The sequence below is a fragment of the Rhincodon typus genome, chromosome 7 (genome assembly GCF_021869965.1).
Source record: "Rhincodon typus isolate 14 chromosome 7, sRhiTyp1.1, whole genome shotgun sequence".
Lineage (NCBI taxonomy): Eukaryota > Metazoa > Chordata > Chondrichthyes > Orectolobiformes > Rhincodontidae > Rhincodon > Rhincodon typus.
In genome coordinates, this window is record NC_063338.1 from 76,321,972 (window position 1) to 76,391,237 (window position 69,266).

General features: G+C 38.4%; 1 long non-coding RNA gene across 1 annotated transcript; it reads right to left on the bottom strand.

Annotated features, from left to right (window-relative positions):
• Positions 1 to 29,343: 29,343 nt before the first annotated feature.
• On the bottom strand, positions 29,344 to 60,051 carry LOC125483570. The gene is made up of 3 exons (XR_007262520.1): positions 59,962 to 60,051; positions 30,432 to 30,632; positions 29,344 to 29,719 (listed from the first exon to the last, which is right to left on the bottom strand). It is a non-coding gene; the product is annotated as an uncharacterized LOC125483570 (long non-coding RNA).
• Positions 60,052 to 69,266: the final 9,215 nt, after the last annotated feature.

The window sequence follows — 69,266 nt, forward strand, 5'->3', positions numbered from 1 at the left end:
AAAACAGTCACCAGTACTTATGTTTAAATAAAAAACTGAAATTATTGGAGAAGCTTGGCAGATCTGACACCATCTGTGGAAACAAAACCAGAGCTAACAATTCAGGTGCAATGGGATGTCTTGTCATATAAAGTCTTTTACCCTTATATTGTGTAAGAATATGAAAATTGAAGCAGGAGTAGACTATATGGTTCTTCAAGTTGCTCTGCCTATCTCAGCTATCTCAGCTCCATTTTACCATCAGCTCCCCTTGTTCCCTGAGTGATCAATCATTTGACTATCTCAGCCACATGTAAAGTAGCAGAGTTTCTACAATCCTGTGAGGTAAAGAATTCCAAAGATTTACACCCATTTGAATGAAAACATTCTGTATATCTTTGTCTTAAATGAACAATTCTCCAATATTCAGACTGTGCCCCAATGTTCTAGATTCCCCAGCATTGGAAACAAATTCTCACCACCTATCTATTAGACCCCTTCATACTCTTGAGCATTTTTTGCAATCATTGGCCACTCCTATTTCTTGTCTACACGCTGTCACTTGGCAACATTATATGAAGTCATGGCATAAGTTTTCACAAGTACACTGACAACACTTAGCTCTACCTCACTTACCACCATTCTCAATGCCTCCATTGTACTGCTGATCTGACATGGATGAGGAAAGGTTTCTTCCAATTAATTATCAGGAAGACGGGATCTGCTGCTTGCTGTATTGCATTAAACTCCATTCCTTAATTACTGGTTATATCCCACCCCCTAGCAATAGTGTGACATTAAGCAAATCTGTTCAGAACATTATAACTCAAACCCTTCAGTCGCAGCAACATCTTGGTAAATCTTTTCTGAACCCTCTCCAATCTAAAAATATCGTTTCTACAATGAGCAACCAGAACTGTACACAGTACACCAAGAGTGGCCTCAACAACATCCTATACAACCTGAATGAGAGACTGAAGAAACTGAAATTTGCCAAGTTCCATCTATTTTTGTTCCATAATATTGCTTGACTTCACCTTGTCCCTGCTTCAGCTCTTGCTGAAACCTTTATTTTCAACTTCATTGCCTCTTAGCTTTGGTTATTCCAATACGTTTCTGGCTGACTTCCTCATTTTACCCTTCATACGCTTGAAGTCATCCAAAATTCTGCTGCCCATATTTGAACTTGCCGCAAATACGTTCCATTACTACCTCAGTGCTTGCTGGGTTCATGTTGGCTCTTGGTCAAGAATATATTGACTTTAGACTTCTCATCCTTGTTTTCAACTCCCTCCACGTTGCTTCCTATCTCTGTGATCTCCGACAGTGCTCCAAGAAAACTGTAATCCTCTAATTCCTGTGTATACCCAATTATAATTGTTCCACAACTGGTGGTGTGACTATCATTTCCTAGGCTCCAAGCTCTGGAATTTCTCTCCTACATCTCTCCACTTCTCTCCCTCACCTTTCTGTTTTAAGATGTTTCCTACTTTGTTTTTTTTCCTATAAGACTTTTAGATGCTACCTCTGTGACTAAGCTTTTAGGCGTCATAAGGTTGTCACACTTTGTTTTGTAATGTTCCTGTGAAGCATTTTGAAACTTTCCATGACGTTAAAGGCACTTTTCAGGTTTTTCTTATTCATTCACAGAATATAAATTGCTGGTGTTGTGTTTCCCTTCTTTCTTGAATAGAGGTGTTATATTTTCTTAACTTCTAAACTGCTGAGACATTCTACAATCTAGACAGCTTCTATTTCTGCAACTACCTCAATTAGAAGCCTATGCTATTGACTATTGGATCCCAGGAGGTTGGAAAATTTTAGTTTCTTCAGTCTTTAAATGAGGTTGTGCAGAATATTGATGAGGCCACTTTTGGAGGACTGTGTACAGTTCTGGCTACCCTGCTATAGGTAGGATATTATTAAATTGGACAGGGTTAAGAAAAAAATTTACCAGGATGTTACCAGAAATGGGAGGTCTGAGTTGTCAGGATAGGCTGGATAGGCTGGGACTTTTTTCACTGGAGTGTGGGAGGTTGAGGGGTGACCTTATAGAGGTTTATAAAATCATGATGGGCATAGATAAGATGAAAAGCAAAGGTCTTTTCCCTAGGGTGAGGGAATTCAAAATGAGGGAGCATATTGTTAAGGTGAGAGGAGAAAAGATTAAGGATTGAGAGGCAACCTTTTCACACAGAGGGTTGTTCACATGTGGAATGAACTGCCAGAGGAAGTGGTGGATGCAGGTACAGTTACAGCATTTAAAAGACACTTATATATGTACATGAAGGGTATGGAGCAAATGCAGGCAAGTGGGATTAGTTTAGTTTGGGAAACTTGGTCGGCATGGACTAGATGGACAAAAGAGTCTGTTTCCATGCTGTATGGCTCTATGACTCTATAATTTCTTCCTGCTGATATTAACTAACTTTTGTTCCTCACTCTTATTAGCCCCTTTGTCATTGTCTATTTTGGAGTTGGAGCTTGTATCATCTAGTGAATATAGCCTTGAAATATTTGTTCATATTCTCTACAGTTTGCTAATTCTCTGTGAAGATTTCTTCTGTCTCTTCTTCTAATTCTCCTTACATATTTATAAAATCACTTACAGTCTTTTTTTGTCTATTGTTCATGTCTAATTTGCTCTCATTTCCTTTTGTTTTTGCCTTTTTATCAACTTGTCTGTTATCTTGACTGATTTCTAATACATTTCAATCCTCCGGCTCATTTTTTTTGCAAGACTACAAGTGTCTTTCTTTACTACTATCCTTGATTTCTCTTTAAGGAAATGTATTATATTTTGTTGAACATTTTAAAATTTTTGTTTAAATATTTTCCACTGTTTATTTATCAACATAGATGTTTAGTCTATTTACTACATTGGCTCCTCAGCCAGCATACATTTTGAGGGGTTTTAATGGTGGCACTGCTGGAGATGTCAGTAAGGATGAGTTTTAAATTATTTTTGCAGACTTTTGCTATCTCAGGGTACTTCGGACCCTATAAAAATAACCTGTGCTCCTGCTATTCTGAACAGCTCATGAGATCCTTCAAGTATGACTTCTGTCATTGATGTAGATGGCATGACGGGGTGACATTTAAAACGTTTCATTGTATTTTTTATGTAAAAGTACAAGTGACAATAAATTTCTATTCTATTCTATTCATTGTGGCATCCATCTGAGCCTCACTATTGACCAGACAGTCCACAAACTCATGGTCTAAATGCACCAAGCTGTATGAATCCCACATTTCAACGGTAACTCATTAGCTCTATTTAATACAACTTCAAATCTAGGAAAGATTCTGGTCACTTCACTGCTACAGCCTCACTTGTTTTTTGTTCATTATTCATTAACAGGATGAGGGAGTCACTGGCTAGGCAGCGTTTATTTCCCATCCCTAATTGCCGAGAGGGCAGTTCAGAGTTAACCACATTGTTGTGGGTCTGGTGTCACATGTAGGCCAGACCAGGTAAGGATGGCAGTTTCCTTCCCTAAAGGACATTAATGAAAAGGATGGGATTTTCCCCAGCAATCAACAATGGATTCACAGTCATTAGATTCTTAATTCCAGATTTTTTAATATTGGATTCAAATTCCACCATCTGCTATGGCAGGATTCGAACACAGGTCCCCACAACATTGTCTGGGTCTTTGGATTAACAGTCCAGCAGGTAATACCAGTAGGCCATCACCTCTCCAATTGTTGGTTAAGATTCTGCTGGAGTCTCCAGAAATGAAGTGTTGATCTCCTATACACTGCTGTGGCAATTTCAGAAGAAACATTATATACAGGTTTAACAGGAAGATTCTTTCAGGGTGATTTCCCACACTGCATTCAAACATTAAGGGCTTACTAAGGTAGCTAAGGTGGGATATTCAACTGATAAATTCTTTACCCTGCATTGGGCATGTGCCACTATCAGGAAAACTGATGATACTTACCTAGAACAGGTCATCAGGAAGTGATTGTTAAGTAGACTGTCTGCTCGTACACATTAAAAAGATCGCACAGCTTTTTGGTGACTAGGTTTGCTCTCATGTCCTCTACTAACAGCAATCCGCTGTGTGGGTGTAAACATTACGTTGAAGTGGACTTCGGTTGCTACTTAAAGGGTTACACACCACTACATGTTCACTTTCCCCTGGAATTGTGAAAAGGACCTGTGAATCACAAGAAGAGATTTTCAATAACACTTCTCCAGGAATTCAACATTCAAGCAGCACTTATTGTAAATATTTTAGGTTGACTTCACCTGATAAAAGTTAGCGCATTGCTATGTTACTCTGCCTTTTTAAACATCGTATAGGGTTTCTGAGGAGAATGAATAGTGCTTGATCATGAGCATCATAGTAGGAGATACCCTTTGATCTGAACAACGGATAGAAGAGCAGGCTTTCGGGGAGAATAGTACCAGTTCTGCTACAGGACACAGATGGAAGACGGTGAGGTGGCATACTTTCTTGCTGTGAGTACTTGGTATTCCTTGTCTTCTGGATCTCCAAAACCTGTGTATTCTCACCGTCAGATCATGGTCATTCTGCAAAGTTCTGCTGTCTATATGTACCTGTCAGCTCACCACACACTTCCAGTCGAACTGGGTGGGTAATGCTCAAATACAAAAACTGAGTTTGATCAGGACTTGGATACTAAACCTGCAAATGTCCTATTAGCAATGGACCCATTTGACACATGTTTCCACTCTCAGGTCAAAAAGCTCCACTTGATTTATTAATGATAAAACTAGTGGAGGAAGGGAAGAAAATAATTGACTGAGTGGAACAGTTAGACGAGGGGGTCATGTGGTAAAATCTCCATGAATGTCTCTAGCCAGAATTAATAAGTCATTCAACTCACCCCTTGCATGGCCATTATAGAATCCCTGCAGTGCAGAAACAGGCCATTTGGTTCATCAAGTCTGCACCCACTTACATCCAGACCCACTCAATCACTGCATTTATCACGGCTAACCCACATGATCTGGATAGTACAATACAACTTAGCATAGCCAATCCACCAAACCTACACATCTTCGGATTGTGGGAGGAAACTGGGGCACCTGGCCAAAATCCACACAGAAACAAGGAGAAAGTGCAAACTTCACACAGACAGAACCCAAGGTTGGAATTGAACACAGGTTCCCTGGCACCATGAGGCAGCAGTGCTGACCACTGAGCCACCATTATAGCGTAGCACTCCTTTGTTTGTCTACTTGATTTTCAAAACTGCAAAATCAAACTACAGAGATCAATATGTAGACCATATCTATTTATTTATTACTTATTTTACTCTAAAAATGCTTTCACATACTTGTAGAACAATTAAACGAACATTAGTTCCTGTTACGTACAACTATCAGAGGAATTCCTTTTAGGCACATTCACATAAACTTCTGTCATGAAATATGGAGAAAGTGTAGTGAATCTCCCTCTTATACCTATACGTGTAAAGCAGATGAATGGAATTAGTATCATCCTAAGCATAGCGACCTCCAAAGATCACCCTCACCAGAAGGTCACAATACCTATTCAAGAAGCACAGAGGGGAATGTTTCTTGAAAATAATTCCAGACAATGCACAACAAAATTCAACACAAGCTGCAAGAGATTAGAGCGGCCTTATAGCAACTCACAATCCCACTTAATTTCTGTGTGCAGTGACATTAGTCACAGTGAGGAACTTCATGTTATATTCTTTATATCACTAGAATTAGTATTAGAATTAGGTTTTATTTTCACGTGTACTCAAATATAGGAGTACAGTGAAATGTCTACAAAGTCACCATTTACCGGTGCCATCTTAGGTACAAAAACCCAAATTTTAAAAAAAATTAGATACAAAAACCAAAACAAACATCTAAGATACAAAAACTAGAATTTTAAAATAAAGTAGAATTACAAAAATAAAGCCAAGAACAAAAGGAAAATGATAATGATAAAATGAATGGTTCCTAAGTAAAATTAGCTTGACACTAAAAAAAAAGAAGCCAAGGTTGACCTGTCTTCCCCTTAACAAATGTTAGAATGAGGAACCTTCCTTTAGTAGTGAAAAAGGACTTCATAAAATTGATTCACATGGAGGCTGATTGCAGCAATTCCATATTTTTCTCTTCACGTAAGTCTATCTTTCATATTGAAAACTGATAAGTGCAAGTGCAAACCTTGTTTTGTTTTAACACTAATAGTTGGGACACTGAAACCAATGAGAATGAGAACCAAGTAACTGACTTTTGCCCTCCAAGTGACTGACAGTCCATGATTTCCTATTCAGGTTTTGTAGTTACTTGCCTCCCACTTAATAATATTGACCAGATCTTCCCCAGGTTATAGAAGGATGAATAAAATTGAAAGCTGGCTGATGGCTTGACTGCAGTCTCTCTGAAAACTATTTGAGTTTTAGATTGTCACAATAAACAGAGGAACAGCAGGTTGTTCATGACATCAAATTGTTTCTTTATCCACATTTTTCCACACCCCTCCTCTCATGGCTTGAACTGTTTTCATATCACATCTGAATTTGCAGAGTTGCCTCCCAATGCACTTGCGTCTGTAAAAGGCCACTGAGAACCTTGTAATAAGGATGTGGTGCATGTGAAACAAATAACATGAGATACATGAAATAAGTAGCAATACACATGGGAAGTGACATGCTGCTTATTGGCTCCCTGCAAAGTTTGCCTGAGTCAGCAAACTGGGTCATAATTCCAATCCCTGTTCTATTCATATAATATAAATTTACTGATACTGATAATCAACTCAGTGCTTATAATAAACATCACATTCATAACAAAGTGGCACTCAATTAATATATTTGCTCAATTATCAATGGATGACCTTTGAGGCCGCAATTCTAAAAGATGCACAGTTTGTACATTATGCAGCTTTGTAGGACAGTTCTACTTCAATAACCACTGCGCTCAAACTTCTGTGGCCTTACATCCAGATAATTATTTGACAGTTATTAATAGTTTCAAGTGGAATGAGCACTTTTAGTTGCAAATCCAGTCCTTAACTAAGCTGCAAGAATATCCTGAGTTCAGAAATTAGTTTGATTATAAATGTTCAGGAGGATGAACTATCTAGTTTAGCTAAAGAGCCCTTTGCATTGCTTGATATTAAGTTTATCTAACTATACAAAGAAGGGGCCAGCAATGCCATTGGCCCATAGTTTAGATTTTTATTGCTACCAGTTTCGAGGAAGTCTACCTCATTCACTCACATTATTCTCCCCTTGTAAAGTAGGCAGTATTTTCAATCTGAATAAAATGAAAACAAATACCTCCTAATATCTTTGAAATGAAGTATGCAACTGATGGCATGAATTCAATAATTTTAGAAATGGAGTAGATATAAATAAGAAAAGGTCTTTCACCCTTTCTACCTTTAACTACATTGTTGCTCAAAACCATTTATGTCATGGCTATCCATCCAAATCAAAGGAATTTAACAAATGAACTTTGGTCAGTATAGGGAGCTACTTATATTTTAAGGCAACAGAAACTACCCGTTCAACACAACCTGTACTGACTGGTGTTTATGTTCCATACAACCTTCTCCTGTCTTACTTCTTCTAGCCTTATCTTTGCCTGCTTCAAAAGATATCAGTGTTTTCTCAGAAGAATTACAGCTTTGCTTGTTAGTAAATTAAACCCAATGTCAAAGCTTAATATTATTTTTAAAACTCTGCCTCTCTTCCTGCAGGAAGAACAAATTGGCATTACATGCTGGCAGCTAGGAATCCTAAAGGGAAGCAAGAAATGGCCTTGCCCCTGTAGACCTGGAAGGTATCACCAATCAAATTCAATTGGAGGTCCTCACTCTGAAGGCTTTATTATTCACTGCGGAGCTTAGACTATCACAGGATGCTAACTTTCTTTCAGTCTTTATGGCCTTATTGCCAATTTTATTCAGGCTAAACTGCTAATGATAACATGCTTTTAATTACTTTTTAAATGAGTGCTTTATTGGCCCGTTTTAGAAAGTAAATTAGTAAGAAAAAAGTATGCTGTTAATCAAAAATGTGTTACTCATCAAAATAAATTTTCATTTTAAAAGAGGTTTAAAATAAACCTGGCTCATTGACTCTGACAACCTACAAGGACACTTGGGCCTCCTGAGGATCGCTCCTCCAATGCTCTCCTGGATACGCCTTGCTGCACGGAAGTTATAAGTAGAAACATATTAAGCTGTTGTAGTCATTCATCAGCTAACTTTTACTATCTGTACTCAGGGAAATGAGCCTCTTAGGAACTTTTCAAAGGATCTATTCTTTCATTAGCTAAGTAATATTGAGAGAGATGTTTCTGTCACTGTAGTAGAACTGGAAAGATTTATTGCAGCTGATTTTACTTAAAGCTGCATCATCCACATTTTATCTGGTATTCATTTTCCTTCACAAGAATTGAGGACCATACATATGACACACATGACAGTGCAATTACCCACAAACTTTGCAAGTTCCATTTAAGACTGAAGATTTGCTGGTTAAAAGAAAATCACATTTACAATGCTGACAAAGAACGGGTTCCATTCATATTTTCAAGTGAAATGTCAGTATAGGGAACAAAAGAGGATTTTTTAAGGTGGAATTACTTGTATGATAATTTGCCTGGTGCTTGTTGGGTGGGGAGAAGGAAAGAATTACAAGTTAATGGTTCTTTAATTGTCCTGTGTGACCCATTAAAAAGAGATACAGCAGGTTTATAACCTGGTTTTGTACTAAACCATGCTTACAGCCAAGATTACACACACAAAGTTCTGCACCATTTCCTGTACATCTGTTCCCTGTACTTCAGTATTTGATTTTTATACCAAAATCCAATTCAGTGGAACCCTCGTATAATGAACTCATGTTTGCAATAATGACATTTCATTAAAAAATGATTTTTATTGTATTGGGAGACCACAGTTACATTGAAATTTCAATAAGAAATCTTACACCGTTAAAGGAGTTTCATATTATCCCTGCTTTATGTAAGGTTTTACTCTGCAATAATGATAATTTCTTCAAGAACCCATGTTGTTGCTCTCTCCTTTTGAGCATTTCTGCTCTTATTTTATCCTTCTGCAACATGAGCTGCCTGCAATATGACCAAGGTAGGTTTTATAGATCAAAGCAACCTGATTTTAACTCTGTGCATGTAGGTGAGTTGTGAATGGGTTAAAATCATATCCAAGGTCTCCTGTAAAGTTACCGTAAGCAGACCAATAACTGGTAAACACTCACCTGATCAAAAACAGGATATTTATTTTTACCACTTAGCAAAATATTCAGTAGATGTGGCAAAAACTGGCATTTCATGGCCAAAATCCTGGTTGGGATTTAGCCTTCGATCACAGGTCTGAGGGTAAATGAATTGGCGTGACACCATATAACCTCTACTAAAATAATAAAATATGACTTTTCTGAGATGGATACTGTTAATCCAGTGACTATCTACTTAAAGTGTGCATTTGCATTGTTCTAAACTTTCAGCAGCAAAAAGAAAAATGGCCTCTTCAGAGGCAAATTGCTGTCCTTGGGGAGGGGAATAAAATCTAAAATCACTTGGAGTGAGAAGATGATTGGTTGGGTGGAGGGGGGGAACAAGGTGGGGATGGGGGTGGGGTACCTACATATATATGCCAAACAAAAGGTGCCATGCAATTAAATCAGTGCTAACTCCTGTTGAGAATAAATTCCTGATAAATGTGCCGATCCTCCCAGCAAATAGGTTAAACGCTTAAAAAAGGCACTGATTGTATTAGAGAGTGAGTTCAATTGACTGCCTTTTACACAGTGCATATTCTGCCCTCTTCAGTCCATTTGATGAGAGTGCATCCCAGTGCAAACTGTTACAAGTCACTCCCACTCCTTTTCTCCTTTGCCCTGTGGAAATTGCCCATTAATAGCAATTTTTGGCCGGTGCGCTTGACAGGAAACAGAACAGGAAATGATATAATGTTTCCAGAATTGTGCATTTCTCCCATGCCCATCTGCTCCATGTATGACCTTACAATTTACAGGGAAACGATGAGGTGGCATGAACCTTAAAAGATTTATACATTTGAACTTTTTTTTAAAAACAGTTCCTGCACAGTTAAAAAAAAACTGGGAAAGTTTATTTCAAAGCTACCAAGTAAACATGGACCTCCTAATAGGGCCATTAAGATTATATATATAAAAATGAAATGACTGTATTTTGAACTAAAATATTTGAAAGCATAAACCTTATTGAGAAAGACACAGTACAAGATAAAAGGGGAAAGAATCAAGGGTATGCTATGAAAAACCTGTGTGAGTTTGAAGCAGCTCCATGTCACAGCATGATTTTTTTTAACAGCCCCTGTCAAGCAGAGAAGTCATTAAATATTTTTAAGATTTTTACAAGAATCTGCACTTTTTCCTGCTTCACTCTCTCTCCTCTTGAATGATACCGTTCACTGAGAGATGCTGGGTTGCATGCATGTCATTTTCTGTCAACTTTCTCTGCTTATTGTCAAGAAACACAGATTTGGACGCTTATCCTCGAGAAATGTTTTCTGTACTTGTTAAGAAAATGTCGACAATGTTGGACAATTCCCCAATGAAATCCTCCCAAACAAATGCTTTTTCAGAACGTTCTCCAGAAATTCTATCCGTATGCAGCTAAGCAGCATTTGACAAAAAAATTCCCAAGCCTTTTCAGTCCAACACAACACTGTGCATGCATGGATTCTACAAGGGGTTATAAAAACTGAGTAGTAATTTGAGTCCTGCTAAATTACAAGGAGACAGGATAATATCATGGGACGTAAAGTATTTGAAGCAGAGGAACTGTACCAGATAAGATTAGTAACACTAACTGCACAGTCATTTAAGAAGACCTTTGAAACTACAGCTCCCTTTTTCACATCCCTGTCCATGCTAGAGTTCTTTTTAGTATTGACAGGGTTAAAATGAATAAGCAAAGAACGAATTAGCGGATGAGGGGCTCTTGTGACACAATGACACTTGCACTGTGCTCTACAGAAGAACGTAATGATAAAAACACCACAAAGGGAATGAGCATGAATTTTATTAATGACTAGAAGACAGTATGCAAAAACATCAAAGGTCCAAGGGAAGATTAATGACCCTGCGCGAGACTGTTTAATTACCTAGAGCTAATTAGATTCTTGACCAAATTTTTAATATCTGCATTTCTTGTAAAGCTTAATTGAGATTCCCTAATATTTATCAATCTTTCAAAAATCCCTTAGTGAGCTGTTTTTCTCCTCTGTACTTTATGACTCAGTTTACAGTCAATTATTAAATAAATAGCACAAACACTCACCGAAAACAGTATGTGCAGAGCACTTTATGCCTGTTTATTTTGACTAAAGAACCATCATTGGGATCTTTTTGTATATAATGAAACACTCCAGATAATAAACTCACTAACTCTACTGTAAACAGAGCAGGAGCTATTATGTTATCTGGATTATGCCGAGGAACTTCTCGTTTGGTTTCTGTAAATTATCCAATGCATTGAGCAGTTAATCCATGTTCTGTTTACCCTGGTAAATCCCAGGCTGACTAGAATGTCATCATACTGTTACTGCAGCAGCCATTTCCATCCTGCATCCTTAACTCATTCTTAACTACTCCTGAGGCTGGCAGCAGCATCTTTACAAAACAAGATACCTTTCCCAACGTTACTGGGACATAGAAGATGCCCTGCACCAGACAAGGGTCAACACTAGTTATCCTCTTTTGTTGGTCAGCGAGGATTCTGCAAAGACCGTTGCTGTAGTGTGACTTTCTGCTGCTGTTTAGCTACCTCTGACTGCTGTTGTGTTTCTATTCAATTCTATGGTAATAATGATCATTGCGGCATGTTTTATGCTAGAATAAGGAAAAAAAATGCCATCTAAGCATGAAATAAAGCACTTTAATCAGCTCAAGCTGTTCTATAAAAAATGCTGGAACATTCATTACTACCATCACACAGAATGGTCATTTGAGGACTGTGGGCTTCTATCATTCATTAATGTCCCTCTGCCTCAGCCAATCATTTGGCTCCTTTTGTTTAGTCTATCAACTGATGAGAATTATTTTATCACTTTGTTAAAATTCCTTTTCAGTTGCAGCTGTTTTATACACATTTCCTTAGCAGAACGACATGCAGATCTGGCAATTTATTGACTGTGTAAAAAAAACAGAATTAAAGAAAGAGCAGTGCGAAGTGAAACACGGTACTGCTGACAAAGGTGTCATTTGTTCAGAGCTGTGTGTAAACATGTGCGAAAGGTCAAAAGGCAATTTAAAAGTTAGCTTTAACGTACTGTTTAAGTGATCACTTTTAACAATTTAGTTGGAACATTACATTTATATGCTCATGGAAATACGCTCTGCATTCACAGAATGGCATACAGATGTCTGATGTGCTGTTTCAAGCAAAAGTTAGAATATGGTATTGAAAACTAATATGTACGTTTAAAGCATCTTAAGCTCTGTTTACACTCCAGCTGTAAATTTTGATTTGTTCCAGAATTTACAGCTGTTTTGAATTTAAGCACACAGCATAAACAGACCAAGTTAAAGTTAATTTACTCCATTGCTGGCTAGCCTTCTAATGCCACTTTAACCCTCTCTCACCTAAAATGCTTAAAATTAACAAATGTTTAATGTAACAGATTATGTTCATTTGCAATGCCAGAGATTTTATTTATTGCATTGTAGAATCAATTACATTGCAATTTTTCAAATTGCAAATTAAAGCCTTAAATTTAATATAATTAGACATTTATTCTAGAATTTTTTTTTTCTTGAGGTTGGCAGGGATATGGAGCTGCACTCAGCTAACTGTTATATTCAGAGAATTACAAAAAAAATCATAGTTCATCCTTGGATGAAGGTTTAAACTGGCTTCAAAGCTAATAGATTTCAATTAAGCTAGAAGTTAATATGATTTTGAATCGCAGATGGTCTCTTTTTCTACCTGATACTCCAGTGCTTTTGTTGAACAGATAATTTCTCACTCTCCTATAAGAGATGATGATGTGAAATAAAGAATGTGGTTTTAAATTAATGCAGGGACAAACTAGGATTTTTTTTGATTATGATATCCAGCTAAACTTGAAATCTAACGAAAAAAAAAACAAACATAAATGCAATATCTTTATCAGACCCCAGGCTTCTTGTACACTTCAAGGGGGTTTAATTTTCCCCGGTCACGCATTGATCAATCTGTTTGCATAAAATTGTTCTGCGTACTAAGAAACAAGTTAACGGGTGCTTTGATATAGCACAAAAAGAAATGTCAACCCATTAACCAGTGCTCTGCCAGTGTATTATAAACCCCATTAGCCAGTGTGGTATCAATTAATTGTCATCTTCATAAGCAAACAAATTTGGAAGGGTGTCAACTTTTGCATTGTAGAATGTTATAGAATGTTGTATAACAAAATAAATATCTATCCTGATTATAACATAGTGCTCTGATATGTACTTAAATGAGATGTGATCTAGTGTAACCACCTTATAATGTAATATAAAACATTCTATCAAAATGGTGGAGACCCAAGTTGAAACACAAATGATGACACTATAACTAAGAACTTTATAACAGCGTAGCAGTAAATATAAGCCAGATGTTAAAACTGTCTAGTATTAAATAGCAGTAAGCAGTACGACCCATGACTGCTTAATGCTGTTGAGCAATGCCCATATCCAAAGAAAAAATAAAGAAAGTAAATCAACAAATCCATAGTCAGGTGCTCACTTTCTTAAAGCCATTAGCACTTTCAAGACTTGGTCAGGTAAAGTAACATGCTTTTATTGCTGAAGAAGAGTCATATTTCTCTACAGATGCCACTAGATCTACTGAGTTTCTCCCAAATTTTCTTTCCTTTCAGATTTCAGACATCCACATTTTGTTTTTAGTTCTTTAAAGTGATAACTACTTTAGGCAAATAAGCAGCTAAACAGGATTTGTTGGTCTCTTTTGTTTATTTTTTCACAGGATTTGAGTATTGGCGGACAGGCCGGCATTTGTTGCCCATCTCCAATTGTTCTTCAACTATGTAGCCAGCTAAGGTTTTCATAGAGCAGTTAAGAGTCATTCACACTGCTGTGGATCTAGGGTTACATTCAGGCCAGAACAGAGAACTTTCCTTCTTTAAAAGACTTTTGTGAATCAGATCAGATTCTACCGAAAAAAATTCATTCCATACTCACCAGTTGGTGAGACGGATTTTATATTCCAGATTTATTAACTGAACTGAAATTTCACCAATTACCAGGATAGGATTTTTTTCTCTCTCAGATTTGAAGAAGTTGGTAAGGAGCCATTGGAGCCGAAGTAGAGTTATCTGATTGCATACTGTAAAAACATACCCACCATCACTACTGAAACAATGTCCCAATAATTCCTCTTTTGTTGGCATGCTTAACTTTGTAGCATGTAATTTCTACTTCTTTCTTAAATTTAATTGTATTTCTTTCAGTGCAAATAGCCTTGTATTCTTTTGAGAAGTACCTACAGGAGTTTTTTTTTTCAAATTTAGTGCATTATCCTCTACATAGCATCATTTCAAAGGGGTGAAACCACTTGTGGAGGGCTGTGTTGTCAAGAATTGCTAAAAGGAAATATACTTGCCTTAGAGAGAGTGCAACGAAAGGAGGTTCTCAGATTCCTGAGAAGAAATAATTGTCCTATGAGGAGAGATTGAGTAGACTTGGTCTATATTCCCTAGAGTTTGGAAGTCTAAGAGCTGATCTCATTAAAATATGTGGAAATGGCTTGGCGGGTTAAAGGCTAAAAGGATGCATTTCTCAGCTGGACTGTCTAGAATTATAGGGTTGAGTCTCAGAATAAGGTTCAACCTTTTATGTTTGCAATGAGGAGAAATATCTTCACAAAGGTTGAGGCTTTTGGAGTTTACACTACAGCGAACTCAGTTGTTAAGCGTATTCAAATCAGAGTTCCACAGTTCTTTTGATACTAAAGAAATTAAAGGATATATGAATAGGGGAGGTAAGTAGAGTTGAGGTAGAAGTTCAGCCATGATCTTATTGAATGTGTGGGTTTAAGGAGCCAAATGACCCACACAATACACTCTTTATATTTTTGTTATGTGGCAAAACATGCAACAAAACATTTGATTTTCCTAAAACCTTATAGAGTGAAGGCAAGTGTTGCGATATAATTTAATTAATTGATAATTAAAAAAATCCCACTTAAGAGGGAGGCCAAGCTCAGAGCATAAACTTAAGATAGTCTCTAATAAATTCAACAGGGACTACAGGAAAATTATTTTTACTGATAAAACAGTTGTAATATGGAGTTCAGTACAACCAGAAGTAGGTTAAATAAATAGTACAGATACACTTAAGGGAAATCCAAATAAAAAATTAGGAAATGAAGAATATAATGTTGTACTGACAATGTTAGTTAGAAGAATTGCAGTGGGAGTTCCTGTGGAAAATAAACATAAAGTGTTTAGCTCTGTATGTTTTTCTGTGCTCTACATTCGAAGTAATTCGAAATGACAGCACTATAGAAAGTATTAAGTCAGTCAAAAAATTTGCAAACTATCAAGCAAATCACAGGGTAAGTGACCTAGACATTAAATGGCTGTGAGTCTTCAAACAAGGAACATGTTCTGAGAATAATGGACAGGCCATTTAAGACTGAGATAAGCGTCTTGTCGTTATCATCACTCAGAGGACGGTGAATCTTTGAAATTCTCTACCCCAGAGGTTAGCGGAAGATTATTCATTAAACATGCTCAAGACAGAAATCAACCATTTTCTGGAGGCTAATAACATCAATGGATATGGAGATGGGGCAAGGAAAGTGACAATGAGATAGATGATTATCACAATCTAATTAAACAGTGGAGTAGATTCAATGGGCTGAATGGCCTACATCTGTTCCTATGTTTATAGGTCCTGCTTCATTATCATTTATCCACAATGAAGGCTGCATCATTTTGTTTTGAATATGATTTTTTTTTTACCGCACTTTCACTTATAAAATCTGTTGCATTAAACTCAAGGAAGTGTATTGATACGATTTGAATTTCAATAGTTAAGGACTATGGTGCACAGACTAAAACAAGGTTAGTGCTTCTGGCAACTGATTGTTATTTGAAAGTGGTTCAACCAATTGGAAATGTCTGAGTGTTGGATGATTAAGGGAGAAAATAAACCCTTTTTACATAGTTCAGTTTTCTCAGAAATCATTTCACTGCCAAGGTGCACAAATGTCATTAATCTCTGTCCCAGTGTGACATTCACTGGATACTAATATGGGTGAGATTTCAAGAGATAAATAAGACAAGCAAACTTTTTAAAATTGGTTTTGATTTATTAACAGCCTACTAATTTTTTTATTGTAAAATACAGCCTGAAACTCTGCCATACTTTCTATTTGGAGTCACAGTGATATTTATTACTGTTAGAGATAACGTGTGAATAATAGTGTGGAAGAAAAACAAGGACAAAATTTTACAATCCCTTGTTGGTGAGTTTGTAGACAGTGGGTGGGGGGTGAGCTTTGAAATTGCCTGGGTGGCTTTCATGCCTGCTACCCCCAACCTATCTACACTTAGCAGGGGGAGGGTGAAACACTGTCCAATCATTGGCCAATTTCTCCCTACCCAGCCTTAATGTTGAGGCTGTTGGGTAGTGTTCAAGGATATGGGGACAGGGAACAATGGCAGGTCAGCCTGCTTGGGCCTCAAATGCCCCTTTCTACGTTTAGTGAAGCCCCCCACCATGGTGCTCCTTCTGCAGTTACAACTTCATCGAAGTCTCAACAGACACCATTCATATCCTCCCCTCTGTGCTCCACTGATAACCCTTTGAATTACCTGGTCCTAGACTTTGGACCTTAGTATCTGGGGAATGTTTGCAGTCCCAGTCGAGGCACTGCTGCTGCTGGCATGCTAGGACTGGACAACTACCTACCAATCAGATTAGCTAGCAGCCCTGTGCAGTGTGATGTCCACCTTAATGAGGAGCAGAAGTTTCATCTCCAGCCAATTAATGCTTTTCAGAACATTCTCTGATAACTCGTGAAGTGGCGGGGCCAGAAAATCCACCATTTGAAAAATTCTGCCAAAGGCAAGCAAAGATATGGAAAAGTAATGTACTGAGTCAAAGTGATAACAAAGAATGAAAGACTTACGTTTATATTATGTTCCTTGTAGCCTCATGTCCTAAACTTTACACCTAATGAAGTACTATACACATTGTCATGATGTATGCAACACAGTAACCAATATGGATAACTATTGGCAGTGAGAACTCTCCTACTTTTCTTCAAAATAGTGCCAAAGGATCTTTTACATTTAACTTGGAAAGCAGACATAAGCCTCAGGTAGCCATCCCATGTCAAAAAATGGTACACAGCTTCAACAGTGCAGCACTGGATCAATACTGCAGTGGAGCACCAATCATGATTTTTTTTTCCACTCTGGTCTTTCCATGAGTGAGTATTGAATTCATTACTTCCTAACTCAGAGGCAAGAGTGCTGCCAATTGAGCAACAGCTGAACGCAAATTTTTAAGGGGTAAAACAATTATCTTCTTAATGATATTTCAGCCAAAATAATAGCAAATGGGCAGGCAGTAAGGATTGGAATGGAAACTTCGATACTTTTCATAGAATGAGTCTGAAAAAGCTAAATGCTAACATACCCCAATCTGTCAAGTCATTCAGGTAGCTAAACAATTTGCCTAAATTTCCAAATCCCATCTGGTATTTCCTGCAGTGGTGAATGGCATGTGATAATGCATTGCCTCAGATAATGAAGGAGTTAATAAACATACCAGGAATGCAAATACATCTCATCAAAAGAGGAAAGATAATGACTTTTTGAGTTTTATAGTCTATCTCTGGTTCAGTTTCAAAAGCAATGTTTGGTTTTGTAGCAGACTAAACACATCTTGTTCTGCAAGACACACCTGGTCCTTATCAGATCAACAGCTAAAGCCCTGCATGAGAACAAAATAAATCCTGAGGATCATTTCCTGTTGAGCAAGTGGATTTGGTCATAGGTTTATTTTTTCAAAAAAAACAGTGACCACATGTAATTATATCACAGCAAAGTGTTCAGTTTTGTTCGTGGAGATAACACAAATTGTTTATTGTCCTTGCAGTCAGTAAGTTGAAACACTTTTTGCATGAAGTAGAATTGAATAATGACCCAATCTCATGTTTATTGATGGGTGGAATTCTCCAGCAGCTCTGTTTGTGGGAAAAGAAATGCATGAAAAATAAGCCTATTCTCAGCTCTCTGAGGTAAACTAGTAATGATGGATTCCAGAGTGTCTGGCTACTGTTTACACAGAGGAGTCTCTCGCTTTTTGCACTTTGAACTGATTCCATTGTGACAAATTACAAGTTTTCGTCAGTTTGATACTGATGCTTCCTTATAAAGAAAGGTTACGTACATGTTTAGAAGTCAGTTTAAATGGACACAACACAATCTAAAAATCCTTGCAGTTCTTTCGAATCCTCAAGCATCTTTTCAATGTGATGGGAGACTGACTCCATCCTGACAACCAAACTGACTTGATCGGCACTTCCAATCATGTCAGAAAGAAGACATCAATCATATTTTAAAGTAATTCAAAAAGAAAACCACTGCAAGAGAGCACTCGGGCATGTGGTTTTATTTTATCTAGGTGACAAAAGCGATACTATAGAAGGATCATTGGATGTGAAATGTTAACCTCTGTTTCTCTCTCCACAGTTGCTGCCAGACCTGCAATGTTTCTCCAGCACTTTTTGCTTATGTTTCAGATTTCCAGCATCTGCAGTTTTTTGCATTCATTTTATGTGACAAAAGTGATATTAATTTTGTGGATGTGCCCTCAGTTATTGATGTCTAAAATAAAACAGCCATTTAGATGGCATCTTGCAGAGCCTTGTACCATATGAGTGCTCCAAGTTTTGACTTTTATGTTCTCATTACTGACTTTGATATCCACACCTGTGGTTTTGCAGGTCAAAAATCCAGGCTCTGCCATTTACTGTTGTCTTAAAATGCATGCTCTATCCAATATACATATTGCACATTAGATATTGGAACTACAGGCAAAGCCAATCACTGTGTCAGTTGATGCTACAGTCAAAGGCAAATGGAATGGCAAGCTGAACACACCTATTCTTTAAATTTAGCATTTTGGTAGTCTGTGACAATGTTTGATTTTTTGATGATGGTGTAATTACAAGACAATATTGATCTTCGCTAGTGATGAAAGAGGTAGAATTCAGATTAAATGATTAGCACAGTAAAAACCTACTCTGTAAAAGTATAACTTTTATATACTCTGTATGATTCGGGAAGCCAGTCTGCTTTCTTGTTTTATGCCACTGGTAATCACAAGGCATGGGATATCTTGACTCAGCTTGTTCATCCATGCCACTGTGCAATTGGTGCCAAGATTTTGACCAACATGTTCAGCCTTCCTCACTTGAGGATCAAATGCCAAAGACTCAAACTGTCAAAAGCCTTAGTTATGTTGATGAACACGTGTAAAGATTCAAGTTGGTCTCTGTACTTTTCTTTTAGTTGTTAAGATGCAAACACCATACCTGCTGTCCCACAATTAGCTCTAAAATCATATTCTGATTCTGCAACGACATCACCTATGAGGCCACTTTGTCCAATGGGACTCTTATAAGGATCTTTACTGTGATTGATAAAATACTTATTCCTCAATAGTTACCATAAACATCTATGAATTCTTTCTACTTCGAGATGATGACTGTGTTGGCACCATTGCAGAGCTTGTTTCTGACCACAGATACATTTGAAGGTTTGAAGTTTGTTACTCTTGCAGTTTGCCAATCAGTTCTGTAGTATTAGACTTCCAATGCTGGAATGCTGTCTCAGCCAGCTGTCTTGTTTGGTTGGCTTGGTTGCCTTGATCACTTTTTCAATAGAAGTAGAAGAGATTGGTGAAGTACTTATTGCCATATTTCCATTATAGCTGCCTTATCAATAATTAAAACTTTTCCATTATCTCTTGCATAGGAGCAAATGCTGTGTTGGGAGGGTGATACCCATTGTAAAAATATCAATCACGCCTCTCAAGTCGATGTTGCAGCATTTGTATTCCATTGGCCATTTTATATTTCTCTTAAAGTTCACCAGACCTTGTTTTTCGCATTTTTGTAGGCTTGATACTTGGTTGTACTCACGTTTTGCCTTGATGATATTTTCATGCTAGAATTCATGTTTGCAAACATTTGTGTGGAAATGGTATGTCATTGGCTTTTATTAGCATTATTGCTAATTTTATCTCATATTTGAAATGCTAGATCTCTGCAACAGCAAGTCATCTACTCCCATATCTTTACCTCATCTCCATAGCCCTTACAACCATCAGATTTTATCAGTCAGATATCTGCCCCATTCCACCAGACTCTCCGTGGGTCCTCTTGGAGTCTATCACACCCCTCTTCACAGTTTACAATACAATACAATTTTGTGCCATCTACACATTTGGAAATCGCATCTGCATACCCAAATCTAGGTCACTAGCACATTAAAGTATTGGCCCCAGTAACAACCCTTGAAGCCCCCACTATATAACATATTGAAGCCTGCCTAACAACATTTCTCTCTACTATTTGTTGCCTATCAGTCAGCTAGCCTCATCCCTCTGCTGCTACTGTCCCTATTTCTCCATGGATTTCAGCATTTCTAATAAGCCTATCAAGTAACACTTTAAAGAACACCTTTTTGAAGTCTATATACACCACATCAAAGATACCAGTTTATCAAGTAACCATAATCCAATACTGAAACAGTAAAATCCTGGCTTGGCTGGGCTTAACCAACTAAGTCCATGAAGGTTGTACATTTTAGTTCCCAACTGACACCTAGTTTCCGTTCCAATTACAATACCAATACCACTATAATATTTTATTTTTCTTCTTGTTAACCTTTAACTGTTTCTTTGTTAATGCCCACTCTGATATTTCACGGCAGCATCAATACAAATAGTTTACAAGTATGAAAATATCACATTCAGATCATATTACACTATTAGATTCTTAAAGAACTTCCAACAATCTTATTTACCAGCAAATTATTCCAAATCTCCTTGTGACTTCTACCGAATTCTCCTCACTTCAAAATATCAACTTCTCTATAACCAAGACAGGAAATCTCTATCCTTTGGATAAAAGCATTTCTTCATGTTTCCAGTCTAGAGTGGCATATCCATTGTTTTTAAACTGTGTTCCCTGGTTCTAAACTACTAACCAGAGGAACATTGAAATGGCATCTATCCTGATTATCACTTTAAGTGCTTTGTATTTTACAATAGGATCACCTTCTTTGACACTCTAGAAAATGCAGGCCCAGTTTATTCAATTGCTCTTTGTACGACAGTATCATCGTTTTGGGAACAAATCTAGAAAACCTTCATTGTACTCCCTCTCTGGCTATAAGATCTTTCTTAATGTAAGAAGACCAAATCTGCATGCAGTGCTCTAGATGCAGGTCAACCAAGCTTCTATACGCATGAATCAAGGCTTTGCTACTCCAGTATTCAAATCCTCTTTGGATAAAAGCTAACATACCATTGGCCTTCTGAAGAAGATGGCTGCACCTGCATGTCAGCCCTCAGTGTCTTATTGACAGGACCATCCAGGTCCTTTTTTTTTAAATAAAAACCGAAAGAACTGCAGATGCTGTAAATCAGGAACAAAAACAATGTTGCTGGAAAAGCTCAGCAGGTCTGGCAGCATCTGTGAAGGAAGAATCAGAGTTAATGTTTCAGGTCCGGCGACAGTTCCTCAGAACTGAGGAACTCAGAACAGAGTTCTGAGGAAGGGTCACTGGACCCAAAATGTTAACTCTGTTTTTTCCTTCACAGATGCTGCTAGACCTGCTGAGCTTTTCCAGCAACTTTGTTTTTGTCCCTTTTTTTAATATCTACATTTTTCAACTTACCACTTAAGAAAAATTCTGTAAATCTGTTTGTCCTACCAAAGTGGATAACTTCTCATTTTTTCCACATTATATTCAATCTGCCATGTTCTTGCCCAGCCACTAAGCCTGTCCAAATCTTCCTTTTGTTGCTTTACATCTTCCTTACAACATGCATTCCCTTTAGCTCTGTGTCATCAGCAAGTTTGGAAATATTACCTTTGGTCCTCACTTTCAAATCATTGATTATATATTGCTAATAGCTGGGAGCCAACCACTAAACATTATGGTGCTCCATTGGTCACAGTCTGCCAGTGTGAGAATGACCTATTGTATTCCTACCCTCTGTTCTCCGACTGTTAGCCAAACTTTAATCTATGCCAGATATATTACTTCCCATTCTATCTGCTTTAATTTTGCTAACCAATTTCTTCTGAAATTTCATTCACTCTCCTTTATCAGTTTTGTTATTAACGCCCTCAACAGACTCCAAGCTTGTCAAACATAATTTCTAATGAATAGAGTATTACAAAGCTTGTATTATAGATTCTTCAGCACTGATGATGGTGAAATTTGCTTCAATTTTGTATCTGGACAATCCAAGGAAAAGTCTTAACAGTGTTTATCATATTAGAAGACGAAAAGAATTACATTCATGTCATTCCTGTCACGACAACAGGCTGACCCAAAACGTTTTATGGCCATTGAATAACTTTTGAAGCAGAATCACTGGTATAATGTCAGAGGAGTATGGAGAATTTCCAATTCCCCAGGCAAGTGGTACAAAAATTTTCCCAAACTCCATATTGAAGAAACATCTCTATCCTAAACATGCACATGTATTTTCACGCTGGAACATGTTGCGCTTGGCCAAAATTTCCTGTCATAGAACATAGAACATAGAACAGCATAGTACAGGCCCTTCGGCCCACAATGTTGTGCCAACCTATTATCCTACTAAGATCAATCTACCCTGCATACCCTACATTTTACTATCCTCCATGTGTCTATCCAAGAGTTACTTAAAAGTCTCTAAAGTATCTGTCTCCACTACCACTGCTGGCAGCGCATTGCACACGCCCACCACTCTCTGTGTGAAGAACCTACCTCTGACATCTCCCCTATACCTTCCTTTATGTCCCCTCGTAATAGTCATTTCCGTCCTGGGAAAAAGTCTCTTGGCTATCCACTCTATCTATGCCTCTCATCATTTTGTACACCTCTATCAAGTCACCTCTCATCCTTCTTTGCTCCAATGAAAAAAGCCCCAGCTCCCTCAATCTTTCCTCATAAGACCTGCCCTCCAGTCCAGGCAGCATACTGGTCAATCTCCTCCGCGCCCTCTCTAAAGCTTCCACATCTTTCCTATAAGGAGGTGACCAGAACTAAACACAATATTCCAAGTGTGGTCTAACCAGAGTTTTATAGAGCTGCAGCATAACCTTGCGGCTCTTGAACTCAATTCCCCTATCAAAGAAAGCCAACACATCATATGCCTTCTTTACAACCCTATCAACTTGGGTAGCAACTTTGAGGGATCTATGGACGTGGATCCCAAGATCCCTCTGTTTCTCCACACTGCCAAGAATCCTGCCATTAACCCTGTATTCTGCATTTAAGTTCAACCTTCCAAAATGAATCACGTCACACTTTTCTGGGTTGAATTCCATCTGCCACTTCTTTGCCCAGCTCTGCATCCTGTCAATGTCCCTTTGCAACCTACAACAGCCCTCCACGCTGTCCACAACTCCACCAGCCTTCGTGTCATCGGCAAACTTACTAACCCACCCTTCCACTTCCTCATCCAAGTTATTTATAAAGATCACAAAGAGCAGAGGTCCCAGAACAGATCCCTGCGGCACACCACTGGTCACCGAACTCCAGACTGAGTACTTTCCATCTACTACCATCCTCTGTCTTTTATTGGACAGCCAGTTTTGTATCCAGACAGCCAAATTTCCCTAAATCCCCTGCCTCCTTACTTTCTGAATGAGCCTACCATGTGGAACCTTATCAAATGCCTTCCTAAAATCCATATACACCACATCTGCCTTCATCAATGTGTTATTATGAGCTATTGCAATTATTGTTAATATTTTCATGAATCGTTGTCCAGGAACACCTGATTGATGGAGAATATTTGAAAATCAGGCAGGCTGGTAATGCTTTTTCTGGAATAAAAATTGGGAAGGTGTTTTTTGAGACATGTGTCCAAGATAGCGGCAGTGGGAACGGCAGCGTATGGCTCCTGAGCGTGAGGCTCAGCCGACCCTCGCTCATGTGACACAGGTTGTGCCATATTCACATGTCTTAATCATTGTCTTTCCAGCTCAGTAACATTTATTTTGTTTTGGTTGTCCTGAGGTCTCCTCCGGATGTCCTCCTGCAGGAGGCCAGGGCCCTGTGCATCTCCATCCCTGTTCCATATCAGGGGGCAGCATTGGAAGATGAGCAAGGACCCTGTCAGTCAACTCAGAGGCAGGATCCGTCGGTTGATGATCAGCTTTGGAGGAGGTATGGGACCTGCACAGCGTGACCACCTCCAGCTCGAAGGAGGCAGACGTGGAAGCGGAAGTGTCAGTGGTGGCAGTAAAGGAGCACATTGCCTGTACCCTGGGAACGATGTCAAAATGATTGAAGTCTATGCAGAGCAAAAGGTGAACATTTGAAGCTGTTTTAGTTGTATTAATATCAATTTAATATTAATTTATTCAGTATTTTACATTTATACAATGTATTCAGTAATTTGTTCCGTAATCCAAGACGACGCCAGAACGTGGTGAAACTATTCACTTTTCACTGTACCTTGGAACAAGAGACAACATATTAAATAAATCTACTACTGTTCTGGGCTCCCTAACTTTCTGATATGCCATGATGGGCAAATAGCTGAGAAAATCTCCCACTTTTCAATTTTTAACCTCAAAGTTTTGCTTGTTCAGTAGTTATTTCAGTTGCTTTATCCTTCCCACGTATCAAAAAGAAAAATGGGCAGCAAAATGGAGCATAAAAAGCATCGGCATATATTGCAATTCTCTAAATCTTAATAAGACAAATTTTCAAATAGGTTTGGTGCAAACACAAAAAACCTGCCATGTTTTTTCCCATGCATTAATGATCCAATGCTCACTTGAACATTGTCTTAGTAATAGGACAATGACACAGATGCAAAGTAATGATTTAAAAAAAAAGCCATTAAAGTCAGGAAAGCTAAAAGTGGTATTACTAATAGAAAAGCAGTAGATAGTTCTGCAGAACAGGAAATAATGCTGTTAGCATTGGTTTTGTAATTATTTCCAATACATGAGTAATACAGCTATACTAACAAATGAACTGTGGATCTTTACACAGCTTATATCACAACTAGGAGCAAATTACTACAGATGCTGGAATCAGTACTGAAAACGACAAATGCTGGAGATCACAGCGGGTCAGACAGCATCCATGGAGAGAAAGCAAGCTAATGTTTCGAGTCGAGATGACTCCATCAGTGCTGAAGTGAAGTGTGGAGGGGAACAGCATTTATGCTACAGTTGGTGGGGTGAGTGTAGTGTGGTGATGGATGTAGAGTGCTGGTGGAGGAAAGATGTTGATAGTTTAGCTTAAGTGATCAAAATGTGAGAATGGCAGAATAATGGCATGTCTAAATACCAGACTTGAAAGAGAAGACAATCCCACTGGTGTGGAGGGAGGGGAGAGAGGACATGGTGACAGAGAACATAACAAGTAAAGCTATAAGAAAGGGAAGAAATGGGAGTTAGTTCACAATTTGAAGATATTAAACTCAATATTAAGTCCAGAAGGCTGTAAAGTGCCTAGTCTGAAGATGAGATGTTTTCCTCAAGTAACACCTCATCTTCAGACTTGGTACTTTATAGCTGTCTGACCTATTTATATCACAACAATGTTGCTGCTGGATCTTTTCTCCAGATGGTCGTTGTGAGGTTGGCTAAATTATTCAACAAAATATATTCATCAGCCTATGTATGTAGAAGTGGATTAAGAAGCCACACTACTCCAAAACAACAGCGAATTAAATCATCCAAATAAAGAAAAGAGGTTTGACATCGACAGTACAAAGTTGTCCAGCTGTTGAGCTGACATGATTGGCAGGTACATGCATCTCAACAGAAAGCACCTTATCAACAATGTAAGTAAAACCATATGGATTCAATTATTTTTACTTATTAGTGCTTTCCATTAACTAAGTCAAATTGTATTTGCTGATTTTATGTTTTATTTTAATGCATGATGTTATTCTCCTCTGGCCTTTTATTTTAATTTTAATTTTTGCAGATTTTGACCTAGCATTTAAAAAAAGTCTCCTCATGTCATACAGAGCCATTTCCAGGCACAGTTCTGAATAAAAGATATGATCACGGACATGTCAAAGAAATACCTAATGTATAGATGCAGCAAATATGTTTGATACAATAATATTATATTGTGTCCATTTGTTAACAATAAATATTTAACACCTTAATGTCCTTGCAGCATTGGAAAGACATTTCTCCACAATCTACCACCATCTAAGTGAATGGTTGTTCATTTTCAAAGCATCATCGAGTGTAGTGGCGTGGAAGAAATGCATATTATTATTGCATACAATTTTCAAAATGAATTAAAATGTATTTTATATGTTCTAGTTCGTTGTTCAATTTCAACTTCAAAAATCAAAGCTAAAATCTAAAAAAATCCTTTTTATTCTATTCCTACATTTTGTTTTATATGTGTCTTCTAAAATAGATAGAGACAGACGCAGGCAAGAGGCAGTTCAAGTTCAGAATGGTGCAACAATTGACAGCCATTGAGGAACATGAGAGAAATGAATGGCACCCTCTTGAGATGGCTTCTCGCACACATTGGCAGCTTGTGTGCTTTACTTTTTCACTGCTTTTCCTTCAGTGATCACTGGAGACCTCTCTGCTAGTTTGGGGTCACTGGGGTTCTGTCCTCTTTCACACAAATTCAGCTTTAGTCAGGGTTTTTTTGATGACAGAATGTGAATTTCTTAATGCACTAGTGAGCTATGTGACTAGTATGGGACTGTCACTTTAATCTGTTTCAAAAAAGGCTGTGTGCAGCATGAATAAATGTCTGCAATTTCTTTTGGGGGAGAGAGACGTTTTTTGACCAACATATCCTTTCTGAGCCAGTAAAAATCAGCTATTACCACAGTTAATATGAAAAATTGATGGGAAACAGGTGTTCTGAGCTGGCTTCTTTTTTAAAAAAAGTCCTAAATAATGCATTTGGTTGGATTAGTGTAATTATTCAATGAATTGATGTTCCTTGCCAGTAAAAGAAAAAGAAAATGCAGAAAATTGGGAATTGCATTATGAAAAGATAAAAATAAAGTCCAGATTCCAGTCATTTACATTAAAAAGAAATCAGACTCTTTTTCTCCCAAATGAAATTTGATAGTGACCATTTTGTATACAGGAAATCATTTCCACCTTCTCCATCTATCCTATGGTGCGTAACAGCTGTAAAAATCGCAACATGCAATTTTCAAATGCTGAATATTCTAGCATAGAATTAGATACACATTCAGAATCGTAGAGACGATGTCAATGTCTTGTTTTAGTTGGACATGCTGGGGAAAATCTTTCATCATTTCTGTTTTGGGGCTGTGAAGAAGCACTACAGCAACTGCAAATGCTTCAACAAGACATTTTAATAATGTTATAGCTACATTAATGCAAATAGTCTCTTTAATTTGTGAATATTGTCTATTCCCATAGCTATATTGCACTACAAAAGCAGTAAGACTGCATGGGGCTTATGGACTCTGGAAAAGATTGATGACAGAAGTCAGGACTATAGCCTTATCTATTGCCTTTATGATTTAAGACATATCAGTTAGTTCAACACAAGATTATTTGCTTTTACCACAGATATTTTGACAAAGTAAGTTTTAACTATTGGTTGACTGACTGAAATACCATGTTGAGCAAAGAGAGGTTAGGGTCATTTCAAGACCCAAGTACATTTAAAAACACTGAACTCCCTGTCCCAAGGAAAGACATTAATGTGGCCAAACTGATCCAAGCCAAAGAATTGTAGTTAGGGCCAGCAAACATCCAGCTGAGATCAAGGTAAATCCTGGGATCATACGAAGGGAGGGGAGATTGGGACAGTTTAATGGTGACAGTCGCATATTGGGGAGGGAGTATGTTGCTGGGTGTGGGAATTCAGTGGGAGTGGAGAAAGAATCCCATTCTTGTTCCACAAAGTTAAAAAATTCTTTGGGGCTGTTGTTCAGCTTACTAAGCTCATAGGCTTTAGTTCCCTACAAAACAAGAATCCAGTCGAAACATAAAAATGGCTTACCATCTGAAAGAGATGGTTTATTTGACTGCTCAGTAGTAAAGGCCTTTTAAAATTTGTTGCATTTGGAGAGTCAGGTATTAATGGAGTGGCAAGTCTATTGGTCCCATTTTGAGGCCATTATCACCTCTTAAATGGCAATTTGATTAATTTAGAACTGGACCAAGGGCTTATAAGTTGTTTTAAGCCATGAATTATTTTGCATTGTATTTCAGGTTTTTCTGCAGATTTCTGTTCTTTAAATTTAAAAAAAAGGTCTATATCAATGCCATAGTGAAGAAGCAGTACAGGTCAACCTAAATTAAAAAAAAATGCAGATGCAGGTAACCTATAACAAAAACAGAAACTGCTGGAGAAACTTAGTAGATTTGGCAGCATCTGTGGAGAGAAAGCAGAGTTAACATTTTGGGTCAAGTGACCCCTCTTCAGAACTTAAATTTCAATTTCTTTCAATTCCAATGAAAGATATTCTGACATCCACTCAATACATTTTCCTTTCACCAATCTGCTGTACAGGATAACCTTAAAAGCTTATGGTCTGGAGTGTAACTGAATTACCACAACCTATGATTTTGCAAAACATTGTGAACACATCTCTATTATTGTAGGGTACAATATGCAGTTGTGTTTTTTTTTGCGAGAGAAAACTCATGGCAAGTGAGAGTTATGTATAGTAATAATGAGAAATAACTTCAGGGGCAGCTCTTGTGGCACAGTGGTAGTGTCCCTACCTCTGAACCAGGAGGCGTGGTTAAGTCCCACCAATTCCAGGGGTATGTAATTACGTCACAGAGCAAGTTGATTACATGAAATGTGAAACAGCCTCAGAGTGAATGATAGCCTATTTTACTTTATCACTGACTTTAATAGCTATACAGATGTAGGGGGCTTTTGAAACAAAAAACAGAAATTGCTGGAAAAGCTCAGCAGGTCTGGCAGCATCTGTGGAGAGAAATCAGAGTTAACGTTTCAGGTTCCAGTGACCCATCCTCAGAACACAGAGTTATGTGGATTGGCCATTTGGAAAGAAAACACGAATAGATAAAAAACACATTCCATATATTTAAATTCCTTTAATTTCTTATAAAATCACACATTTGAATTCTTAATCCTACTTAAAAGAGTTTACATGCACTTGAATCTGTCAATTGAACTGTGAATTAAGAGGTACTACATTGTGATAATGAAGGGTTATAAAATCCTGCAGCACTAATCCTTGATTAAGAATGTTCAGTCTTCTGTCAGCAGACAGTGAAACAGTAGTATTTAACATCACAGAGTTTTTTTTAATATTTAAAGGGAAGGAGTTTTAAATGCCCCATCAACTTGACAATTTGATTTATTACATCCATCTGCAGGTGAAATTCCTCAATTTATTATAGTTCCAGCAGTAATTGTCCCAGGTGAGGAGTGGTGAATTTCTCCCCTTCTTCATTCACTTGGTCCTTGGTTGACCATAACAAGGTTAATAAAAATGGATCCCTGTCTTTGTGGATCTGTTCTTCTCAGACCTAATGAAATTACATTTTAAAAGAGTCAATTTAACCAGGCCTCTTGAGTTAACAAAGAATGTATTATTAGTTAGTAAGTGCTAGAAGGAATAATAACACAAAAGATGTACATACAAAGTAGAAATGAGAAATAATTCCCAAAAGAAATGATAAAGTTAAAAGATATACAGATCAGTCTGGATCATTCATGAAGAATTGACAGGAGAACATTAATAACTGAGCAGTTGATTATGAGATTCTTGACTTTGCAGGTTAGCTGTAATTTTTTTGTCCTGTTCCCTTTTGGACTGGATTGCTGTCCAGTTTGCAGCATTTTAAACAAGAGAATCCTTTAGTTGCAATGCAGGAGGGACCTGTAAGGTACTCCTAGACTGTGACTTCCACAGAGCACTAGTGATCAAAAGATTTAAAAGAGACCTGAGGGACAAATTTTTCACACAGAGGGTAATGCATATAGGGAGCAAACTGCCAGAGGATGTGGTAGAAGTGGGTACAATTACAACATTTAAAAGACATTTGGATAGGAATATAGATATGAAAGGTTTGGAAGGATATGGGCCATACACAGACAAATGGGAATAATTCAGTTTAGGATATTTGGTCAGCATGGACAAGTTGGGCCGAGGGATCTGTTCCATGCTTTGTGACTCTATGAAAAGTCCACACAAGTACCTCAGTCCACTAACCCATACAGTCCAGGGTTGAAACTCACTTTTAACTGGTATTCTTAAGAGGGGACTTTCCTTCCAGAATGAGCACAATTTGAGGTAATCGCAGGAGATTACTGTTCAGTTTATCGTGCATTTTGCCCTTTGAAGCTTCTGTGGAACCTTCAGGTGTGATATTCCAGGATTCGTCCACAGTCAGCCAATAATATTGCGTTCACAGGCATCTTTTGGCTGTGTATGCTTATCTTAAAAAAAAAGAAATACAGGTTAAAATTAAAAGTTCAATATGTCATTAGATGATCCGGGGTTAAGACGTGTGACCATGAGACTTAAGGGAACTTCTTTTGCCAGTGGCATTTTACAGCTTCTGTTGACAGCTCGTTTTAACAGTTCCCATGAGTCAATACTTTTATACACAATCATGTCTCCATTAAACAAGTCCCAAAGGGCATCTTACCTTTCACAAAAGGCATCTGACCTCCCCAAAAGATGTCCCAAGACCTTTTATAAAAGTATTCTTTAAAAGGGTTCTCAACCTCTTCATAGAAGTTTACAACTTTAGATGCTGTCTTGCCAGTCACGTTTTGGATATCCCACTTCTAAATCACAGGTTAGCCAGAAATATTTAAACATGAACATGTGCTCTTGCTTCTCTGAGCTACAAATGTGCAAGTTAGAACTTACCCCCAGTGATCCTTTGCATAACTGGCAGAGCCAGATCTGGGAGCAAGACTTTCGGATTCAGGCTTTCACCACCATTTTCACTGAAGCAGAGAGCCTCTCAATCTGTGTTAATATTCTCATTTCCATATTAATGAAATATCACTAATGTATGACTTTTCATAGAGTCACAAAGCATGAAATGGATCCCTCAGCCCAACTCGTCCATGCTGACCAAATATCCTAAACTGAATTATTCCCATTTGTCTGTGTTTGGCCCACATCCTTCTAAACCTTTCATATCTATGTACCTGTCCAAATGTCTTTTAAATGTTGTAATTGTACCGACTTCTACCACATCCTCTGGCAGTTTGTTCCATATATGCATCACCCTCTGTGTGAAAAAGTTGTCCCTGAGGTCACTTTTAAATCTTTTCCCTCTCACCTTAAATCTATGCCCTCTGGTTTTGGATTCCACTACCCTATAGAAAAGACCTTGGCTATTCACTTTAACCATGCACCTCATGATATGATAAGCTTCTATAACGTCACGACTCAGCCTCCTATGCCCCAGGGAATAAAAGTCCCAGCCTATCCAGCCTCTCCTTAGAACTCAAAGCTTCCAATATCGGTAACATCCTTATAAATCTTTTTTTCTCTTTCCAGTTTAATAACATCCTTCCTACAGCAGATCGACCAGCACTGTACATAGTACTCCAAATTTGGCTTTACCAATGTCTTGTATAGCTTTTATGCAGACCTCCTTTCAAACTTGATTAACAGCACTATAGATTTAGAAATTCTAATATCTGAACAATGAACAAAGAACAAAGAAAATTACAGCACAGGAACAGGCCCTTTGGCCCTCCAAGCCTGCGCCGATCCAGATCCTCTATCTAAACCTGTCGCCTATTTTCCAAGGATAATGTTATCTGAATATTGTTATCTTTGATACTTGCTCATAAAACATGATACAGCTGCCAAATCTATTCAGTATACATTTCAAAGTATAGAGATCAATTCTAAGTTACTCAATTCATCAGCATTCTCCTCAGTTGCACCTAAGTTCACCTTTATTTACAACACTAGGTCATTGCAGGCAATCATCAAATATATAGCATAGTTTTTTTTCTTTCATCTTCAGTTGAAGAATTTATTCTTTGTACGTGGTCTAAAGGAAAGATCAAACTTTACATGGAACTACATAGATGCTAATGATTTTCTTTGGGGTTTCCATTCTTAGTAATCTTCAATTGGAGGGGAATTGTGTACTCATAGCAAGTCCTGTGAAATATCATAAAGTAAACTCTAGACATTTTAGACACTGATATATGTTAATAACTATGGTTTATGCTTCCTGCTTTACTTCTCCAGCTGACAGTGATGCATCTTGAAACTTGCGTGAACTCAATGTTCAAGTTTTTTTGTGCATTCACAAGTTTCCAAACAGAATAGACCTCTCAAATATGAAATGTTGCTGTATAAGAATATTTAGTTACATTTATACACATGTTATAATATTTTTATGCCTTAATCATGTTACAAATTGACACAGCCTATGCCCCACCTGACCTAAATCTCTAGTGTTGTCACCCTTGTCCTTATTAGTCTCCATTGGCTACCTATGAGAATCAGTTTCAACATACTTATTATCATGTCAAATCCTTCTATGCCCTATCATCTTTGCTTGAACTCTATATGATCTGCTTCTTGTCTTGTTCCTTTTACTTCAGTGGCCTTTCCCTATCCTCTAGAAGTACTTACCTCATCATCTCTGCCTTGATACCATTCTCTTTAACTTAGAATGTCCCAGGTCCCTCTTCATTGTCTATCCTTTCGTCCTCATTTGACTTGGCTCATCAGCTGTCCCTCAATTTAACGATACTGTCTATTCAGGGCCTAACGTTTCTGCCATCGAGCTTTACATGGCTGAACGGACCCATTCTCAACTGAGAGAGCTGTAAATCAGGAACAAAAACAGAACTTGCTGGAAAAGTTCAGCATGTCTGGTAACATTTGTGAAGAAAAAAATCAGAGTTAGTAATGTTTCAGGTCCAGTGACTCTTCCTCAGTTCTGCTAATTGTTCAGAGATCATTGGACCCATGGACATGCATGATGAACAAGATGGTGGCCCCCAGAGTGCAGATTTTGTTTCCTCCTCTTTCCTTTCCTGCTCTGCCTCATCATTAAGGCATTGGGATTCAAAGCATAATAATGAACAAGCTATTACATTTTGGACAACTGGCCAAGATCCTGGCAGGCACCAATGTCAATGCAGTTTCACTTCAAGGAGAACTTCAGAGTATACTTGAGGTATTTTCTTTTCCCTGGAATGTAGCCATTTGAGAGTTGAGAAAGCAAGACATTAGGGTGGCACAGTGGCTCAGTGGTTAGCACTGCAACCTCACAGCGCCAGGGACCCAGGTTTGATTCCACCCTCGGGCTTTCCTCCAGGTGCTCTGGTTTCCTCCCTCAGTCCAAAGATGTGCATGCTAGGTGGATTGGCCATGCTAAATTGCCCATAGTGTCTAGGGATGTGTAGGTTAGGTGGATTATACAGGATGGGTCTGGGTGGGAAGCTCTGAGGGTCAGTGTGAACTTACTGGGCTGAAGGGCCTGTTTCTACAGTGTAGGGATTCTATGACATTCTATCAAGTGTTCAGGGAAGTTAACATTGCAGGAATTTGGCTCCAAGGCTGCCATGAGTACTTGCTGAACAGTACTCCAATTTAACCCATAGGATGTGGTGGAAGCACTACTAGTGAAATTTCTCTTCCATCCCTAAGCATCACTGACAAGTCCAGGTTTCACTCCTTCACACAAAAGTGTGCTTGCAAATGATGTCTTTTATTGACTTGTGGAAGTCTTTCTTGTCAAAAACGCAATGCCATTGTAAAAGACTGAGCTGGCATAGCTGATCCAGTATTGGTTCTCTTCATCAATGATTGACATTTGTTAGAAATAACTGTCCAGGTATAATAAGAGCTCGATATATTCCAGAATCGCTCCTTCAATCTATATGGAAAATAGACTATCTAGCTAACCATACAGTAGGTTGAAATATGAGCTTTGTTTTGACAGCATTCAAGGACAGGACAAATTTAATGTCTGCAGGAAAATAGAGACTGAAATAGTTTGCAAATCTGGAGCAGGTGAATGCTGTAGTCAAACTATAGTCTATGATGGTCAGTTATGTTTCAGCATGGAGGTGAATGAGGTTAAAGTGTCTTTTATTCAGGTAATAATTAATAATGGCACCAGAGGACAGTTGTTCATTGATGAGGTGAGTAGCCACTTTTACAACGAATGGAACTGTCTCAGCCTTTAGGTGTCATGAACAATGTCGACACATTTGGAGGAAATGAAAAAAGATTTAGATTCTCAACATTGAGAATAAAAAGTCTGATTTTCTTTTTGACGTTTCAATGGCTGGATTAGAATCTTGCTAGTGAGCAATAAGGGATCTATTTGCATGCATTAATGTCTCATTATTATTTGGCCTAACTATGTTTATATGCAGTTTGCTATTTTTCCCCAGTTGCCAGCATTAAGTAGATGGTGCCAACTCCAGATTTAAAAGTCAACACTGTAACCTGGTGGCTGCAGCTTGCTGGAGATTTCACCTCATGTCCATCTCGGCAAATGCTCTCCAATATCTCAGGGCATGCTCCATGGGCAACAACCACTTGCTCTCTGCAAACTCAGAGGTTGGCATTAGCAAAGCACCAGTCTTACCATATTATCATGGCCCATTTTAGAATAACTAAGAATGCATTTCATCTGTTCAGTACTGCACTTTGGAGCTCCCCAAGACCTTGCCCTGTAATGCTGCTGCCAGGCCACTTTGTGTACAGGGTAGGACACCCATCTCACGCATCGGAACAGGATGCATCCCAGGGCACTTGGCTTGCTTTTACGGCGCTCAATATTTTTCGCTAACTTGGATGCTCACAGCATCTTTTCCTTGCCTTTTACCACAGGTAGAAAGCCACGTTGCCTGTTTCCCTACAGTAAACAATCCAGATACTGAATATGGCGATGTAGTGCACTGTGCTACCTCAATAGCAAGCTATCGTATGCGGAAGCAGCTTATGTGGCACATATACTGCATGCGCTTCAGTCACATGGTCACATCTGAATGGTGATCCAGTATGAATTTTACCACAGGGTACTGAGGAGAGCCTGGAGACCCAGAAGGAAAAAAAAACAGTAAAGCCTGCAAATATCACATAACGATCCTACATATCTTGTATACCTGAAAACAGAACTCCTCCCAGTAAGTTCATTTCCACATATGACTTTGATTTTTATCACTTGTTTCCCCTTCTGGGGAGTGTCACCAGCCACTGTGGATTCATGGTTGAGGAATTGTTGACAATAATCCTACGTTCGTTTTTGTTCCGGAAGTCACATATTTCAATGTTGTTTTCATCAAATCAGTCCTGGTGACGATGATTTTTAAACTCAATGGTGTGAGCACTGAATTTGTGTGCAACTGGGTTTATTTGATCCCACTGTTCTATAACTGAGTTCGATTTGTGAAGATTTTCCAAATTAGTCATGAGCTGTATTTGGAATTACTGTGCCACATCAGATACTTATTTCCCTCCCCTCCCGTGTTAGCCTTTCACAAGGACTGTTCCCTCCGGGACACCCTGGTCCACACCTCCTTCACTCCCAACAACCGACCCCCAAAGCCCCATGTCACCTTCCCCAGCAACCACAGAAGGTGTAACACCTGTGTGTTTACTTTCTCCGCCCTCAATATCTAAGGGCCCAAACACACTTTCCACGTGTAGCAATGATGTACCTGCACTTCCCACAATCTAGTCTACTGCATTTGCTGCTCACAGTGTGGTCTCCTCTACATTGGGGAAACAAAGCATAGACTGGGTGGCCACTTCGCAGAACATCTACGTTCTGCTCGCAAAAAAAACCCCTAAGCTTCCCGTTTCTTGCCACTTCAACACACCACCTTATTCCCTGGCCAACATTTCTGCCTCAGGCTTGCTGCAATGCTCCAATGAAGCTCAGTACAAGCTGGAAGAACAGCACCTCATTTTCTGCTTGGGAATCCTATAGCCATCTAGACCCAAAATCGAGTTCAACAACTTTAGGCCTTGAGCATCTTGCCAACACTTTCCCCTAACCCCACACACCAGGACTTGTTGTCACATCGTCTGCTATTACACACACTCATTTTTTGTCATTGATAGTCCCTATTAGCAGCCATTCATTCTCCTAGGCTGACCGTTATCCACTCCTTTTGTCTGTACAACTGTTTTTCTCTCACTCTAGCTCCAACTTCTCCACCTATCATTTACTCCTTACAGTCTCCCCCCACCCTATCTTCTGCATGAAAACCAACTTTTTCTTAGCTTCCATCAATCCTGAAGATGTGCCACTGAGCCCGAAAGGTTAACTCAGATTTCTTTCAACAGATGTTGTCAGAACTGCTGAGCTTTTCCAGCAATTCCTGTTTTTGTTTCTCATTTCCACCATCTGCAGTTTTTTTCAGTTTTCTAAAACGTTCTTCAAACTATATTCTGTAGTATATGACCAATTAACTTATGCTTGCAGTCTTCAACACATATGTCATTGTAACAGAGGTGTTCCCTGGGTAGTTGTTAAAAATTCCTGGAAAAATCACTCAGTCTAATAGATAAATAACTGCACCAGAGTACAGTATTAATTCACAATTTATGCAAACATATTGCTCAAATTTTGTGTTATCAACACAATACTGAGTCTTTGATGAGATCCCCAATGTAATAAACCTGTACTCCTTCATAATTGATTTTGTTAAAATCTCTGTCAAATATCATTAAGCAAAACTACCATTTTATCTTTATAAATTCTACAGTTATTTATGCTGTTATTGTATGACAATCCTACAGTAATGTAGAGTAATTTTGAGCATGCATTCATCAAAAGAATAAATAAAGAACATTTATGTTCTTGTATTGTTCATGTCCAAAAGATATCAAAAAGCAATTTACAGCCAATGAAGGACCATTGAATTGTATAAGATATAATACAATATACAAAATACAACAGCTAGCTCGCACAGAGCAAACTCCCACAAACAGCAATTGTGATAATGAAAACCAAAAGAATTGTGAATAGTGTAAATCAGGAACAAAAACAGAAGTTGCTGGAAAAGGTCAGCAGGTCTGGCAGCATCTGTGAAGAAAAAATCAGAGTTAATATTTCAGGTCCGGTGACCCTTCCTCAATTGTAATAAGGATCTGTTTGAACAATCATGATTGGTTTTCTTATGATCTTGACTGGGGATTTAAAGATTAACTTTTCCTCTGCTTTGAATTAGTTTCGTGGCATGATTTGTTTTCACTTCAGAGAAGAAGGGAACCTGGCCTTCACAACTTCACCAATACGACACCTCCGCACTGTTATATTGGAATGTGAGGTTTTCCTGTAATGCTCAAGTCCAAGGGCGGAACATAAACTTTTTTTTTAAGGGTGGCACGGTGGCTCAGTTGTTAGCATTGCTGCCTCACGACGCCAGGGACCCAGGTTCGATTCAACCCTCGAGCGACTGTCTGTGTGGAGTTTGCACATTCTCCCCATGTCTGCGTGGGTTTCCTCCAGATGCTCCGGTTTCCTCCCAGAGTCCAAAGATGTGCTGGTAAGGTGGATTGGCCATGCTAAATTGCCCGTAGTGTGCAGGGATGTGTAGATTAGGTGGGTTATAGGGGGAAGGGTCTGGGTGAGCTGCTCTGAGGGTCGGTGTGGACTTGTTGGGCTGAAGGGCCTGTTTCCACACTGTAGGGATTCTATGTTCTATGATAAACTTATACCTTTCAGCTAAGAATCAAGAGCGCAACAAACTGAGCCATGGTAGACATGGACTTTATACGACAAGTAACAAGTTGTAATATTAAACTGACACCTGAACACACAAGGTGTACAAATAGATGAGCAAACTGAAAGTAATGTACGTAATGTTGGATGATATTGGGTTAAAGAGACATAGTTAGGATAGTAAATCAGCCAGGACCTGGAAAAATTTGAGATTTCATCATCTTGACATTGGAAAACTGGTGGTTGTAAATCAGATACACATTATACACCTGCCTGATCTTCGTCTTCATTAACTTAGTGGTTTTTACTCAAACTGACAAATTGTTCCTACAGTTGACAGTTATATATAAATATATATTTCCACTAGACCTAGAATAGAAAGAAATTCACTGTGTTCCATGGAAGAATATGTCAAAATAAAATGGCAGGGCTGTTGGAACAGCTTTCCTTGTTGGGATATCTGTGAATTTCATTTGTTTGGCATTCGGCAATCTCATTCCCAGATAAAACCAGTACCCAAGGATCTCCTAGGATTTCCAAGCCAGAGTCAGAGACCTAGAACACCTTGAAAATTATCTTTTATGTTATGTTTCTGCTCTCCTGAGTGATTCTGAAAATATAAATGCTCAGTGATGTGTCAGTAGCATTACCACTTTCTAGTCATCCAATATTACATCTGACTGAAACCTTATCAGGTACCCAAGATGTAGAAGTTTGGGAAACAAACAGAAATATTTTTCAAAAGATGACCCTGCTTGACTTTGGGTATTCCAGCAGGTTGAGAAGCTGAGGTTGATACATAAAGATCGTGGTGCAGCAGTTTGGAGGATTTAAGACTAAAAGGTCATAAGAAATAGGAAAAGGTATTGTCCCCTCGAGCCTACTCCACCATTCAATAGGATCATGGCTAATCTGACATTCCTCACTTCCACTTTCTTTCCTTTTCCCTGTAATCCCACTGATCAAGAATCTATCTATTTCAGCTTTAAATATACATGAGGACTCTTACTCCAAAGCTGTCTGTGGCAAGGAGTTCCAAAGACTCATATCCCTCTGAGAGAGAAAATTTCTCCTCAACTCAGTCACCGTTCTACCCTTTTATTCTGAGACTATGCCGTCTGATCCTAAATTCTCCCATGAGGGGAAACATCCTCTCAGCATGTTCCCAATCAAGCCCCTTAAGAATCCCATATGTTTCAATGAGATCACCTCTCATTTTTCTAAACTCCAGTGAGCATAGTCCAACCCTCCGTACCAGGGATCATCCTAATGAAACTTCTTTGAACTGCCTCTGAGCTTTCCTTAAATAGGGAACCAAAACTTCTCATAGTGCTCCAAATGAGGTCTCATCAGCCCGAAAAGTGTTGCAGTAAGACTTCACTACTCTTGTACTCCAACTCCCTTGAAATAAGAGCCAACATTCCATTAACCTTCCTGACTACCTGTGTGCTAGCTTTCTTTGCTTCATGCACAAGTACTCCCAAATCCCTTTATATTGCAGCTTGCTGCAGGTTTTTCTCCATTTAAATAATATTCTGTTCTCTTGTTTCCTTTTCCAAAATGAACAACTTTGCACTTTCCCACACTTGTCAACTTTTGTCCACCTACTTAAATTCTCTGAGTAAACTGTTTGTACCCTTCTCACAGCCTGCCTTTATATCTATTTTTCCATTGTCTGCAAAATTAGCACTTCCTTCCTCCAAGTCATTAATATATATTGTAAAAGTTGCAGTCCCAGCACTAATCCCTGTTGAACCCGTCTGGTAATAGGTTGCTAACCTGAAAAAGAGCTCATCATTCCCAATCCTGCTTTGTGTCAATGAGCCTATTCCCTATCCATGCCAATACTGTGGGCTCTAATCTTATGACTTAACCTTTTGTGAGGTACTTTGTTGATGCCTTCTGGGATTCCAAATACAACATACAAACTGATTCCTTTCAATCCACTCTGGTTAAGACTTCCTTGAAAAACACTAATAAATCAGTCAGATACAATTTCCCTTTCTTGCCGTTTCTGTTTGATTAGATTATGATTTTTCAAATGTTCTGCTATTACTTCCTTAATGACTGATTCTAATTCTTTTTCAACATTAAATGTTAAGCTCATTGGACCAAAGTACTCTTTTTGTGTCTCCCTCCCTTTTTGAATAGGTGTGTCACACAAGCAGTTTTTGATCTTCTAGTACTTGCCTGTAATCCAATGATTTTTGGAAAATTACAACCAATATTTCCACTATCTCTAGCTACCTCTTTTAGGATCTTTGGATGCAAGCCATCAGGACTACAGGACCTTTCCGCCTTTGACCCCATTATTGTGTCTAATTCTTTAGTGATGGTAATGGTACTTAATTTTCCCCCATATTATTTATTATAAATGGGATGTTCAAAATATATTCCACCATGTAGACTGATGCAATATATGTGTTTAACTCTTCCGCCATTTCCTCGATCTCCAAAACCATTTTGCCAGATTCATTTTATGAGGGGCCTATGTTCACTTTGACCTCTTTCTTCCTTTAAAGAAGCTTTTATTGTCAGTTTTTACATTACTCACTAGTTTGCTCTCGAAGTTTACTTTCTCTGCCTTTATTATCTTTTCAGTCCTCTTTTGCTGGATTCTGAATTTATCCCAGTCTTCGGGGCTATCATTGATTCAGGCTTTCTGTGTTTTTTTCTTTCAACTTAATACTCTCCCTATTGTTCTCAGTTAGCCATGGTTGGTTTATCCCTCCTTTAAAATCTTTCCTCCTTATGCGATGTATTTTTGCTGAGAGTCAAGAATTTCTGGGTCCCCTCAGTTTTCGAATTACACATCAGATGCAGTGTAACTCCACCTTGGTGGAATGCCATATTTTGAAGGAGGGCAGCATATGCATTCTAAAACTTCACAAATTTATTTTCCAATATTTTTAACATTATAAAAACATACATTGCCAACTGAAAAATAACTACCAGAAGTCAAACATTTTCTCCTGAGCAAACACTTTGGACCAGAGTCTTTTTTACAAATGATATGTGACTCAGGTCTGCCTTATGCAGGTCTGCATCACATAAATGCTAGCTGGGGACTAGTAATAAAATCATATCCTTATTAGTTAGCAAGCAGAGATCACATTTATATATACCTAGTACTTGATTGCTAGCCATTTGTCTGCATTAGAAAACATTTTCATTATAATTTACAGACTGCAGTTTGAACAGTACTGAACTAAAAGTGAAAGTGGGCACTGTTAAACTCAGTTGAGCAATGTTGGGTATAGTCTTAAAAATGAAATCGATTGGAATTGTTATTTTACAACACCTACCCATCTTGAATATATATTTCTGTAAAGAAGACTGTAACAGTATCTGGGTTCAAATGAATTTTTGCTTTGCTGTCAGCAACTTATCTTGCAAACAAGCTTTAAATGTAGCTACTAACAGAGAAAAATTGCATCAGGAAATTCTTTAAGATTTACGTGAATTTTCAAAGCAGCCACGAGGTCTTTTCCATCACCTTTCACATTGCCTGAGGTCTATCGCTGCATGAAGGGTTAGTTCCCAACTGGCAGGTAGTAGCATCAGCCCATTGACATGCAACAGCAGGTTTTGCCTTTCCAGTACTTGATAAATCACCAGTGTGTATCTGCATAAATAATTTATTCTGTTTTTGCATAACATGTGTTTGATGTAATTTGATGCAATAGTTAGATATATATCTCCTACACATCAATCAGAGAATTAGATGATGCTTGCACAGTGCTTTCTCAGACCATAATTCAATTTTCTTTCAAATAGTGAATCCAATATATCAAAATTGTGACTCACCTTGAGTTGTTAAAGAGGAACATGAAGGAGTGTCATTTTTATTGGACTCTTGGTACTACTGATGCATTATGCACAATTATTTTCATATTTCATTGAGCTGTAAGCTTCAGTTTAATTATGGTAATAAGACGATCCACTTTGCAAATTTTGAACAGAATTCATAGCAACTGTTCCTCATTATCTGTTCAGCATTATTTAAATACTGGTCCAAAATATTAACAATGCTACAATCAATACAAATACGTTCCTCATAAAAGAAGTTAGATGTCCTTTAAATAAAACTTGCAATCAACGGGAGTTGTCAAATATATAACAGATTGTGGTAACTTATTGGTTGACCTCGGCATAAAAGAATGTTTTTGAGGGGTTCAAGAGAAATGACCTTCTCCCACTGCTGATCTGGTCGCACTTTCAAGACCTACAGTATATGGGTCACAGACATTTCAGGTCGCTGGTAATGCAGCAGAAATGTTATAAATAAACGCACAGAGGTGTGACAGCTGAATTTGATTTGTGGCCTCACATCCACTGAGGTCTAATCGACAATTTTATTTGCTACTCTTAACAGCTAGCATTGTCTGATGACAATTCCTTGCCTTCTTGTGAACTTCTGTTTCCGAAGTAAAGGCAATTTTAACATCGCTGTTAATTTGGATCAATGTTCAAGGTAGACTTCAAAAGCTTCTAATTTGTCAGTAAGAATTTGGATGCAGTCACTTCAGATTTGCAGTGAAGTTTTTTTTTAAGAATTATTTCAAGAGTGTTGACTCCAGCACAAAAATGCTGTTTCAAGCAGAACAAAGCGAAATGCTCAGGGCAGACTATGTCTCACTATTTCTCACAAAATCTATCTGTCATTATGGAAACAATTTGAAAACAGAAGCAGACTGGATACAGTTAGTCCAATCCTTTCAATTTCTGCAGTTTAAATAGACCCGTTAGGTCACTGTTTAAGTCCCGTGTGATTAGTTCTCCAAAGGAGATGTGAGTATTTAATAAATGTGTTTGGAAGATGTCAGTCTATTTTAAGGGTGATGTCATAATAGGTCATTCTCTGTTGTTAAGATGATAATGTTATAATAGTCATTCTCCTCTGCTGATCAAGCATCCAATAATGTCAGTGTACCGTCGCTGAATTATAAATCAATAATGAGAAAGACTAAAAAATTAATTTTGATAATTTCTATGACATCCTCTTTAATATTAACCTAACTCTAAATTTCTATTGATCATAGACTTCATTAGATTGTATCCATATAGTTGAAATATTACATTTATCATTTATATTAATTAGTTTTAATCAATCTTGACCAAACACTGCTTGAAACCATTCTTTTTAACCATTAAGCCTTTCAATTTGTCTCCTGACCTCCATTATCAATTTGATTTTGAATGGTGTCTTGACTGTCATTCATTAGTCACTCGTTAATGACATGGCATGGTGGAGACAAGTTAAATAAACAAGAGGGATTTTACAGATAAGATCAGAGTATCAACAAAATAAATAAACTTTACAGGGTGGATCATATTAACTTATGTTCTGGATGGAGAGCTTTGCACAAAATTAATATTTTAGTGGGAATGTTCCACATGGTTTGATATGACTGAAACACACACATTTTAAAAATCTACCCTTCTATGCTTCTTGGCTTGGTATAGCCAAAAAAATTGGTATTGTTCATCTATGTCATTACTGAACTGGATGATTTAATTCCTTCCTCCATTCAAAGTACGCAAGTATATGGCTGTACCAAAGAATTTGAGCCAGTTCCTAGTTTTGATTAGCTTTGGTCATTTATAAAAATTGCTTTCCTCATAATCTTTAGCTTGAATGGAGGATTATTCTTTAGAGCTCAACAATAAATCAAAATCCTGGAAATCTCTTTCTAAAAGCAGTGTTCATGTATTTACTACCCACCCATACCAGCTCTCTTCCCTAACTCACACTTTCCTACTATAGGCTGCAATGGTTTAAGAAGGCAACTCACCACCAACTTCTCATAAGTAATAAGGGATAGGCAATTAAAGTTGGCCTTGATAGTGCTAACTTTGTCCCATCAACAGATAAACAAAATTCTGAATCAACCCAAAATCTGAGCTTTCCATTCTTTTCACTGAGGGTGTGGTTTCAGGTAGACTGGCAAGTGGACTCAGAAGGAATGATCTTTACATTTGTAAGATCCAGTTATTAAGATCCAATTATTTTTCCTTCATATGTCGTATGACCAGTCCCCACATAAGATTCCCATTAATTTCTACTTCCAGGTGGGACAGCCCAAATTATTAAGCTCCCAGTAAAGAAGATTAAACTGGTTCACTTTCTTTAATTATTCATCCACTCAGTCAGCCAGAACATGATTGATTTAAACAGGATAAAAACCGAAAGAACTGCAGATGCTGTAAATCAGGAACAAAAACAAAGTTGCTGGAAAAGCTCAGCAGGTCCAGCGGCATCTGTGAGGAAAAAAATCAGAGTTAATGTTTCCGTAATGTTTTAATATAACCCAAAACATTAACTCTGATTTTTTTCTTCACAGATGCTGCCGGACCTGCTGAGCTTTTCCAGCAACTTCTGTTTTTGTTCCTGATTTAAATCCATGGGTACCTTTCTCTTAAAGTAAGGAATTTACATTTTAAAAGGAGATTGTTGAAGCAAGCCTTTTTGAGTTAAGAAGAATAGGGGTTTTTTTAGATACTAAATGGGAGAAGAAATTATAATGCAACATATTAAATATAAGAACAGAAATCAATAAAAGACTTCAAACAAAATGTATCAGTCTCTGAGTCATTTGTGAAGAGTAGATGGCAGAACATTGTGGCCGATGCAATAGTTGTTACTAGTAGTGTTAATGTAGGTAGTTGAACAATTAATTTCAAGACTCTTAGTGTTGCAGTCTGATTAAAGTTCTTTTTAACCTGCTTCCTTCCAATGGTGGTCGACTGGCAGCACTCAGAGAGAGGAGGTATTTTTTTCTTTTTACCTGCAGCTCACGGGTGTTTACTGGCTGTCCTCTAAGCTGTCACCTTCACAACACACTAGGTCATACATTAGGATGTCAGGCCACTAACACAGACCAGAGTTGAAGTTCACATTTAAAGCCCTTCTTTTTGTACATCTCGAGAAGGGTAAAACGCAAACACGTGAACCTCCTGCTGAGAGTAATTTCAGTACTCAAAATCTCTTCCCTTTTATTCATTTTATGAGGAATTTCTCCAACTTTGTACAGGTGTGATGCTCCAGAATTTTGTTCCAGATAGGCATTGAGTTTACATCCACACTCACCTTGGATATATCAGACCTCTTTTGAAAAAACATACATTGGAATTAAAGTTCAGTATGTTTGAAGCTTATCCTAAGGTCTGTTATCTGTTGTCTTGAGCTATGCCAACTAATTTGTGATTAGTTTTCAAATTTCAGTTCCATTTTTTATCCATGAGTGCAAATCTGTACACAAAGATGCAAATAATAATTTTTTTCTGATGCAGAAATTACTGTGTGCATTGTATGTAATAAGTGCCAATCTTTTTTGTTTGGATTTGCGACAAGGCAAGTAATCTTCATTCACAAAATAGTTATTGAGATAATTTGGCCTAATTTTGCTCAACAATCGACAATGAACCTAAGGTTATCTATTTGCAACATCCAATTCTTTCTTAGCTGTTTACACAATTTTACTTCTACTGTTCCTCCACAAAATCTATTCCACAAATTGAATTTCTTCACACCAGTCCCAAGGTTATGTTTTATACTAGCTTTGAATATAGGTCCACTTTATCTAACCTTCACAACTTAATGCGAAACAATATTCTGGATTTACCATTTCCTTAACAATCTAATATATTTCTGAAAATTCATTTTTCTAATTTCTTTTTGAGAAGCTGAAAAGTCTAGGTCTTCATATTGCTTCCTTATACATGTAGTTGGTCCTTTTGTACTGTATTGTTAATTGTCTTTGATCATTTTGAGTATTGGATCAACTAAGACTTTTACAGCTCTTTTAATTTCACATTTGATCATTTCAATGTGAGTCAGGAGTCAGGGGCTGCCTGTTGCGTGGTTCAGCACAGGTTTGATACACTTTGTAACTGATGTAGACTAATGAATATGTCTTGTCACCCTGCCAGCGAGTTTGGACTGCATTGGCAAAACATTACAGACAAAGAAAAAGGAAAGACAATTACTTAACATGAAGCACTGGCAAACAATGAGCCAAAGACCTGCTGTTGGGCACAGCACATAGACAATATCAAAATACGTCATGGAATATATGCTGTATGCATCATTTCTTCCAATGTGCAGTATCTCATATATTTTCTTGAATTATTTCATCTGTCAATGTTTTGCTCACCTATGCATTTTGCCTGGCTTATTCTATGATAATAAACTGAACCCTTGGGCTAGGTCAAATGGTTTCAATAAGGTAAGGGAGGCAGGATAGGAAATAGGCAGTCGATGCAATGTATCAATATATTGCATCAAGTGTCGACTGGTCACTTTGTCACGGGATGGCAAAATGGTGTTGTGAAGTCCAGTAAGACTCTTAGTGTTGGTTTCTTGCCCAATTAAGTGTTCAAGAATAGCCAGTGCAACAGGGGATAGACCAAGAGTTGGAAGCTGGTTCTGATCACCAATTTAAAGGTTCCCTTACCACTCGCTCCTTAATTATTATGTCAGCCTATTTTGTTTATTTATTCACAGGTTGAGGGTGTCGCTGGCTAGGCCAGCATTTATTGCCCATTCCTAATTGCCCAGAGGGCAGTTAAGAGTCAATCATGTTGTTGTGGGTTTGGAATGTTATCAGACCAGGTAAGGATGACAGTTCCCTTCCCAGAACCAAAGAGGTTTTTCCTGACAATCGTCAACAGATCCATTGACCCCATTAGACTTTTAATTCCAGATTTTTTTTATGTATGCAAATTTCACCATCTGCCATGATGAGATTCAAACCCAGGTCCCCAGAACATTACCTGGGTCTCTGGATTAATAACCTAGTGATAAAACCACCAGGCCATTGCCTCCCCTAAATGGTGAACAAATAAATTTGCCTACCAGACCAACACTGACAATTTCAGCAGCAGATTCGGCTACTACATAGCATCCTCAGTCCAATATGCAGACTGCTTCATTTGCTGATAGTACTATCTCCTCATGCCTGATGTAAATCACTCTCAATGTTTTCTCCAGCAAGACTTATATCAAATTATTACCAATGTTTTCTCAAAGCCCCAGAACTGGTGTTTTAATGATGAAAATATATTGGCATAGACTGCCATTTGTATTCATAATTATCTCATTTGAGCAATGTTGTGTTTGAATAGAGAAAAAAAATAAATTGCTGCACCTCCATCCTAGGTAGCATGAATGAAAACTTACTTATTTTTGCCGCGGGTGGGGCGATGAATTGATTTATAAATCTAACTAACATTTCTGCTTTATTTCTGTGTTTTTTTTGTCAAGCTATAATAAAAGTGATGATGAAACACAATCATTAGTTGCAAATGCTGAAATTACAGTTTTACATTTTAGAATTTTTTTTTAATTTGTGTTTTACACCCTGTGGCACCACCATCTCCATCACTCCATGTGTTACCCGTTTTCTAAACTTTACCCCTGCTGTTTGAAAAATATTCCTCATTTTCATCCATCGGAGTACAAAAAACCCTAAAGGCAAAACATTAGTGATCTTTCTGCAAAGTAAAAGGCTTTACTCAAACAGTTATTACCATCACCACTAGCTCTCCCCCTTGCTTCATTACTTTTTGGTAAAGTATGCTAATGAAGACGATATGTTCAGAATATTTCTCAGCAACTGTTTGAGTTCACCAAGATATCTAAAATGGGCAGGCTATCATAAGTACTTGATCTGTCAGCAAGATTTATGCATCAGCAATAAAACATAAGGATGACATGCAGTTTGACATTACTTTTCATTTTTCAAAGATGCTTTACCCTGAGTTAACCATCTACTTACTGGGAAAAGAAGGGTGTGCTGCAAAGTGCTCAGTGTAGTTATGGGTTGCTCTGTTTTGATTTAAAGATGTGAGATTCCTTTTTCAATAAAGCTGAATTTCAAAATTCACTAAAAGTAAATCTATATAATGTGTCATTTTAAAATTATCAAAACCTCCACAAATCAGTTAAGCAACAAAATCCAAATTATAGCATAACATCATCGCACCCAGTGACTAATAAATCATACAATAAAATGAAATCAATACAATACATTCTGAAGGTAGTAATTAAAGGACCCTGGTCATTCTGTTCTAGTTAGCATTTTCAAGTTAAAATTTGAACAATATTAACTATTAAAATGACCTATCCGTTGCATAAATTCTGTGATAAAGTATAATGAATTTAATTTAAAATATACAGTTAGTAAAATCAGTCAGTGTGAAAATAGAAGATATAGGAGATAATTTACTTGATCCTCCAGGGTTGGTTATGAGCTAAAAATAGAAACTAGAGCAAATAACCACTGCTCCACCTTTAACCTGCCCACTTCAAATTTAAACAGAAATGGATTGGGATTGGCAATTGACCCGCTGTCAAGTTATGGTTCATCAGCCAGATATCTTATTATCTTGCATGCATACACTTTAACTTTACTTTTATTTTTAATACTTGCAGCTCAAGTTTCCTGGCCTTGAGAAACCTGAATGCTAAAGGACTGCTGGATGGAACAGGTTAATGTCCATAGTAGCTGTAATTGGGGGTCAGGAGGAGCATGGGGTTTTTTGGCCCAAACATTAAATTTTCAACACAAACGTTTCCACCCTCCAGAAAGACTTCAACACCATGGTGATTAATTGGATCTGGTGTTGTGGCCAGACTTATGGTTGGGGTCTTGTGTCCAGCTCAACGTTTTAAAATGTCGGGACAAGATGACAGAAATTTGACTTGGGCTTTGGACTTGGAATTTTGGCTGGACATCACTTATTCATCAATCTTTTGGATGAGTTGGGTCTATTTTGGGTGAATTGCACTGATAAAATCAAAATGGATAGAGAGGACTTCAGGCCACATGAGCAAACATGATAAAAGATTGCTCAGCAGTCCAGAACTACTAATAGCATTGCCAGCTGTGGCTGGACATCTTCCTGAAAATGCTAATACATTATTTTCAGAGAGTTCAGGGGAATTCTCCATCAGAATCTTCAATTTCCCAAGCCAATCCCATAATGTCAGTTGCACCTGGGATTCTGCAGGATCCTGGCATTGAACCCCACCCTGCCATTCTCCAACCATTATCTGGCCATTTGAGTATCTGGACCATGACATCCAAACATAATGCCCAGTCAAGCAAACCTTTCCTCTTTAACCAATATTTAATCTAACTCATAGTAGAATATTCAAAGAAAATTAAAGGACATAGGAGTAGGCCATTCATGCCCTTGAGTCTGCTCCACCATTCAATGAGATCATGGTTGATCTGTGACTAAACTCCATACATCTGCCTTTAACCTATATTCCTTAATAGCTTTGCTTAATAAAGAAAAACACTGTCTCAGATTTAAAATTAACAATTTATTCAATATCCACCATCGTTTGCGGAAGAGAGTTCCAAAAGCTTACGACCCTTTACTAAGAGAAGTGCTTCTTAACATTTCTTCTGAATGGTCTGGCCCTAATTCTTAGACTATGCTCCATAGTTCTGTAATCCTCAACTAGTGGAAATAGTTTTTTTACCCTGCCTTTTTCTGTCAACATCTTGAAAATTTTGATCAGATGAGCCCTTAACCTTCTCAATTCTGGAGAAAATTGGAGTAATTTGTATCATTCCTCCTCTTAACTTAACCCCTGAAGTCCAGGTGTCTTTCTTGCAAATCTATGTTGTAGTCCCTCCAAGGCCAGTGTATTCTTCCTAAGTTGTGGTGCTCCAAGTGGGCTCTACTCAGGGTTTGTATAGCTGCAGTCATACATCTCCATTCTTGTAATATTGTCCTCTAGATATAACTGCCAGCATGTTAGTTTTCTTGATTATTTTCTTCGGCTGCTTGTGACATTTTTAAGATATGTGCATCTGAATTCCTAAGTCTCTTCAGACATCTACCATAGTTAATTTATTACTATCAAGAAAGTACGTTGATCTGTCCTGTTTTGATACAACATGGATAACCTCACACTTGCTTATATCGAATTCCATCTGTCACATTTTTGCCCATTCACTGAGTCTATCAATGTCCTTTTGTAATTTTATGCTATCACCTACACTGTCAATGATGCTGCCTTATTTTTTATCATCATCAAATTTGGATATATATGCATATATATAAGCAGGAGAATGAGGTTGAGGAACTTATTAGCCATGATTGAATGGTAGAGCAGACTCGATGGGCCGAATGGCCTAATTTCTGCTCCTATGTCTTATGGTCTTATGGTCTTATGGTCTTATATGACTTTCTGTGCCTTATCTGTATCAGTAGAAATAATCTGAATAATTGGACCTCTAACAAAGATCCTTGCGGCCCACCACTTTGTGTACCTACCCATTGTCTCTACTTTCTGTTGCTTGCCATGTAACTGATTTCCATGTCGGTTACCTTCCCTCAATTCTTTGGCTTCTCCCTTAGTTAATAATCCCTTATGTGGGACCTTATCAAATCCCTCTGGAAACCCATATAAACAACATACATAGATATTTCTCTGTCCACTACCTTAGTCACCTCTTCAAAAAAGTAAATGAGGTTTGTCAGGCATAACCATCTTATCATGAATACATGCTGCTTCTCCCCGATTAAAGGAAAACACTCAAGGTGTTCAGTTACCCCATCCTTGGTTATAGATCCCTACAATTTCTTCAACACAAATGTTAGGCTAACTGGTCTTCTTCTCATGGGTTACTCACAGTTGTGTCTAGAACAAGTATTCCTGGAGACTCTGCTTTCTTCCCACAGTTGCTGCCATACCTGTTGAGTTTCACCTGGAATTTCTATTTTTGTTAGAGATTTCTAGCATCCGAAGTTCTCTGTTTTATCATTCATTCTGTAATCAGGTTTCAAGTAAGTTCCCCTCATGCTGATCAATGCATAATACCTGTCATGGTCTTCTGGTTTTCCTTCCCTGCCACTGTCCTGATCCTCATCCTCAGATAATTGCATTTGATCCCCTATTTCCCCTGCATTCAGGACATTCCATCTTTGTCATCTCCAGTTGTAAGAGGTACAGCGTGCCATGTGGCACATCCTTTCTGGGCTACATTGCAAGTGAAGTCCAAGCATTGAAAACCTCAACGTAAGGAAGCCAACAGACTACTCCACAATGATTCTAGTAGAAACATGGTGGCACTGTATTTCTGTTCGGTCTGAGGTTGCAGGTTTTGTAAAGATATCAGGAGCTATGTTAAGAGGTCATAATCCTTGTCTTCTAGCAATCATTTCAAATGCCACAAGGACCTTGGCAGGAGGCAGGAAACTGCAAGTTATGTATTATGCATGAATCATGCCAGATCCCAGATTATCTGGCATACACCTTCAAAATTTAGTATGATGGATTAATATAATGTGAACAAACTTTTGTTGTTGATAAACTCATTGGTTAGCAATGGGGCACTTACAAAGCATTGTGGGTGCTGGTATAGTGGGCTGCACCTGGGGAAAGCCAGCAATGGTGCAGAGCTGCTTGATTGTCCTCATCCTGAGTGAAGGATATGCTCTGGAGTGCATGACTTCAAAGTTCTAAAGAAGAATCATCTCAAGCTTGAAGCATTAATTCCATTTCTCTCTCTTTAGATGCTGCAAGACTTGTTGAGTTTCTCCAGCCATTTTTTGCTTCATTTTTATTTCAGACTTCCCTTGATCTGCTGTATTTTATGCTTATTTTAGTTGATTAGATTTAAGACCTGCAGTCCTCCCACATCCGGACATGAATGGTTGTACACATTAAGCAAATCACCAAAAGTATTCCCCATCCTCAGTGGTTGGAGCAGCCCAGCACTTCACAGCAAGCCATATCGTGCTGAGTAGATGATCCATCTCAGCCTCTTCCAGAGGTCCCCACCATCACAGACATTGTTTTCAGCAAATTTCATTCATTCCAAAAGATGCCAAAAACAGCTGAAGACACTGAACATTTTAATGAGTGTGGACATTTACAACATTCTGACAATAATACTGTAGACTGGGGCTTCAGAAATTTGATGCCTCCCAGCCAAGCAGTTCCAGTACATCTGTCTGACAATGTGGAAGATAGCGTAGGTATGTCCTATACACAAAAAAGCAGAATAACTCCATCCGGACAATTATCACCCCCCAACCTACTCTCATTAACCATTAAAGTGAAGGGAGGGGTTAACAACAGTGCTGCCAATCAGCACTTGCCTAGCAATAACCTATTCAAGGATGCTCAATTTAGATTCAAGTCCACTCAGCTTCTAACGTCATGACAATACAAGCGGAACACTAAGAAAGAGTCATATTGGACTCAAAACACTGACTCTGTCTCTTTAGATATTGCCAGACCTGTTCAGTTACAAAGGAAGACAGTTGTGGCTATTGGAGGTCAGCTCCAGGACAGCTCCAGAAGAGTTCATCAGGATAAATATTTTCTAATCAACCTGTACAGCACTGTTATTACATACCTCTGCAGCAGGTGGGACTTGAACTTTAGCCTCCTGGCTCAGAGTTGGGGACAGTTTCACCATCAAATCCCAAGTAGTGCCACAGGCTAATTACCAAGACATAACTATCTTCTGCTTCTTCATCAAAGCCTTTCCTTTCATCATAAAGTTAGAAGTGGGGATGTTTGCCGATGACGCAAAATGTTCAACACCATTCTGACAATATCCAGGCTTGGACTGACAAGTGGCAAGAACATTCATGCCATGCAAGTGCCAGACAGTGACCGTTTCCAAGAAGGAAAGAATCTAACCATCAACTTTCCATGTTCAATGGCAGAACAAACACTGAAGCCCTTACTAACAAAATCCTGGGGTTACCATTGGCCAGAAACTGAACTGGATCAACCATACTAAGACTGTGGCTTCGAGAGCAGATCAGAGGCTAGGAATCCTGGGGTAAGAAACTCACTTCTTGACTTCCAAAATTCTGTCCATCATTTTACAAGCCACAAGTCAGGATTCTGATGGAATACTCCCAGGTTGTCTGGAGAGTGCAGGTGCAATGCTGAAGAAGTTTGACACCATCCAGGGTAAAGCAGTTCACTTGATTAGAACCATGGCCATAAATATTCATTCCCCCCACTACTGACTCTGAGTAGCAGCAGTGTGTACCATCAAAAGATGTATTGAAGAAATTCACCTAAGGTTCTAAGAAAGCACTGTCCAAATGCATTGCCACTGCCACCTAGAACAGGGCAGTAGATACATGAGAACATCACCACTTAAACAGTCCGCTCCGCCCTCTCAGCATCCTGACATTGAAATATATCGTCATTCCTTCAATGTTGCTACCACCGTCTCAAAGGAAATTTGGGAAGGGCCAACACAATGCACATTCAAAGAATAAAAATAACTTGGGCTTCCTATTTTCCCCAGGACTTTATGGGCTGCCTCCAATTGTTAATAACTAAACCCCTAATAATGAGTGTAACCCATACCCTGGACTGAAGTGGGAGGACAGTCACTGGATGGCTGTCTACACAGCAGCCTGACTGAATTATTTGTGATTCATGGACTGGTTGAATATCGCCTGCAGAACTCAGAGTTGGGGTTGAGGAACTTATCAGCCATGATTGAATGGCGGAGCAGACTCGATGGGCCGAATTTCTGCTCCTATTTCTTATGGTCTAATCCCTGAACTAAAAGGACACTGATCTCTGGACTCTAGGAGAGCCAAAAACCTGACTGACCATGGCCAACACCCTGGGCTGAGATCAGATGGGCCACTTGGCTAACAATAATGCTGCTCACTCCACTGAAGCCTTGTTCTCATTGACTTTCAGACTGGCCATTTGTTGAAGCACATAGAGTTATAGACTCATACAGCACAGAAACAGACCCTTCAGTCCAACTCATCCATTGTCAACCAAATATCCCAAACGCCACACAGACATTCATCCAAGACTGGAATCAAACCTAGGTCCCTGGGGCTGTACGACAGCAGTATTAGCCACTAAGCCACCATGCCATGATGGTGGAGTTGGATGAAGGCCTGGAAAAGCAAGCAATGAGCTATACTACCAGGTAACTGCTCTGACATTCTTGTTTGAGAATAGTCACCATCTAGCTTCTTGGGGAAAGCGGGGAGAATTTGGAACTGCATAGGAACAAAACAAGTTTAGCTAATAATAAGTTGCAAATATATGGAAATAAGCTACTGCTCATTAGTGAGATTCATAACTCGCTGTTTAAGCCCTAAGAGGAAAATTGGAATTCTATTCTCTACATCATTCTCTACATCACGATTTTGATGCTTTCATTCTTGATGTCTTTTCCCATGTCCTTGCCATTGTTTATGTCACTCAAGGAAATGGAATTTGCCACCTACATATGAATCTCTGGAGTTATTAAAGCATAATCATTATTATAAGTTATTATAATCATTTGTGAAATCTATTTCCAGGCAGATCAAAAGATCTTTCTTTGGATGGAGATTAGAATGTGCTTTGATTGAGAACAGAATCTTTGTTTTTTTCAAACAGTCTTAGTTATTTTGATAAAATGTCACCTTGCTGTAGAATGCCTCAGAACAGAAAGGGTGAAATAGAGATGTGATCATGGAAGGTTTTCACAAAACGGGAGAAACTGTTCCTACTGGTGGAAGGGTCAGTAATCAAAAGACAAAACTTATAATGATTAGCTAAAAAAGTTGCCCCCAACTCAAGAGTTTATTTTGTGCTTCAAGCTGTTATGATCTGGAATCCACTGCCTGAAAGGATGGAGGAAGTAGATTCAGTAGAGGCTTCGAAAAGGGAATTGAATAAGAACATGAAACTTTTTCAGGGCTGTGCTCTTTCAAGGGATTGCCTCAGACATAATGGAGTGAATGGCCGTTCCCTGTGCCGTATTATTCTCTGGGTGCATGGGGCAGCACTGTCACCTCACCAGACCAGGGACCTGGGTTCAATCCCACCTTCGGATCACTGCCTGTGTGGAGTTTACACATTCTCCTCCTTTCTGTATGGATTTCCTCCCACAGTCCAAAGATGTGCAGGTTAGGTGGATTGGCCTTGCTAAATTGCCCATAGTGTCCAGAGATGTGCAAGTTAAGTTGATTATCCATGGGAAATGTAGAGTTATAGGGATAGGGTAGGGAGATGTGTTTGGAAGGGATGCTGTTTGGAGGGTCAGCGTGGACTCAATGAACTGAATGGCCTGCTTCCACACTGTAGAGATTCTATGCATGATCCCTGATGGCATTTCACTAAATGATAAATAGTCAGAACTGGTGGATTGATCCAACACAACTGAAAAAAAAACATTTATCTGAATAGCTAAGAATTGGATCTTTCAGCGTTAATGTGGCTAAAGTTATCAAAACAGTGCAGGTGATTCTGAGCAACAGAGAATCCTGGATTTCAGTGGATAATGATTTGTTTATTGTGTATTTCCATTTTAACAGGGACAACTTTCATTTATATAGTGCTTTTAATACTGAAAATGTCACAAGGCACTTCACAGGAGGATTATCAAACAGAGCTCAATACTAAAGGCACTTGTTAAAAGAGACCTTGAAGGTGGAATGAGGCGTAGAGAGACAGAGAGGTTTAGGGCAGGGAGTCGAGACAGAATTGCCAATGATGAAGCATAAAATTGCCGATATACAAGTTGGCAGAATTAAAACAGCACAGATATTTCAGATGATCCATCTCAGCCTCTCAGGGTTGAGCAAAATGATTGAGGAAGGCATTAGCAAGGAATGATGGGATTTGAAAAGATGGGTGAGAATTTTAAAATCCAGGCATTGCTCAATTGTAGATAAGTGGGCACAAAAGTCTAATGGGTGAATGGGAATTGAAAACTTGGATATGAGGAGCAGCATTTCGGATGAGATAAATTTTGGGAGAATAGTAGATGGCTGGGCTGCCCAGACAGCATTAGAATAGTTCAGTCAAGAGACTTTGGCAACAGATGAGCTGAAGAAATTGTGAGATTAGGTGATGTTTCCGAGGGGGCTGCCGGCAGTCTTAATGATGAGACAGGCCTGTAGTCAGTCGCTCATTTCAGAGTCAAGTACACGTCGCGTAAACAGTCTGATTCATCCCTAGTTGCCGGGGAGAGGTAAGTTAACGAATAGAGTTTATGTTGAGCGTCATATCTTTGGCTATTTTGGATTTTCCCAGGGCAGGAAAAAACAAAAAGGTGGCTGCAGGCAGCAATCTTGATGTAGCACGGTTGACCGAGGTTACTCGTCTCTTGTCATTTCTCCACCGACAGTGATTTAGTTTTATACTGTAAACTTTACATTGCATCTATTGCATATGTGCACTTCATTAACTGCATGAATGCCATATAAATAAGCTTGTGGCATTACAAGATTGAAATATATCTTTATCTGCTACAGGAGATGTTTTATTTAACACAGAACAAATACCTTGGAGTGCTACAAGCAAATTAATATATTCAGTTTTGTTAATATGTGCCTCTTTCCTAATTTACTTTATGAATTATATTAACATTGGCTACATATCAATCGCTGAATGTATATCATTTAAGTTCACAAAGAATTGCTCATCAGTGGAAAAGAATAATTTCTTTGAAGGAGATAATTGCTTCCACCTATTTTGTTTTTTTTGATCTTAACACAAAACCTTTCCCCAGCGAAATAAAGATTAAAGCTTGCACGTACCAACAAATGACAAATCTTGCCTAACCCCATGCACCAGTTAAAATGCTTCCGTCAAATATTACTGTTAAAACATTGTTAAGCACAACTTCAGCAGATTTACTTCCTGCAAAGTGCTATTTTACAAACCTAGGCAGGATACCAGTGAGTAGAATGAATTACAGGTTGCCACTGCATTTCCTGCGACAGGAGTGACAGGGGATCATTTTGTCATGGGACCACCTCCAGCGTGTTGTGACAACCGGTCATTACACCTCTGAACACAAAGCTCAGCTGCAGGTTTTATACAAGATGCAAATGGTCTCAAATGGACTCATTTGTTTGTTTGACAAAATTGGAAAGGCTGATAATGTATTTTCTCCTCACAAATTTTAGAGTGTAAAAGCAACCTATGACACAAGGATGATTCAATAAAGGATGTCTCCACTAATAATATGGTTTTTTTTAGTTATCTAAAATCTTTTCTGTAAAAGGATCACACTGAAGGAAGTCAGCGCGCTTTGATTTCATTCCCACAGTCAATGTAATATTGTTATTGTTTCTATGGTGCCTACACTTATTTCTGAGGTCAAAATTTATTTGATGTTCAATCTCAGAGCACTAAACACATTTATCTGCAGAATGCAGGAAAATGTTACATTCTCTGATAAATAGAAACAGCAGGATACTACTGAAAGTGTTTATCTAGACTTAGAATATATTTGACAAAAATGACAGATAAAAACTTTTTCCATATATCTGCTTATAGACGCTGCACAAAGGAATGGAATATTTTATCAATTTAGCCAGTACTCATAGGAAAAGCAGCTGCATAAATTGTAGTCGGAGAAAGAATAACCTATAATCCTCTTTTTCAGACCACCAAAGAGGCCTCTAATACAAGATCATTAGGAGGAACCTTTAATTTTCCCTTTCCTCAGCATTGTTTGCAGTAATTCTCATTCCCCATGGGATTTTAAAGTTCAAACTGCTTCCTTGTAAATCTGAAGATATGCCCCCTGGGTATTCTTTCAAGAAAATTACAAATCATGACACGAGTGACAATCAATCAGCATTGACTTTCAGCAACCCTTTCGTATTTCTACTAAAAGTAGTCAAAGTTTGACCACTTGAAAAGATAATCCTCTCGCACATGTTATTTTAATGTTATTTCTGCTTTGTTGAGTTCACGTCGCACTCAGGTTCACTAATATAGCCCTGAAATACCGATGTACACATTAACCCTTTACTTCCTTTGACCCGTTGCTAAAAATTAATCAGTTCTGACTGAGGTAAATATTTGGTGATTTTTTTCTATGCAACCAGACTTTAGGATTTAAGAATAAAGCATTGGGTTCCAACAATTCAAAGGCTATATAAAGCATTCAGCCTGAAATGATACATTTAAAATTGAATAACAGTAAAACATAAAAATCATCACTGTTTTCATTTTTAAACCTTATTTTTGCTGGATGATTTAGCTTAAGAACTGAACGTGTGTAAAAGTCTTGACTAGTTAACATTTCAAGTGATGATTGTTCACACCTAAAACATGCTCTTTCAAATAGAAAACAAATTTTCTGTATTTTAGTCTGCACTTTATTTATATCTATCTACAAACACCCATACAGCTTATTTAGTTTCTGCTGTCCTTAAAGTCCTGTTAATATGCTTGGCAGAACAACACTAAAATCAGTCTCAAATTTGTGGAAAAAACAAATATAAAAATTTTGCAATGTAAGAGTAGTATAAAATTGCTCATCTTTTAAATGATTCCAGTTTCTTTTTGTTTTTAATTTTCTCACTCATCCTATGCTCTTCTGCAAATGGCTAGCTGATTGCATATCATGTCTCCGCCAGCTTTACATTTGCCAGTTCAAAAAGAAATGCGTGGGGACAACATAGAATAATAACAGAATGAAATTCTGTATATACAAAAATGAAGAAAGTGCTCAATAAATACCAGATTTAAATTTATATTTATATTTCTAAAGAGAAAGCTTAGCACCTAGGGCCAACTGCTAACTGATATGACTATTTTACAGCATTTGGATATTTAATAGTACTACTGAGAAAAATAGTCATCCCACAAGACTCCAAAACTGGCAATTCATGAGAGTGTCTAGTTCCTCAGAAAATTACATCAATGCAACATGAATTGGCTATATCACAATGGGTCAAATATAAAAATTATTAAACTGTTTGCTCCTCTGAAACTATTAGGCTTCTCTTATTCATTCATATCCTTTACGATTTACTTCTACTTTTATTCATTGTTTCTCTATAATTTGCAAATTTTGAAAAAGGATGTTCTCTTCCCTCTCTTGTGAAGTCATTAACTCCTCACTGGGATATGGTTCTGACGTTCTAATGTTCTTATGGGATAATCTAGAACCAGGGATTCAATGTTTAATAATCAAGGATTGCCCATTTGAAACAGAGATTAGGTCAATCCTTTTTCTCAGAAAGTCAGGAGTCTTTAGAAATCTCTTTATAGAAAGGTGGTGGAAGCAGAGTCCTTGGACATTTTTAGGACAGTGGTAGATGGATTTTTGTTAAATGAGGAGGTGAAAAGGTAACAAGGGTAGTCATGAATACAGATTTGAGGTTACAATCAGATCGGCTATAATGCTATTGATTGATGGAGCAGGTTTAAAGGGCCGAATGGCCTAACCCTACTCCTAATTTATATGTTTGAATGCTCTACAAAGGTGAGGTCACCACTCACTTGAAATCAATATATTCACACTTCGATCTGGGATCACTGCTTAAGGATCAGAAGTGGGAACCTAGGCCAATTCCGCCTCTGAAACTAGGAGGTAATTACAAAATCCCTATCATTGTAGAAAATGTGTTGAACTAATTCAACATAGACTGAACCTTGACCTTGTGGTCTATTGTAGCTGAGATACTCAGTAGGTGTGTGAAGCCTTGGGTTTTTATTTAGTATTCATACTAATAATGTTTTAAAAAGTATGTAAAATGCAGCAAGAGTGTTTTAGAACTGACTATTATATCATGAAAAAAATCCATATTCTATAAAGTTGAAACACTAGCTATATTGTAATTTAGTTATATTTTAATCCTTGTGACAGTATTAGCTGATGTTACACGTGGTTGGAAACAATTAGTGGAAATGCACATTTTAGCAACGGAAAGCTCATTTGCTTGTTCAACATCATGCATTTGTGCTTTGGCACCATTTAGTACTTTCAATACTTTGATTTAATGCCATTTTGTAAATTTTTCCCTGAATGAGCTTTAATCACAGAATGGGGCTGTCAAATGGTATCCATTACAGTACAGCAGGAAAATGAAGTTGTAAAGCAAAAATTCAGCCTTCTGCCATTCAGGAGAAATCTTGTTCAAACCTAAAACATAAGCCACACCACAGAAATAATTAAAATTGCCATTCTGTTATATTTAATATGTTATGATGCTTATAATCCTTTCTAAGAGCAGCAATTTACAATTGTTTTAAGCAAAGATCCAGTACGGAGAAGTAATAATACAATGCAATTACTGCAAAAACAATTTCTATAATGCAGCGAAGCTCGAGTTACCTTTCTTCTGAAGTGTCATCTGAAGTAGATTATCCCTATAAGGCATAATATGTTGCCGAGCAGTACAACAAAGGACATTACTGAGAACTGATGACTCGTTTTCTTTAAGATAATGGATATAAAACATGACATCATTGATGGTCGGTCATTAACAACTTCTCATCCCTGAAAATAAACTTCATTATTATTACCAAATATGTCCATCTTTGAATGATCTGTTTTGACAGTAGCTATATCTTGTATAAACAAAGCAAACTGCACTGTCTATGCCAACACTCTGAAATTGTTCCCTACAGTGCACTACAAACTATGTTTCTAATGGTAATTAGAAGTGTTTTATGAGCTACCAGATGAAGCATCTGCAGGGGAAATCATAGATCACACATGTGAAATTGCTGCAGGATTGCACCTGGATATAGGGAGTATATACATTCAGACAAACCATTGTGTTGTAATCCCAAGACCATTATTATTAATTGAAACAAATCTGGTGGTCGTGATCACGTGTCTGCTCATGATTGATTTATCCCATTCCATGGGTGGTTACCACTCAGTCTTTCTGCAATATAACATTGTCTCTATTTTTCATTCTTTTGGTGGTGGGGAACATCTCTAATGCGTGAAAGAGAAAGCTCTTGCAGGCAAAGATTTTCCAATAATATTTCCTGCCACTAGGAAGTGCAGAAAACTACCCCCTACATCATGATGTTTCATAGGGCTTTTTTGTAAATATTGTTGATGTGAACAAGTCTCATTGTTTGCACCCATAACAAGGGAACAAAGAGGCAATGGGTAAAGGTACATTAACTTCATTAGACACCCAGTGAATTTTAACAGGGATCTTCTCTCCCTCTGTCCCACTGTCTGCCACCAAACGTAGATCTTGATGTAGGACATGATAGCCTGATCCTTAGATTAATGAGACAGTAAGGCTAGCATCTCAACCTCATAGACACTTAGACATTTATAGCAAATAAAGAAGACCATCCAGCCCAGTACATTGAGATTGGTCAATAAAAATCTGACAATACTTATCCCACTTTCCGTCTCTTGGCCCATAGCCCAGGAGGCAATGCCAAAGGAAGTGAATATCTAAATATTGTTGAAATGTTATAAGAGTTTCTGACTCAATCGCCCTTTCAGGAAGTGAGTTCCAGGCACCCGCCACCTCTGAGTGAAAAAAGTCTCCTCAAATCTCCTCTCAGTCTCCTATCTCTGACTTTAAATCTCCCATCAGTATTGACTCCTCTACTAATGAACAAAGTGGTTTCCTATCCGCTCTATCTACACTCTTCATAACGTTTCATATCCCTATCAAGGCTCCTCTCAACCTTTGCTGCTCCAAGGAAAGTAACCCCAGCCTATCCAATTTTATTTTCTCATGGCTCAGACATAAGCAACACCCTGATAAAATCCCCTACACCTTCACTGGGGTAATCACATCCTTCCGATAATGTTCTATCCAGAACTGCGTGCAGTATTCCAGTTGTGACCCAACCAGTATAACCTCCTTGCTCTTGTATTCTAGGCCATGATTAACAAATACACGTATCCCATATGCCTTCTAATCTCTTTATATGTTTATCTTGCTACCTTCAGCTACTTGTGGATTTGCATACCATGGTCTCAGTGATCTTCAGTACTTTGAAGGATGCTATTATTCACAATGTAATCCCTTGCTTTGTTAGCCCTCTCCAAATGCATTACCTTACACATTCTGGGGTTCAATTCCATGAGTCACTGCTCTGCCCACCTGACCAGTCCATTGATTATCTCCTGCATTTTACAGCTCTCCTCCTCATTATTTACCACCATATAGATCATTTTTATGTTATTTGCACTCACAGCTTATTCATTCATAAATGTGTGGCCAAATTCAGCTCTAAATCTATTTACAAATTTGCTGATGACACCAACGTAGTGCGTTGGATCTTAAACAACAATGAGACAGTACAGGAAGGAGATAGAGAGCTTAGTGGCATGGTGTAATGACAACAATCTCTTTCTCAATGTCAACCAAATGAAGAAACTGGTCATCGACTTCGGGAAGCAGAGTGGAGGACACACCTCTGTCTGTATCAATGGTGCTGAAGTGGAGACGGTCGAGAGATTCAAGTTCCCAGGAGTACATATTACCAACGATCTGTCCTGGCCCATCTATGTCGACCCTACAGTCAAGAAAGCACACCAATGCCTTTACTTCTTCAGAAGATAAGGAAATTTGGCATGTCCATAATGACTGTGACTAATTTTTACAGATACATCAAAGAAACATCCTATCCATTGCATCACAGCTTGGTCTGGCAACTGCTGTGCCCAAGACCCCAAAAAATTGTGGAAGGTTGTGAGCGCAGCCCAGTCCATCATGAAAACAAGCCTTACTTCCATTGACTCCCTCTATAAACCCCGCTGCCTTGGAAAAGCAGCCAACATAATCAAAGATCCCTGGAAACCTGGTTAAACTATCAACCATTCCGTTGCCGTAGCATCTGCATGGTTTCACCAATACACCATACCTCACAACATCCTTGCCTGCAGTGTATGAGATAGACAACGTTGACTGAGTCACATGAGTATCTGCCATGTACTTGGTGGGTGATGTTCCCAAGTGTGATGGTAATACCGACATGATAGATGATCCGACATGTCTTGCAGAAGTTGCCATGACGGGTCTCCCACCTAACATGCATTGTCTGACCTAAAAGGTCACCTCTTCTTTCCGCTGATAAAATATTTAGTTCTCTCAGGACAGCAACTTGAAAGGAATTCGGGGATTTACATATGCATATTAATCAATTAAAATCTCCTAACTAAATAAGGATTTCACAGAACTTAGGTTTGTTTAATGAATCCTCATCAATGGTATGACCCTTTGATCTTTTACTTATAAATTCTGTGTCTAACACCACCTCTGTCACTAACGCTTGAAGAAGGAGTGAGGCTCAGAAAACTCGTGTTTTCAAATAGACCTGTTAGACTATAACCTGGTGTTGTTTGATTTCTGACCTTGTCCACTCCACTCCTGTCCAACACTGGCATGTCCGCATCATGTTTCTCCAAGTCCAGATATTATCTCTCCCTCAAAATTCTTTTTATAACTTCCCCACCACCGAGTTTCAACTGAGCCTATAATTTCTTTACCTATCCCTTCCTCCCTTTTTCAATAATGGTACAATGTTAGCAGTCCTCCAGTCAACTGGCACCTCACCTAAGACCCGTAAAGAATTAAAATTACTTTCAAGGCCTTTGATACCCCTCCCTTTCATCTCAAATGGCTTTACCTTTTTTAAGGTCTGCTGAACCCACTAGTACCTTCTCTCTCTTTATGTTAATTTCTTGTCATATTTTACTGTCCTAACATTTCGTTTCCACTGACCCTTCTTTAAACAGAAGCTTTATCCACACTATCAGCTGAATCATCTTTTCTTGGCTAAGAGCAAGTTGTATTGATGATTTTGGAGGCATTCTTGCTGTGGGTCCCAATGAAATTTCTCTATATCTTAACAAAATATGACGCATTAATTATCTACTTTGTCCTGATGGCATCCCTTACATCCAGTTCTAGCCCATCTTACAATATGCCATTCCTGGGTCAATTCACCACTCTCTGATTATCAGTCAATAAACCAGCTTCCCTTGCACTCATGCCATTTTAAAAGCCTGTTTTGCATCTGGGTAACCATTCAATGCCTTTTACTCAGCCCATCTCCATAACTTTATGCACCACCACTGTTAATCAGAAATCCGGCAATCTCTCCTTTGAACATATTCAAAGCCTGAACTTCTAAAAGTCCTCTGTAGTAGGGAATATTAAAGGCTCATAATCATCTAAGTATGAATATTTTTCTTCATCATGGACTGAAGTGTTACTGCACTTATATTTAAATTGGTTCTAAACTCCATAACCAGGGGAAACATTTTATCTGCATCTACCCTGTTTATTCCTTTAACTATTTTGCAAGTTTCAATGAGATTACTCTGGAGAATACAGGCCCAGTTTGCCAAATTTTTCTTCATAGGACACTTTCCCAGGAACAAACCTGGAGAACTTTTGATGCACTCTCTATACATAATATATTTCCTAGGATAAGGAGATCAAAGTTGTACACTGTCAGCCAGGTGCGGTCTAACCAAACTATTATATAAGTGAAGCAAGACTACACAACTTTTGTACTCAAACTCTCTTACAATGAAAGCTAATGTTCCATTAGTCTTATTAATAGCTTGCTCACTGGTTTGTTAGCCTTCAGCAATTTATCAATAACATCCCTTAGGCCCTTTTATACATCAACACTTTTCAACTTCTTACCATTTATGAAACATCTGCACATCTGTTCTCTTACCAAAATGGATAACCTCACATTTTTCAACATTGCATTCTATCTGCCATGTTCTTGCCCATTCACTAAGCCTGTCCAAAGCTTCTGGGAGTTACTTTAAATCCTCCCCACGACAGACATTCCCAATTAGTTTTCTATCATCGGCAAATTTTAACATATTTTTTCTTGAGCAGAGGAAGCTGAGGGGAGACTTGAAAGAAGTATATAAAATAATGAGATGCATAGATAGGGCTGACGGTCAGAATTGTTTTCCCAGAGTTGAAATGTATAATACTAGGGGACATGAATTTAAAGTTAGAGGGGGAAAGTTCGAAGGAGATGTGAGGGGCAAGTTTTTTTCACAGAGAGTGATAGGAGCCTGGAACTGCCAGGGGTGGTGGTGGGGGCAGATACAATAAGGGCATTTAAGGGACTTTTGGATAAGCACATGAATATGCAAGGAATGGAGGGATATGGACCAAGGGCAGGCAGAAGGGATTAGTTTCATTTGGTGTCATGTTCAGCACAACATCGTGGGCCAAAGGGCCCATTCCTATGCTGTACAGTTCTATGTTTTATGTTTTATGTTACCTATGGTCCCCAACTCTAAATTATTAATATATAAAGTAACTAGTTGGGGCCGAAGTACTGTGGTATCCCATTAGTCACAACCTACCACTGCGAGAATGACCATTAATTTCTACTCTCTGATTTGGTCTTTAGCCATTTATGAATCCATGCCAATACATTCCAGTGCTCTATTTGAGCGTATGACCAACGGGGAGTTCCAAGCCTTAGTATACAGTAAAGCAACCCACACTGATCAAATCCTCAACTTCCACAGCAACCACTCCAACGCCCACAAACAAAGCTGCATTAGGGCGCTATTTAAACTGGCCACGACTCACTGCAACTCTCCAGAACTATGCAGGAAAGAGGAAACAGCACCTATACAACATCTTTGCTATGTACGGATATCCCCACAACTTCATCCGCAAATGCCTATTGAATAGGCAACAACAGGAGGACACATAACCTCCTAACACACTGGCCACACTGCCCTACATCAAGAACATATTGGAACTTACAACAAGACTCCTAGGGCCACGAGGAATCATCGTGGCCCACAAGCCCACAGCCACTCTACGACAAACACTCACAAGGATTAAAGACCCCATTCCCACAACATGCAGAACGAACGTGGTTTACAAAATACCACGCAATGACTGCCACAAACATTACATCGGACAGACAGGAAGGAAACTAGCCATCAGAATACATGAAAATCAGCTAGCAGCAAAACAGCACGATGAACTCTCCTTAATATCAGTACACTTCGACAATGAAGACCATCAGTTTAACTGGCATAAGGTAACCATAGTACCCCAAGCCAAACATTCACATGCATGGGAATTCCTAGAGGCATCGTTCTCCACCCGTAATGCAGTCAACAAACACATAGAATTGGACCCCATATACAAACCAGTACAGATCAAAACTGGAAATGACACTACCCACCAGAGTAACGGACCAGACAGTATAAATTCCAAGCGGAGTAGAATAATATCACTTCATTGGAAGCTCCACTGATGTCACCTAGCATGGTGATGAAACGTCTGAACAAGAACAAGCTAGCTTGGCGAGCAAGTCAATAACCGCACATGTCAGATTGCTAATGACCATTTGCATTGGGTGCCTGTGCACCTTGAAGCATGCTCTGATCTGTTGGTGCCTGGTTTTGAACATGGAGAGCCTTTGGAGAAGGCTGCTGCTCTGGCTTCCATGTCAAGAAGTCTCGATGTCGAGCTTATTCAGTGTGTTTGGTAAAACACAGCTAAATATTAATCAAGAGAGTTGAAGCTTTAGTATAATGTGTAACAAGCTATGATCCCCGTTATTTGCCAGTTGCCCACTGCCTAGCGAGATACTCATCAACTTTCTTGATAAAAACTTGAAAGATGCAGCAAGATGCTCCAATGTCAAGAAAAGTCTCATCTGATTCTGCCACAAGTCTCGTCACAGCCCATGTCATTTAGGCCCCTGTGAGATTCCGCCCAAAGTATCTGTCGATAAGGTAAATGATTCCTTTACAACAAAAGCACTTGTAAACACCAAAGTCTTTCAATCTTAAGATAGTAGCATATGTAATTAGAAAATCTGAATGTATATGTTGGTTGGATGTCATTCCTCTCTGAAACCTTGCATCTTCCTCAGTGTTTGGCATCCAAATTTGAAAATACTCAGAGTTTATATTCTCTCTCTAGTTTTTGGAATGATTACATATAGCTGAATCCAAACTCTGTTAAAGACAAAATGCCAATATACTGGTGGGGTGTATCTTCTTTAGACTGCCAACAAATTCTAACAAAATATGAGCAGATTTTCCAAACCATTAGATGTATAGCCACAGGGATCTGATATTGTTCTTTTGAGACCAATGGCCCTCACTCTGAAAGCCAAAGCTTTTCATTCTTTTTATCACATTTCCTCCCAGCATCATTCACTGTAGCCTGTTCCATCCAACAGCACATGTCCAATTGTAATTTAAGTTTTGGAAAGATATTTCCATAAGCAAAAATATGCAGGAATATATGAATGTAAGGGTGCAAAACTTTGTATGAATTTGCCACTAAACTCTAGAATCTTATACATTTTTGACTGGATTTAATCCTACTTATTTGGCTTCTCTCAATTCATACTTTAACGACTTCTCTGTCCAGAAACAGTGCTGTTGAAATCATTTACATCACATGTTTCCATCAAAAGATAGCCCCAAAGTGTTCTAAAAACTGTGGTAAGAATCATTGTGCTGCATTAAGCTTTCTTCCAATCAGTGTAAATTTTGAAGCAAATTGATGTGAACAGTAATTAGCAATAGTTTGTGCTAAAATCTAAAGGGCTAATGATTTGATTAGAACTGATACCAGGTGCAGGGATCACAATGGGTGGTAGGAGTTGGATAGGAATTGTGAGTTTAGATTACAACCAGATCAGCTATAATCTTAACAAATGACAGATCAGGTTTAAGGGGCTGGATAGCCTATTCATGTACTTAGTTTGTACTGTCACGATCCACTGTATCTTATACTGTATATACATTATCATGTGTGATTTCTTTTAATTATTCATTCACAGGATTTTGGCAAATATATTTATTAGCCATCCCCAGTTGCCCAGAGGGCAGTTAGGAATGAATCACATTGTTGTGGGTTTCAAATCACATTTCAGCCAGACCAGGTAAGGATGGCAGTTTCCTTTCCTCAAGGACATAAGCAAACCAAATGTAATTTTTACTCCCGACAATCAATATCAGTTTCATTACTATTGAAAGACGCTTAATCCCAGAGTTCAGTTTTAATCCAAGTTCCATGGTGGGATTTGAAAGCAGTTCCCCAAATCATTACCGAGGTCTCTGGATTAATTCTCAAGTGATGATACCACTAGATCATTGTCTAAACTGATTAACCCATGCCCATTTTAAACAAGACAAACAGCACACGGGGACTGTACTGCAGGCTCATTTTCATGACTTTTTATGACCCAGCACTAAATGACCTGAAAGGATTGTTCTTGAAGTAGTTAGTTTCGAACTTCTGCAATCCAGAAACAGTAATAATATTTTAGCTGATGCATCACAACCTTCTGCCCACCTGCAAACCCAGCAAGTATTTAGATATGTAAATCATGTATTTCGGAGGTTATATATCAAGTTTGTTTGCCCATAGTAAAAGCCATACCCATCAATATTACAATGATGCTCAGCTCATGATGTCCTGGCCATTCATGTTAAATGAGTGGAAAACTGTGGGAAACATGACCAAACTCTTGTGGCTTGTAGGGCTGGTGTGAATAGTTCCCCCTCCCATCCCTATAGCTCCAAATAAAAAATATTCGTCACGTGTCATGCTTTGTCCATGGATAAATCTATTATTGATATCAATGTAAATTGCTCATCTTGTTTAAAGTACATGACAAAACAATACGTGGAAGCTGTGTATGATCTCTGTATAACTGTGACGTATAGGATCTATTGGATGGGCAATTATGAAATTCTCTATAGCCCTAGAGACTTTATAGATGCAAAAGGAGACAGTGACACATAGTAAAACTAAGCCACTAGAATTCTGCTACTACTATTTCTTACATCACAATCAGAAATGTTTCTTTTTGCCTGATGACCATCAATAAAACCTTCATGCCTACTTTGATTATATTTAGCATTAATATTCCAATCCATACCGTATCATTATCAGGTGCAGGAAGATATCTATTCGCCAAGTGTCACATTGATATGCTTATCCTTAAACTTGTTTCCTGCTTTCTCTTACATGCCATTTAAAGTCAACAGACTGCTTTTAGTTCATTATTGAGATCTATAGTAAGATGATTCCAGATGACAAATGTTGTTTGAAAGTAGAGTCTATCCTGAGACTTTTATTCCTTGAAAGGATAACATGCTAGTGTTTTGAACCTTACTATCAATGGCAGTTGTTGCTTTATGTGGCAGTGCTTAGGGGCCTTGGTAACAATAGTTGAAATAGTGGAAGTTGTAGTGGAAATGACAGCAGCAGTGACAATTGTTTTTCTAAAATACTGAGTATGAGTGGTTTTCATGAGTCAAATGGGACTGCATTAGAAGTAGCCTTAGGAAAGACAGCAGATGAGAAACCGGAGAGCTGGCATAATTATTAACCTCAAAAGAGGCAGGAATAGCTTCAAGAGGATGCAGCAATTACACTTTCTTTGCATCTGAATGGTAAGATATCATACCTTACCGAGGGTCGAAAAGATACATATGAAAATGTAGTAAAAGTGACTGAAGGAAACCAGTCAGTAATACCAGTGATAGTAGGAACTGCAGATGCTGGAGAATCCGAGACAACAAGGTGCAGGGCTGGATGAACACAGCAGGCCAAGCAGCATCATAGGAGCAGAGAGGCTGACGTTTCGGGCCTAGACCCTTCATCTGATGAAGGGTCTAGGCCC